Source organism: Phyllobates terribilis, unplaced genomic scaffold (assembly GCF_046119375.1).
Source record: "Phyllobates terribilis strain yellow unplaced genomic scaffold, ASM4611937v1 Scaffold_2__4_contigs__length_985480577, whole genome shotgun sequence".
NCBI lineage: Eukaryota > Metazoa > Chordata > Amphibia > Anura > Dendrobatidae > Phyllobates > Phyllobates terribilis.
Window position 1 is genome coordinate 30,517,180 of NW_027362762.1, and position 72,089 is coordinate 30,589,268.

Consider the following 72,089-nt stretch of genomic DNA (forward strand, 5'->3'; position numbering starts at 1 on the left):
CTGGGAGCTCAAGTCTACCATCAGCCGCCACAGGTCGTACCAACTCTTTACCCAGAGACTGCCCCGGTCACTTGCCGTGACCATCTGCCCGTTCACCCAGAGACTGCCCCAGTCACTTGCCGTGACCATCTGCCCGTTCACCCAGAGACTGCCCCAGTCCCTTGTCGTGATCTCCTGCTCGTTCTTCCAGAGACTGTCCCGGTCACCTGCTGTGACTGCCTGCCTGGTCGCCACCCGCTCCCTTACAAGGACCGCCCCCTTGTATAGTAGCTCAGAGGTTCCGCCTCCCAGACCCGTTACAATAACACTTATATAGCTAATATTAAAATACAAAATTATCAAAGATATGTGAATTGTCTAAATTAAAAAGCAAAGTATAAATATTTACCATAACAATTCCTCCCTTTTTATTATTTACAGACAATTTATCCATCAGCTACTTCCCCATGCTATGGGAGCCTGGAGGGGACAGATCCTGTTCACTGATGGACATCTTGTTTGTAAATCTCATCCTATATGATTACTGGAGGAGCACTGTGATATTTTACAGATGCAATAACTAATGGTCTATGATGTCTGATCTTACGCGTCTCTTTACATAGTGTTGTCATAACAAATACACCAGTTCTAGCAGTTACATACACTAGTAATACCAACAGTTATGTAATGAAAGTATAAATACATACACTCTTATTCCCCATCCCCATTTCCACTATATGAGGTCTACCATTCGGCTGGATTGTCTGCAGCTCATGTATATAGGGAATGTTTGGGGACAGCATTTGTATCTAGGTCATTATGCAGAAGTATGAAGGTAGCAGGCGTAAGGCGTGCTAAGGTGCTGGTTCCCTCTGCACCCGGGAGAAGCCATTTACAGGCCTGGTGACCACATACTAGATATATATCCTTAGGCAGCATGCAGGGGATGATGTCAGTGAGTCTCTCAAGACAACGTATATAAGTCAAAAGTCATTGCATCGGACGTTTCCTCCGTCGTAACGGGCAGAATCAAAAGTCTCTTCTTGGAACCAGCTATAGTTGAAAACCTCATATGGGGTTGGGGGCACTGCGAGACATGGCATAGTATCAGAGGATATTGGGCTGTGGGGGCATATCCAGCAATTCTTAGGACAGTCCTTAGAAACTATGTCTCGCAGCAGGGCTTGGAGATACTTATCAGTTTGTTGTCCCAGTCCTCTCCTCCTTCAGTACCTCATTGAGAGTTAGGGAAAGGGATGCAATTTCCATCAGAGTTGTCCAAAAGAGCAGGGTCATCATCTTTGCTGCTGCCGGGGATCAGGACCTTTTTCCAGTGGCTGGCGTAAAGGGCAAGTGTCTTTGCCTTGGAGGTTGACAGAAATAGCAGTGGTCAGTACTTAAAATGGCTCACTGTATCTTGGCTCATTGGTCTCCCCATGTCTCTGGACCACGACCCAGTCTCCTGGTACCAATGTGTGTGTCGCTTATATAGTTGGGGTCTGGAGGAGAGAACACGATTATGAGTAACAGTCAGATATTTGTGCAACTCCAAGACATATTCAGTGATGGAGGCTGCAGCTGCTGCGGGAAATACAACCCTGTCTTAGGGACACTACCAAACAATATTTCATCGGGGGCAGCTTCTCTCTACACCTTGGGGTGGTCCTCACTGAATAAAAAGCAATGGGCAAGTAATCTACCCAGGACAAGTGTGTTTTCTCCATGCACATCTGGATTTTTATCTTCAGAGTACCATTAAGGCGTTCCAGCTTCCCACTACTTTGTTGGTGATAGGGAACATGGAAAGCCTGTTCTATCCCCAGAATGGCCATGATCTGTTTCATCAGTTCTCCAGTGAAGTATGGTGCCTCTGTCTCTCTATATGGTTTCAGGTACCCCATATCTGCAGACCACCTCACTTATCAATTTCTTGGTGGTGGTTTTTGTGTTTGCTTTGGTCACGGCCCAAGTTTCAGGCCACCCAGAGAAAAGGTCAATGCATACCAGGACGTATTCATAAGTACCCACCTTAGGTAGCTGTATGTAGTCCACCTGCAGTCTCTGAAATGGGTAATCTGGTTTTGGCGTGCATTTTGTGAGACTCGAATAGGTATACCGGCATTATGTTTCGTACAAACTAGGCATACTTTGTAGCCGCATTCGGGAACCCTGGGGCGCACCAGTTTTGTAGCACCACTGCACACTTAACACCCTTTATGTTGTGCACCAGGGGAATGTGCTAGGGCAGCCATCATGGGGAACAGGCAGGGTGGGAGGCAAATCCTGGTGTTTACCTGCCATACCCCTGACTCTGACCATACAGCACCCACTTTGGCCAATGCGTTAAGTTCATGTGGGGGGCCTGGGTCTGGAAGACCTGTAGCAGTTCACGATCAACGGCCACTGGGGCCGGTGCGGTGACAGTCTCCTCTGTGAAAAGGGGGCTTCCTGCACTCTCAGTCACTAAGTCCCCTAGAGGGCCGGTGTCTGCTATGGCCAGTATTCCAGTCAGAGGTAGTCGTGCTGCTTCCTTAGCCGCCTGGTCGGCCAAGGCATTCCCTACAGCAAGGGGAGTTTGTTCCGTGTGTGCCGATAGCTGCCTTTCGGCGAAGGGTGAGTGCTGTGAGTAGCTTCTCTACCGCCTCATAGGTTTGCCAGCAGAGGTCAGAAAATTACGGCTCCGCCAAATGGCGCCAAAGTCATGTGCGACCCTTTAAAATATATCTTGAGTCCGAAAATACATGAAACTCTTTACCTTTTCCCAGATTGCACGCTGCAGCGAGCGCCTTCAGCTCATCCTCTGGTGTAGAGCTGCTGGAGGAGAGTGGTTCATGTACCACTGCCTTACCATTGTGGACTACTGCATACCCGATGAGGAACCGTCCTCGATCACTGTCCCGAGCTCTGGAACCATCTACAAAATACTCAGCAGAGGGGTTAGTGAGTGGACATTAGTGATATCTAACAAGCCCTATGTGTCTGCCTCCATCATTGCCTGACAGTCATGTTCATGTGTCAATGTCACACTGAGCTCCTCATCTGATAGTTTACAGGGGCAGATCTTGACTCATCGTCCCTCCCTCTATCCCACCCTGATATTCTCCTCCCTTTTCTAAATCCACTGGTAATAACGTAGCTGGGTTTAGAGCATTACTGGGTTTGATAGTTATATGGGGGAATATTAAACAAGGAGGTTTATGGGGACAATAAGACCTCCTCTCTGGAGCTACCGAACGTTATCATGTATCACCGCATTCTCCACAGTACTTATAGGGTGCTACTTTATACAGGGGGATGGACACCTGGTTTAAGCTTTACTGTCATTGGGGAATGGGTTGTTTTCCCAAATCAAGTTTGCTATGTGCCCACAACTCGCTGGTTATGTTCTCGAACCAAGTATGTAGGAAATGGGGTTCAGAGCGTGTACTCTCCAGGGCTGTAGGAAGTGTCAGGGACAAGATACTACACAGTGGACCTTCGTCTATGGGGTGATCATCTTGGGGCCATTTGGAGGCTCCAATTTTCTGTAACTCGTCTGTCCCTAACAAATTAAAATATACATCAGAGAAATTAAAACCTTGGTCACAATTGAAATTGAATCATGCAAATTCAGTCAGAGGGGCTGAGGCATTTGTAATTTAGCAGCTCATCCCTCTACCCCTTCACAAGAGACATATTCAGGGGACAGTATATCTTCTGATCTGTGTTCTTGCATTAATACTGTACTTTCTGCTCCAGTATCTATCACGAATATAACAGTCTGTTCCTCCCCAGAGAAATGGGGACAGTGAGCGTGGGTCCTTGAGGGATGAAAACGGGGCACAGGGAGACATCTGGATTACCAGTTTCCTATGAGAGGTTCAGGATAGTAGCTGTTGATCTTGTAAGACATTTGGCCGTAAAAAGTCCTTTTTTTTTTCTTTCTTTCCCACACCAACATGTACTTTGCTGCAGTCTCTATCTCTTGATGATTGCTTCCCTCCATCCCCCTCCCTCTTTCCTTTCTTGCTGCAGGGTCCTGACATCTTTCTTTGACATCCTTTCTACTTCAGCACCCAGGGCTAAATCATTCAGTTCCTTCGGCTCAACCTATTGCGCCACTCCTGGCGACTAGTGCGTTCTACGTTCTGGACTATATAACTAAGACCATTCATGAATCACTGCAGCAATAGTAAGGGGTCACTACAAAATGACTGAGACTAGATCATCCCATGTGGCCCAATTTGCCTCCTCAACACCATGGAGAAGCATTATAAATGTTAGGGGGTCCAGGAGCTGGGTACAAAGAGCGATGAGCTCACTGGGGGACCAGGGACATTATGCTATTGGCTATACCTATGGTGGATTATGTACCATAAGTTTATTTTCAATCCTAGGAGGTAGAAAGTGTACATGACTCGTGGTCCTCAAAAGGGCAGAGGCACCTTGGACATCCATGGACATGGGGACCCACAGGACACAATAATTAACCCCACGGGGATTTTGTACACAATATCTGCAATTCCTGCATAAGGCAGGGGTGTCACAAAGGATGCAAGTTTTACATCAAGTACAGAGACTACAGAGATCTCTGTGCTTTCATGTATCATAGATTACATACTCAGTTCTATGTCTATTTTCTCTAATTTATGTTCACTCATTGAGAGAAGCTTGGAATAATTCTAACCAAATCCTAGCCAGCTCAAGTCTGCTCTTATTTATCTTCCAGTAATCCTTCCTAATTACAAATACACTTCTCCAATTCCTTCTTAGTCTTCTCACTATATCAAATGCATGGACAAAGGTGGTAGCTCTCAGATTGCTTATTTCCTTTCAGTTGCCGGTCCTCATGACTGCAACTTTATTGCCCACAGTTAACCGAAGAACTGAATGGGCCCACAGAGTCTTAACCGCAGAAGACTCTACTCTTCTCCCAGCTTCCAATTAGCTCGCAAGAGAATTAATTCAACTCACAGAGCCAAAATGTTCTTGAAAAAGAAGAATTCTAGGAAATATCAACATCAGGTAACCTATTTTTTTCTATGTGAGATTCCCCGACATGACATGAACTTTTTTAACTGCGTGGATTTACTTCAATAAATATTGCTATTTTGGAAGCTGGCTTTCCTTCTCTTTTTCCTATCAGGTAAACAGTCCTATGTACCCATACAAATTTGATACACAACCAAACAAATAACAATCCAAAAACTATACTACCAATAGTTATTGCAATTACTTCCACTAGTCAACATAACATGTCATGGGAGAACAAATTATTTTTCTACAAAACCTTTGTCCACCTCCTCTGATTCAGACAGATTACATCTAGGACAAAAGATGAGGGGTTTCCTAGATCAGAGCATAATGTAAGGTTTTAAGTACTCCGAACAAGGAGATCCCTTCAACATCCTGCAGGGGGCAGAGCTTGACAATGAAATCTGTGTGAAGTCTCCCCTTTCTGGATATACTGGCTATATAGACTACAACTCCTATTATTATTTTTCTCTCTTGAGTTCACATAGCACGGACACCAAGGATGATGATTCATCAGAACTAGTTCACATAAAACAGAGCACAGGCACTGAGGACAACGATTCTGACTCACCAACACAATTTTACACTACGTCAGTCACTCAATCCACAGTCCACAAGCGCTGGTATAAAATCCTCCTGCTGTATTCGGGCTAAGGCTGCATTCAGCTCCTCTTTCAAGAGTGCCCTTATCAATTTACAGGGGACAATTAATACCATCAGAGTACTACCTTACCATGAAGGATTCCTCTGTTATGAACAGTCACACTTCCCTGATCCTGTTAGGGACCAATTTTTCACTTCACCACATGTGAAGGAACACTCTTAACGGGATCCCTTATCAATCAGAGACCGTAGTCCCTTATTGGTCACTCAAAAGTCATTCAATCCCACATTCAACGATCCTCATAGTTTACAACAATATCACACCAGACTTTACAATCACATAGACTATGAGGACAACATATAACAATCCTCCGACTCCTGAAATATACAAGAAGAACTGCGAAGGCTCCTGACCAGAATCGTTGGGCAAGGATGGCTTGTCACTTCATTCAATGCTCATTCAATGTTCATTCAATGTTCATTCAATCACAGTTATACATCTGTGATACAGTTCACACATTATACAGTTATTATACAGATTATACAGTTAGACACATTGAAACATATAACAGACCACAAAATATACAAACAAAATTCAAATATCGGCAAAGGCTCAACAGAAATTGTCTTGTTCGGATCACCAATTACCCATCTTGGAGCTCTCTAGGTAACACTGAATTTTTAGTAACACAATGGGCTACTCACCGCGGATCATCTTTCAGTGTTCCGAGAGAGATATCCTTGCAGTCGGGTCCAAAGGAGGTCCAGTTCTGACAATCCCGGGTTTTCGGCACCATGTAATGATGCGGAAACCTTTATGCAAAGTTTTAGGAGAAGCTCAAGAGGCTTCACACGTTTGCCAGTTTTTATCAAATCAGGGAGTCGATCGATCAGAGACAAGAGAACACACAAGCAATTCTGTGTCCCAGACTCGTCTGAGTCTCAGATGCCTGGTCACATATCTTTATTACAAGCAAAGAGATAAGGAAAAAAAGGGGAATGTCTTTACAGGCTTTACCTAAAAAGGAATGTTTAAGTTTGGGAAAAACAAGGTCATAAATTATGTCTAAATTCCTTAGAAACTGGCTATATCTAGTTTTACTACACTTTCAGAACAAAGGAAGGCTTTAATACAAAAACAGCTCTATTAGATATGCCTTATGTTATTTGCTTTAACAAATAACACTTATATACATAGCTAATATTAAAATACAAAATTATCAAAGATATGTGAATTGTCTAAATAATAAAGAAAAGTATAAATATTTACCATAACACTTCCTTCCCTCCTTCCTTCCATCATCCCTTTCTTCCATCCTTCTTTTCCATCCTTCCATTCTTCCATTCTTTCATCCTTCCTTCCTTCCATCCATCCTTCCTTAGTTCCTTTCTTCCACCCGTCCTTCCTTCCATCTTTCCTTCCATCTTTCCTTCCTTCCTTCTATCCTTTCATCCTTCCTTCCGTCCTTTCTTCCATCCATCCTTCCATCCTTTCTTCCATCCTTCCTTCCATCCTTCCTTCCTTAGTTCCTTCCTTCCTTCCATCCTTCGGTCCTTCCTTCCTTCCATGAATCCTTCTGTCCTTTCTTCCTTCCATCCATCCTTCCATCCATCCTTCCTTAGTTCCTTCCTTCCATCCTTCCGTCCTTCCTTCCTTCCATCCTTCCGTCCTTCCTTCCTTCCTTCCATCCTTCCTTCCATCTGTAGCACCCTGGGGGTTCGGTTGCTACAGAGGTATTGCATCTCCTCCAGATGTGCGATATCTCACTCTCAGGTAAGGATGGAGTGTGGACCAGGACCCCGGCACCTGCATGCATTACACCACATTTCCGGGGGGCAGGGCGACCGATATGCTCCAAGTAGAGCATGACAGTCCCTGTCCCTGGCTGGAGTTGGGGGAGGGAACACCTAGGAAAGGGGGAACCCTGTAGTGCAGGAGCAGGGAGAAAGCAGTTCCTGGGTACACCTAGAGGGAGGTACAAAAGGTGGGCACCATCTTAGTTCAGAGAGAAGTCGGTTGAGTTCAGAGAGAGAAGATGTGACAGAGGACTCTGTGGAGCTCTGCTCCGGATGCGGGTCTAGCCTGTGAGACCCAGTCAGCACTGAAAGTAGAGAGAGAGAGGAGGGGAGAAGAGATGAATAAGAGCGGAGGAGGCTCCAGGAACACAGAGGAAAGAAGGGACCCCAGGGGTGTGGACCGGCTGGTAGCCACCATACGCCCGCATCTACCTGAGTAGTGGGGTCAGGCCAAGGGGGAGACTGGTCCCCGAAAATAGTGGAGGCAGGGAACTACCCTCAACTAGAAACCGGAGGCTGTGACATTTTATATGGTGCAGCCCCTCACTACACTCGCTAGAAAGGCACCACATAGGGTCAGGGAAACTGGCACCAAAGTTTACCCAGAGAAGGCCCGAGGCAGCCGGACAGAAGCGTGGTCACTGGTGGGGTATGACAGGCCAGAGGAAGGACACGAGAAGGGGGTCCTGTGAAGTGCTCCAAATTTATCTGAGAGTTGACCGAGCCCCTCACCTGGTGAACATGGTGCGACCCGGGAAGTTACAGCCGGCCGGAGTAATGTGGAATAACGAGCTGTGAGTAAATTACATGCATTACAGAGATTCTGAGTTATTATTCCCACGCACCATCACCCCCATCATTCACCTACAATGCCCTGGGGCTACACTCTTCCCGTGGGGAGTTATACCATCCCTGTGCTGCACACCAACATCAGCCCCAGCGGTTTGCCCAGCAGCGGCGGTTCATCCTGACCGCAATCCACGGGTGGCGTAGTCGGACATTTGAAAATAATGAAAACCATATCAATTGACTGCCACTGGTTTGACCACCCTGAGCCACGGGATCGGGTTGCCACTACTACCCCCAGCATCGTACAGAACCCCGGTTCCGGGTACCCCACGGCCCAGGGGGCGAGTCACATCCATCCTTCCTTCCATCCATCCTTCCTTCCTTCCTTCCATCCTTCCTTCAATCCTTCCTTAGTTCCTTCCTTTGATCCTTCCATCCTTCCTTCCTTCCATCCTTCCTTCCTTTCGTCCTTCCTTCCATCCATCCTTCCTTCCTTCCATCCTTCCTTCCATCCTTCCTTCCATCCTTCCTTCCTTTCTTCCATCCTTCCTTCCTTCCATCCATCCTTCCTTCCATCCATACTTCCTTCCTTCAATCCTTCTGTAGCGCCGGCGTCCCTGCCCTCTGCTAGGCAAGGACGATGTTCCCCTCACCTCCCTGCTCCGAGCCCGGCGTCCTCCTCCCGCTCTGCTGGCAGCGCGCGCTCCTTCCCGGCCACTGTGCTTAGGGCGCGTGCGCGCGCTCTCCCTCCCTCTTAAAGGGGCCGCGCGCGCCGTCCTAAGGAGTCCCCGGCCAATGGCCGGAGGACTTCACCATATATAAGGCACCTCCTCCAAAATGGAGGTGCCCGAGCAATGTTGTTGCACTGTTTACTACTCTGCTTCAGCCCTCAGGTCCCGTTGCCAGTTACCTGCCAGTTACCTGCCAGATTCCTGCCTGATTATCTGCTACCTGCCTGCTAGTCTGAGGTCCGACGGTCTGCCTTACTACTCCTGTCAGTCTGTCTAAGGACCAGTCTGCCCGCTCACCTGGGAGCGCACATCAGCCACCTGCCTGCTTGCCCGAGGTCCGACGGTCTGCCTTCCAACTCCTGTCAGTCTGTCTATGGACCAGCTTGCCCGCTCACCTGGGAGCACACACCTGCTACCTGCCTGCTAGTCTACCTGGAGGCTCCGCCGTCACGTGCTGTGACCACCTGCCTGTCCAGTGACTCCTGCTCGCTCACCTGGGAGCGCTCATCTGCTGCCTGTCTGCTAGCCTACCTGGAGGCTCTGCCGTCACGTGCTGTGACCACCCGCCTGTCCAGAGACTTCTGCCCGCTCACCTGGGAGCGCTCATCTGCCGCCTGTCTGTTGGTCTTCCTGGAGGCTCCGCCGTCACATGCTGTGACCACCCGTTCATCCAGAGACTCCCGCCTGCTCACCTGGGAGCTCACGTCTATCATCAGCCGCCACAGGTCGTACCAACCCTTTACCTAGAGACTGCCCCGGTCACTTGCCGTGACCATCTGCCCGTTCATCCAGAGACTGCCCCGGTCACTTGCCGTGACCATCTGCCCGTTCATTCAGAGACTGCCCCGGTCACTTGCCGTGACCATCAGCCCGTTCATCCAGAGACTGCCCCGGTCACTTGCCGTGACCTCCAGCCCGTTCACTCAGAGACTGTCCCGGTCACCTGCTGTGACCTCCTGCCCATCTTCCCTGGTCGCCACCCGCTCCCTTACAAGGACTGCCCCCTTGTATAGTAGCCCAGAGGTTCCGTCTCCCAGACCCGTTACAGTTTGCTCGGGCCATGGAACCCGGTGGCACCCAAGCTCCCTCGCTCTCGGACCTCTGTCATGAACTGTCCCGTCAAAGGTCCCAACAGGAGTCCATCCTGGGTCACCTGCGGAATGTCAATACTCGCCTGGACACTCTGACTGCTCCACCAGCAACCTCCGCCAGTGCCATGTCTCGCAATCCGGCAGCTCCGCTGCCCACTAATACCATGGTATCCTACCCCGGACCCCGGCTTTCTGCACCCCCTCGCTTCGGAGGCGACTCCGCCCAGGCTCGGGGCTTCATAAATCAGTGCACCCTGCACTTTGAACTATTGTCCCACCAGTTTAACTCCGACCGGGCCAAAATTGCATTCATCATGTCCCATCTAACCGGGAAGGCCCTGTCCAACTTGCCTGCTTTTCTCACGGCTTTCCGGAAAGTCTTCGACGGACGGAAGACCTCATCCGCATCATCACTGCTACGCCTCCGTCAGGGAAGTCTCACCGTGGGCCAATATGCCATACGGTTCCGTACCCTTGCCTCGCAGCTGGCCTGGGATAACGACGCTCTGGTATCCGTCTTCTGGGAGGGTCTTTCCGGCCGTATTAAAGATGAACTTGCCGGTCGGGACATTCCTACCACTCTCGATGACCTAATAACTCTTGCCACCCGGATTGACCTACGGTTCCAGGAGCGTGCCAAAGAGGTCACCCGTGAGAGGAGGTTACCATGTCTAGCTCCTACTTTTCAGAAACCTGTCACTCCCTCCGTCTCTACCCAGGTACACTCTCCTGAGTCTATGCAGGTCGACCAGACCAAGATGGTCAAAAACCGTCAGGACTTATGCCGTGCCGAGGGGAGCTGCTTCTACTGTGGCAGTAAGGAGCACCAGATCCGTGCCTGCCCGGAGAGGTCGGGAAACGCCTGTGTCTAGGTTTGCTCAGAGAGGTCAACCTAGACAAGAAGAAATCCTCTCCATCTCTGCTGCTGTCAGTCTCAATCGTCTGCGGGGAGAACCGTTATTTCGAACTAGCCCAACTTGACTCTGGAGCAGCCGGGAATCTTATTTCACAGTCCCTGGTAGAGAAATACCGCATCCCCACCAAACCTCTGGCTGTACCCTTGTCTGTTGCTGCCGTGGATGGGGGCCTCTTACCACGCCCCATCCAACTCATCACCGAATCCATTACTCTGCAGGTGGGAATGCTGCATTCTGAGAGTATCTCCTTTCATGTTCTGCTTGGACTCTCTCACGCCCTCTTGCTAGGCCTACCTTGGCTCCAGAGACATGCACCCGTGCTTGACTGGCAGACCGGAGAAGTCCTTCGCTGGGGACAGGACTGCCATAAGACCTGTCTGGTTCCCGTCCATCCCGTCCGTCCTTCTCCTACCCCAGCTAATCTACCTGGACTTCCGAGTCCTTATTGGTCTTATGCTGATGTCTTTAATAAAAAGGAAGCAGAGACACTACCTCCTCATAGACCATACGACTGCCCTATCGACCTGTTACCTGGTACTACTCCTCCCCGTGGGCGTATTTATCCTTTATCCGCTGCTGAGACCCGGTCGATGTCCGAATATATTGAGGAGAATCTGGCCAGGGGATTCATCCGGAAATCTACCTCCCCGGCGGGAGCAGGCTTCTTTTTCGTCAAAAAGAAGGACGGCTCTCTCCGTCCCTGTATAGACTATAGAGGCCTTAACCAGATCACGGTGAAGAATAAGTACCCCCTTCCGCTCATTCCGGAGTTATTTGATCGTCTGAGGGGGGCTAGAATCTTCACCAAACTGGACCTCCGTGGGGCGTACAACCTGGTTCGTATCCGTCAGGGGGATGAATGGAAGACGGCATTCAACACCCGGGACGGCCACTATGAATATCTGGTAATGCCCTTTGGTCTCTGTAACGCTCCTGCCGTCTTTCAAGAGTTGGTCAATGACATCTTCCGGGACCTTCTCTACTCCTGCGTAGTGGTGTACCTGGACGACATCTTGGTCTTCTCTCCGGATCTCCAGACTCACCGGAGGGACGTTCGTCAGGTCCTGCTCAGGCTCAGGCAGAATCACCTCTTCGCTAAATACGAGAAGTGCCTCTTTGAGCAGACCTCGCTTCCATTTTTGGGCTACATTATTTCTCAGACCGGCCTACGAATGGATCCAGAGAAACTGTCTGCCATCGAGAAATGGCCTCGACCGGAGGGGTTGAAGGCCATCCAGCGATTCCTGGGCTTCGCCAACTACTACCGCCTCTTCATACCACACTTCTCTTCCCGGACTGCCCCAATTTCCGCGCTCACCCGTAAGGGTACTAATCCCAAAGAGTGGCCGCCCGAAGCAGAGGAGGCCTTTCTTTCCCTAAAACAGGCCTTCTCTTCCGCCCCGGTGCTGCATCGCCCGGACGGCAACAAGCAGTTCTTCCTGGAAGTTGACGCCTCCTCCTCTGGAGCCGGAGCGGTACTTACTCAAAAATCATCTTCCGGGAGGATGGTAACTTGTGGCTTCTTCTCCAAACTCTTCTCCTCTTCTGAGCGCAACTATTCCATAGGAGACCGAGAGTTATTGGCCATCAAACTGGCATTGGAGGAGTGGCGTTACCTACTCGAGGGGGCTCTTCACCCGGTAATAATTTACACTGACCACAAGAACTTGGCTTACCTCCAGCATGCCCAGAGACTTAACCCGCGCCAAGCCCGGTGGTCCTTGTTTTTTGCTCGCTTTGATTTTGTTCTTCATTTTCGCCCGGCTGACAAAAACGTCAAAGCAGATGCCTTGTCCCGATCCTTTTTGGTGTCCGATCTCGAGGAAGAACCTAAACGTATCATCGATCCCGCCAGAGTAATGCAGGTGGCTCCCGTGAGCCTAAATCGTCTCCCTCCCGGTAAGACGTTCGTATCAGTACCTGATCGGGAGAAGATCCTACACTGGGGTCACTCGTCTAAACTAGCTGGCCACGCCGGTCAGAAAAAGACCCTCCAGCTTATTGCCCGGCACTACTGGTGGCCTACCCTGCACAAGGACGTAATAGACTTTGTTTCTGCCTGTGTGTCCTGCGCCCGCAACAAAGTCCCGAGACACCTGCCAGCCGGTCGCCTTCTTCCGCTTCCTGTGCCTGCTGCCCCCTGGCAGCATATTGCTATGGACTTCATAACTGATCTCCCCGTCTCTGCCGGTTGTACGGTCATTTGGGTGGTCGCTGACCGCTTTTCCAAGATGGCTCACTTTATTCCCCTGCCTGGCCTCCCGTCTGCACCCGAGCTGGCTAAAGACTTTATCCGCCACATCTTCCGTCTTCATGGCCTGCCCCTCCACATCGTGTCGGATCGTGGGGTACAGTTCACCTCACGTTTCTGGAGAACCACTTGTAAACTGCTAGACGTCACCCTGGACTTCTCTTCCGCTTACCACCCACAGTCCAATGGTCAAGTGGAGCGGATCAATCAGAACCTGACCAGTTACCTCCGGCACTTCGTTAATGCCCATCATTCTGACTGGGTGGATCTCCTACCATGGGCCGAGTTCTCCTATAACAATCACGAGAGCGAATCCTCCTCCAAATCCCCGTTTTTTGTAGTCTTCGGTCAGCATCCTCGGATTCCTTTTCCTGTCTCCACCTCTGTGGACAACCCGGCTGCGGAATCTCTCGTTAGCAAATTTTCCTCCATTTGGGAGAGTACCCGATCCGCACTCCTTCAGTCGTCCGAACGGATGAAAAGACACGCTGACAAAAAACGCCTGGATCCTCCACAATTTCGTCCTGGAGATAAATTCTGGCTCTCGTCTAAATATGTCCGACTCAAGATACCTTCTTACAAGTTAGGGCCTCGGTTCATCGGTCCTCTGGAGGTCATCAGTCAGATCAACCCGGTGGCCTATAAATTAAAACTCCCGGCCAACTTACGGATCCCTAACTCCTTCCATGTATCTCTCCTCAAACCTGTGGTACTTAACTCTTTTTCCAAGTCTACAGGTACGCCTCCTGCTCCGGTTTCTGCTGAGGACGAGTTTGAGGTAGAGAACATTCTTGCCACCAAAAGGGTAAGAGGAAAGACCTTTTTTCTAGTAGATTGGAGGGGGTTTGGTCCTGAGGAGAGAACGTGGGAGCCCCGGGAGAACATCCATGCCCCTCTTATCCTAGCTAAATTTCTGTCTGGCCTAAAAAAGGGGGGGCCTAAAGGGGGGGGTACTGTAGCGCCGGCGTCCCTGCCCTCTGCTAGGCAGGGACGCTGTTCCCCTCACCTCCCTGCTCCGAGCCCGGCGTCCTCCTCCCGCTCTGCTGGCAGCGCGCGCTCCTTCCCGGCCACTGTGCTTAGGGCGCGCGCGCGCTCTCCCTCCCTCTTAAAGGGGCCGCGCGCGCCGTCCTAAGGAGTCCCCGGCCAATGGCCGGAGGACTTCACCATATATAAGGCACCTCCTCCAAAATGGAGGTGCCCGAGCAATGTTGTTGCACTGTTTACTACTCTGCTTCAGCCCTCAGGTCCCGTTGCCAGTTACCTGCCAGTTACCTGCCAGATTCCTGCCTGATTATCTGCTACCTGCCTGCTAGTCTGAGGTCCGACGGTCTGCCTTACTACTCCTGTCAGTCTGTCTAAGGACCAGTCTGCCCGCTCACCTGGGAGCGCACATCAGCCACCTGCCTGCTTGCCCGAGGTCCGACGGTCTGCCTTCCAACTCCTGTCAGTCTGTTTATGGACCAGCTTGCCCGCTCACCTGGGAGCACACACCTGCTACCTGCCTGCTAGTCTACCTGGAGGCTCCGCCGTCACGTGCTGTGACCACCTGCCTGTCCAGTGACTCCTGCTCGCTCACCTGGGAGCGCTCATCTGCTGCCTGTCTGCTAGCCTACCTGGAGGCTCTGCCGTCACGTGCTGTGACCACCCGCCTGTCCAGAGACTTCTGCCCGCTCACCTGGGAGCGCTCATCTGCCGCCTGTCTGTTGGTCTTCCTGGAGGCTCCGCCGTCACATGCTGTGACCACCCGTTCATCCAGAGACTCCCGCCTGCTCACCTGGGAGCTCACGTCTATCATCAGCCGCCACAGGTCGTACCAACCCTTTACCTAGAGACTGCCCCGGTCACTTGCCGTGACCATCTGCCCGTTCATCCAGAGACTGCCCCGGTCACTTGCCGTGACCATCAGCCCGTTCATCCAGAGACTGCCCCGGTCACTTGCCGTGACCTCCAGCCCATTCACTCAGAGACTGTCCCGGTCACCTCCTGTGACCTCCTGCCCGTCTTCCCTGGTCGCCACCCGCTCCCTTACAAGGACTGCCCCCTTGTATAGTAGCCCAGAGGTTCCGCCTCCCAGACCCGTTACACCTTCCTTCCTTCCATCCTTCCATCCTTTCTTCCATCCTTCCTTCCTTTCTTCCATCCTTCCTTCTTTCCATCCATCCTTCCTTAGTTCCTTCCTTCCATCCTTCCCTCCTGTATACGGCAGGTTTTACTTCATGAGCTCTTAGATATGTATTGCGCATAATCCATAACCATCAATTTATACAGATTTTCAAGGCTGCAGTAATTAAACACAAACACGTGCTGGGGATCACACACATAGCACTGAAGCCGTGTGTCCACCAATAAAAAGGTTTGTGTGTGTGTCTCTAGCACTGAAGATATTTGTGCAGTTCCGGATAGACCCTCATTGGCCATGCACAGTGGGTGTCATAGAAAAATGAATATCCTTGAGACATCTCCGCATGTCACCCTGACATGGTGACAACACACCCTCACCCTCACTTGGATGTCACCTCTTGAGACAAGAGCTTACACTTCAAACTATTTGAAAAATAATTATTATTATGTTTTAGGATCAAAATCACAAACCGTTTTTTGGCTCTCGTCTGGAGCCAAAAAACGATTTGTGATTTTGATCCTAAATAATAATAATTATTATAAAAATTCTTATATATAATGATAAAATAAATAAATGGTACTTATTTTACTTACCGCATCCTCACTAATGTCAGTGGCAGCGCACCAACCTTAATATTTTTATCATTCCCAGTTCCCTTTGGTATACCACGGATACTGTCTGGTGCTGCACCTCATTACCTACACTCCAAGTGCTACAACCCCGCACCATTGAATGAAGTAACAAGCCATTTTAGCGCCACCATTCCCACCTAATTTCTGTGACAAGAGTTAGTTTCTTTCGTTATTCCTGTTAATTTCATGTAATTGTATATAACGTATTGTTTTGTTCCTATTTTGTATCATAATGTATACTTTTATAAACACTGCCTGTCTTTCTGGATTAAATATAAAATATAATATCTCTGTTTCTCTTGCTCTTTAAACTGCACTCCTGAAGCCATGCACTACCTGGAACGGGTGTCCAATCAGCCTGCATGAACAATTGGTGGTGGCAGTTAGTTGTTCTTTTTGTTATTGTGGAGATAGTAGAGACCATACTGGGATGTACACATATATTCCATGCGTATGAATCGGAGGTGTATATACCATTCGCTCACTGTGAGTCCCGCTAATAACCGGCCTAGTAGTGGAAGCAGGTGCAGTCTCATCTGTCTGTCAATCAGACAATTGCGTAATGTCCTGACGATTGGAGGCAGCGGAGTTGCGTTCCCCTGACAAAAAGGTAGCAGTTGGTGGATCTGTGTATCTTTGACAATGGGCCACAGTATTAAACTACAAAGTGAGCCAGTCCCATTTTTCGGCTACTAACTCCATTTTTCAGCCTCCAGCCCTTTAAATATTTTATGTCAAAGTTCATAGCCGGGGAGGTCGTGCAGATCCATCCGCTTTCAACTTTTTTGTTAAGAACAGCTCTCTGCTGCCCCCTATCAACCAGACAATTACGCGATTGACCAATGTTCAACGGAGGAGGCCGCAGGCTGTTTCCACTAGTAGGCCGGTTATTGGGAAAATAACAGTGAGGGTATGGTATATGCATTTCCGATTCCAACGCATGTAATATATGTGTATACCCCCGGTACGGTCACTGCTAACTCCACAATAACCCAAGAAAGATTATTAGCTGCCACCACCAGTTGTTTTTATACAGGCTGACTGGACGCCTGATTTCCGGTAGCATATGACTTTGGGGTGCGGTTTACAGAACAAAAGGAACCAAACTATTATTTAATCCAGAACGATAGGCAGTATTTATAAAAAATATACAAAAGATTGTACAAAGGGGACAAAACAATACAGCATATATAATTATATAAAATAAAACAGGATTAATAAAAAAAACTTACTATGCTGATCACAGAGATTCAGCTTAATGAAAGAGAGCACTTCGATTGGAGATGTTCAGTGAACAGGATTCATGCATATACCAATGTATATCTCGCTACAGGAAAACAGATCATTATTTGCCTTGACCTTTTATCAGCACCTAAGTTACACCCACATCCCCACCTCATGTGGGCAGGGTTGTGGATTGTTCTCAGCCCTTCAAGATCTTATGAAATTCCCAACTTATGAGATATCTTCACTCCTGATAATCGCACATGTTCGAGATTGCCGCATAATTTTTTATCAGGATTTTACCTTTTCATAGATAGTAAACATGGCATAATAATAATAATAATCGTTATTTTTTATATAGCGCTAACATATATTATTCCACGGCGCTTTATATTATCATCACTGTCCCCATTGTGGCTCACAATCTAAATTCCCTATCAGTATGTCTTTGGAATGTGGGAGGAAACCGGAGAGCCCGGAGGAAAACCCACGCAAACACGGGGAGAACATACAAATTCCTTGTAGATGTTGTCCTTTGTGGGATTTGAACCCAGGACCCACTAAGCCACCGTGCTGTCTATAATGGCATGACTGGTGTCAGGTATCTCTCCACTATTGATTTTGGATTTATAGTTGTTACTATAGGTGTTACAGTTATGAAAAAATCTGCATATTCTTCCCCGATTAGTCTTGAAATTGAAGATGTATGTCCCATCAGTATCGGATCTATACAAACTCCGATATTCATAACTCTCCACACTGGTGCCCTAGTGGCTACTAAAGATGTTTTTATGAAATTAAGCTCATCCTTGAGGAACAATAGCTATCTCTAACAGGTGTTAGATATTCGCTTCCTTTCCTTTAAAAACTTTTCCTGCCTAATTACCTGTCCAATCTATAAATGTCAGTCTTTCACAATAGACATCCTTCTTGGCACTGCAGGGGTCCACTGCGTCAAAAGGAGCTTCCTGCATTTTAATTATTATTCCTCACTACACTATATGTTAACTGTGTGGTCCTATTATCAAAAGAGGTTTGTAGAATTTAAGCTCTTTCTCATACTGCAATTCTGTGTGAAAGGAAGGGGGGGTCATATTAATATTCTCCATGACATTCTACATACTGGCATCGTGTGTCAAAAATTCAAAACATCCTTCCGGCACATACAAGGCTGTTACTAAGTCTGACGCTGGCCAGTACCACTTCATGTTCTGCTCTCCTGTCCCAACTGAGAAAGTGGAATAGGCTCTTCTGCACACCCAGAGCTGTACACACTGCAGTTTTCCATCTTTCCTCCATCTCTGGGATCTTGGTGATTCACAGGATGGAGCTTTTTTTATGTATACAGCAATCTTAGTGTCTCTTATGTGATGTTTATACAGTAGTAGAGATGAGTGAATGTTTCAATATTCAATTCGGATTACGATTGCCGAATTAGCAAACTTCGCTGATTAATTCGTCGAATATTCGTCGAACATTACCGAACGCCATAGAAATCAATGGGGGGCAAAGAAAAATTAATATACAACACCTACAAACGGGTCCAAAAGCTGCCAAAACACATCAAATTAGGGGTAGACACCTGAAAAGTGCCATCAATTGACCCAGAGTACAAGTACTATAATTATTACTATTACAGCGACATTTATTCCGTGGCGCTTTACATGTCAACAGGGGTCACCGACTGGTACAAGAGGAAAGAGGACCCTGCTCACGAGGGCGCACAAACAATCTACAATGGATGGGTGAGGATACAGTAGGTCAGGGTACAGCTGATCGTGCAGCGGTATGCTGGAGCGTGGCTTACCGCAGATTGTACACTTGTCATAAGAAGTGGGTCTTCAGCTTCCTTTTTTAGGTTCCCACGGTAGGCAAGAGTCTGATGTGTTGGGGTACAGAGTTATCACAGTAGGGGAGATGCACCAGACAAATCTGCTGAGAGCCTAAATCACAGTAAGCTTACAGGAGCTCACAACTGAGCAGAATAACCCCTGCACCGATTAATATGAAGGCAAAAGGCTTCTAATGACTACAGGAGTGGGAGGAATCAGATGCTGTGGTCTTCTGGCTCCTCTCTGTCATGGTAAACTTGTGACACCTTGCAAGCTTCAACAAAATGTTCACAATGTAGACAGCAGTGGTGGTTGGTCTCCTAGACAACGAGCTAACTCCTTTATGATGATAGAAGCCACCATCTCCTTAGCTTGCTTCTGGTACTTTTCTGTGGGAATGAACTCATCTCCAACCAGCCTGGAAAATTTCCAGTAAATTATGGCATGACGCCATGGTATTAACAGTGTATCCAGTACCAGTAGCAACACCATCCACAAATGCCTTCTCAGGAATTTTATTTGGTAGACTGAGTGGCTGCCCAAACATTACTTTCTCACAAAAGAGCTGAAGTGTTAGGTGTTGGTCTGGTGCTGGATTTGAAATGGGTGCAGGACCTTCTGTGGTCTCCCATTTCAGTCCAGCTGGGGCTGATGCTGCTCAGCATCACCGTCAGCCTCAACGCCTAGCGGGTCCGCAAGCACTGTTTATCTCCCAGGTAGTTGTGCCTAGCAATGTTAAGCCTGGGTTGCAGAGGGAGACAGGGCTTGTGGAATCTAAGTCCAGGATTTGCCGTACTGAGCATGTCCGTGACCTGACCCGGTGACCTGGCACCGCCTGATTGGTCCACGGGTAACGTCACCAATGGCGCGTCGGTGGGCAGGGCTTAGTCCTTAAAAGGCCCGCCCACAAACATGGCGACGCGCTCTGATCATTTGAGCAAGTGATGCCGTTGTGTGGACAACTCTGTTCCACGTGCTCCCTAGCTGTTCACTCCGTGACCTGCCGATGCCAGAGTTCGCTCGGCTAATTAGCACAGGTCGATTAGGCAGGTTAGCTCCATAGAGGCAGGTTAGCTCTATAGAGGCAGGTAGCTTCGTCTAGCAGCCTGGCTCAGCCAAAAGGGTCGTCTATCACCCCGAGCAGCCTGCAGACGTCCTGTGCACGGCTAACGCCTGTCCGTCACGTGGAGTTGAACCCTTCAGTCCGGTAGCTCGCTGGCTGGGGGCACGTGTACCCGTTGGCATAGTCACACACGCATCCTAGCGCCGCCACTGTAGTCCCTGTGCTGTAACAGGACTACAGATAGTTTTTCTCTGCCTATCTCTCGTGCAGCTAACGGAGATAGAGCGTACCGCTATACCCGTTCTTGTGTGGAGAAACACGGAAGGGTTTAGTATTTAAGTTGGTTACTTTACTTTCCACCCGGAAAGTGTTTGGCAGCAGTCCTCCAGGCAGCATCGCGGACCCCGGGGTCGGTTGCGTTCCATTTTAATAAAGTTGTCTGCAACCGCCCTCCTAACATGAAGACACTGAGTGGCAGTAGGTGCAAGTTTCTCCAGCATGTTAGATATCAGAGCCACTGGACCAAGAGTGAGGTGCAGGCATGGATGTTACGGTGAATTGAGAAACATACGGTGTGCTCGGTGAAATAAACACAGCAGGCATGTCCGCTTCCGTTGCAGCTGACGGGTTGGCATGGTAACAGAGGAGGAAGAAGCAGGGGATGCGGTTGATGGGGCAAGCTGATGGTTGTTGAGGTTCGTAGGTCCGTATTTCAGCATGGTGAGTATCCCAGAGTAACGCATGTTATGAGTGAATGTGAAGGTTCATGCATGTAGTAGTCAAATTATTGCACTTTTTCCCTTTACTGAGTTTTTTATTGTAAAGTTTGCAGATAACGTGAGCTGGCTCATCCTTTGCGGTCTCAAAGGCCAAGGCAAGGCAATCCTTGCCTCCCCTGTGCGCTGCCGACCCGCGACCGCTGCTGGTCACTGCCTCGGTTGTGGTTAAGGATGCAGTGCTCCTCGTGCTTACATCACTCAGTATCTGCGCCATAGGAGGCAACGTAACCTCATCTTCCTCCTCCACCTCTTCAGATGAGCTACTCGGCTGCATGACTCTGGGTTTACACCAAGTTGGATGTACAACTTCATCATCATCCAATGTGTTATCCCATTCCTTGCCCTCAGAGTCACCCTCCTCCTCTTCTTGCCCTGACAGCACAGTACAGTCGAGAGTCAGGAAGCTGCTCGGACCCAGCCTTTTTCTTTGTCCCCTGTATGGAGAACAATATTTGCCCCAAAATTTTAAGCGGAGATGTAGCCTGCTTTAAATACCAATTTTGAGTTCATCATGTCTGTGTATCCCTGTGAGGAGAGCAATATCTGCCCAAAACAATTTTAAGCTGAGATGCAGTCTGCTTTATATACCAATTTTGAATTTATCAGGTCTGTGTACCCCTGTATGGAGAACAATATCTGGCCCAAACAATTTTAACCGGAGATGTAGCCTGCTTTATATACCAATTTAGAGTTTATCATGTCTATGTACCCCTGTATGGAGAACAATATATGCCCCAAACAGTTTGAAGCGGAGATGTAGCCTGCTTTATACACCAAGTTTGAGTTTATCATGTCTGTGTAACCCTGTATGGAGAACAATATCTGCCCCAAATAGTTTGAAGCGGATATGTAGCCTGCTTTATATACCAATATAGAGTTTATCATGTCTGTGTAACCCTGTATGGAGAACAATATCTGCCCCAAACAATTTTAAGCAGAGATGTAGCCTGCTTTATATACCAATTTAGAGTTTATCATGTCTATGTACCCCTGTGTGGAGAAGAATATCTGCCCTAAACAGTTTGAAGCGGAGATGTCACCTGCTTTATATACCAATTTTGAGTTTATCATGTCTATGTACCCCTGTACGGAGAACAATATCTGGCCCAAACAATTTTAAGCGGAGATGTAGCCTGCTTAATATACCAATATAGAGTTTATCATGTCTGTGTACCCCTGTATGGAGAACAATATCTGCCCCAAACAATTTTAAGCAGAGATGTAGCCTGCTTTGCATACCAATTTAGAGTTTATCATGTCTGTGTACCCCTGTGTGCAGAAGAATATCTTCACCAAAAATTAATTTCACTAGAGTATAACTATTGTAAAGGAGACCAAAACCTCTTCCACTACAGCCAACCCAGCACATGGAGACCCAATCAGGAGCGTTCACATTTCCCTAAATTAGGGCCTAACTCCAGCAAAGTGGCATCAATTTCAGTACATTAGAAATTGTAGAATTAGGAACGACACCTCTTCCACTACAGCCAACCCAATAGTTGGATACCCTATCAGGATTCTCCACATTTCAAAAAATTAGTGCCTAAAACCTGCAACAGTAAGAGCAGGCACACAAGCCATATCACAGACTGCAGCACACTAAAAACTATAACATTGTCTGTCTGTACAGTTTGTGATTTGGGTGCAAAAGTCCTTGGAGATTTGTTCACAATGTAGACAGCAGTGGTGGTTGGTCTCCTAGACAACGAGCTAACTCCTTTATGATGATAGAAGCCACCATCTCCTTAGCTTGCTTCTGGTACTTTTCTGTGGGAATGAACTCATCTCCAACCAGCCTGGAAAATTTCCAGTAAATTATGGCATGACGCCATGGTATTAACAGTGTATCCAGTACCAGTAGCAACACCATCCACAAATGCCTTCTCAGGAATTTTATTTGGTAGACTGAGTGGCTGCCCAAACATTACTTTCTCACAAAAGAGCTGAAGTGTTAGGTGTTGGTCTGGTGCTGGATTTGAAATGGGTGCAGGACCTTCTGTGGTCTCCCATTTCAGTCCAGCTGGGGCTGATGCTGCTCAGCATCACCGTCAGCCTCAACGCCTAGCGGGTCCGCAAGCACTGTTTATCTCCCAGGTAGTTGTGCCTAGCAATGTTAAGCCTGGGTTGCAGAGGGAGACAGGGCTTGTGGAATCTAAGTCCAGGATTTGCCGTACTGAGCATGTCCGTGACCTGACCCGGTGACCTGGCACCGCCTGATTGGTCCACGGGTAACGTCACCAATGGCGCGTCGGTGGGCAGGGCTTAGTCCTTAAAAGGCCCGCCCACAAACATGGCGACGCGCTCTGATCATTTGAGCAAGTGATGCCGTTGTGTGGACAACTCTGTTCCACGTGCTCCCTAGCTGTTCACTCCGTGACCTGCCGATGCCAGAGTTCGCTCGGCTAATTAGCACAGGTCGATTAGGCAGGTTAGCTCCATAGAGGCAGGTTAGCTCTATAGAGGCAGGTAGCTTCGTCTAGCAGCCTGGCTCAGCCAAAAGGGTCGTCTATCACCCCGAGCAGCCTGCAGACGTCCTGTGCACGGCTAACGCCTGTCCGTCACGTGGAGTTGAACCCTTCAGTCCGGTAGCTCGCTGGCTGGGGGCACGTGTACCCGTTGGCATAGTCACACACGCATCCTAGCGCCGCCACTGTAGTCCCTGTGCTGTAACAGGACTACAGATAGTTTTTCTCTGCCTATCTCTCGTGCAGCTAACGGAGATAGAGCGTACCGCTATACCCGTTCTTGTGTGGAGAAACACGGAAGGGTTTAGTATTTAAGTTGGTTACTTTACTTTCCACCCGGAAAGTGTTTGGCAGCAGTCCTCCAGGCAGCATCGCGGACCCCGGGGTCGGTTGCGTTCCATTTTAATAAAGTTGTCTGCAACCGCCCTCCTAACATGAAGACACTGAGTGGCAGTAGGTGCAAGTTTCTCCAGCATGTTAGATATCAGAGCCACTGGACCAAGAGTGAGGTGCAGGCATGGATGTTACGGTGAATTGAGAAACATACGGTGTGCTCGGTGAAATAAACACAGCAGGCATGTCCGCTTCCGTTGCAGCTGACGGGTTGGCATGGTAACAGAGGAGGAAGAAGCAGGGGATGCGGTTGATGGGGCAAGCTGATGGTTGTTGAGGTTCGTAGGTCCGTATTTCAGCATGGTGAGTATCCCAGAGTAACGCATGTTATGAGTGAATGTGAAGGTTCATGCATGTAGTAGTCAAATTATTGCACTTTTTCCCTTTACTGAGTTTTTTATTGTAAAGTTTGCAGATAACGTGAGCTGGCTCATCCTTTGCGGTCTCAAAGGCCAAGGCAAGGCAATCCTTGCCTCCCCTGTGCGCTGCCGACCCGCGACCGCTGCTGGTCACTGCCTCGGTTGTGGTTAAGGATGCAGTGCTCCTCGTGCTTACATCACTCAGTATCTGCGCCATAGGAGGCAACGTAACCTCATCTTCCTCCTCCACCTCTTCAGATGAGCTACTCGGCTGCATGACTCTGGGTTTACACCAAGTTGGATGTACAACTTCATCATCATCCAATGTGTTATCCCATTCCTTGCCCTCAGAGTCACCCTCCTCCTCTTCTTGCCCTGACAGCACAGTACAGTCGAGAGTCAGGAAGCTGCTCGGACCCAGCCTTTTTCTTTGTCCCCTGTATGGAGAACAATATTTGCCCCAAAATTTTAAGCGGAGATGTAGCCTGCTTTAAATACCAATTTTGAGTTCATCATGTCTGTGTATCCCTGTGAGGAGAGCAATATCTGCCCAAAACAATTTTAAGCTGAGATGCAGTCTGCTTTATATACCAATTTTGAATTTATCAGGTCTGTGTACCCCTGTATGGAGAACAATATCTGGCCCAAACAATTTTAACCGGAGATGTAGCCTGCTTTATATACCAATTTAGAGTTTATCATGTCTATGTACCCCTGTATGGAGAACAATATATGCCCCAAACAGTTTGAAGCGGAGATGTAGCCTGCTTTATACACCAAGTTTGAGTTTATCATGTCTGTGTAACCCTGTATGGAGAACAATATCTGCCCCAAATAGTTTGAAGCGGATATGTAGCCTGCTTTATATACCAATATAGAGTTTATCATGTCTGTGTAACCCTGTATGGAGAACAATATCTGCCCCAAACAATTTTAAGCAGAGATGTAGCCTGCTTTATATACCAATTTAGAGTTTATCATGTCTATGTACCCCTGTGTGGAGAAGAATATCTGCCCTAAACAGTTTGAAGCGGAGATGTCACCTGCTTTATATACCAATTTTGAGTTTATCATGTCTATGTACCCCTGTACGGAGAACAATATCTGGCCCAAACAATTTTAAGCGGAGATGTAGCCTGCTTAATATACCAATATAGAGTTTATCATGTCTGTGTACCCCTGTATGGAGAACAATATCTGCCCCAAACAATTTTAAGCAGAGATGTAGCCTGCTTTGCATACCAATTTAGAGTTTATCATGTCTGTGTACCCCTGTGTGCAGAAGAATATCTTCACCAAAAATTAATTTCACTAGAGTATAACTATTGTAAAGGAGACCAAAACCTCTTCCACTACAGCCAACCCAGCACATGGAGACCCAATCAGGAGCGTTCACATTTCCCTAAATTAGGGCCTAACTCCAGCAAAGTGGCATCAATTTCAGTACATTAGAAATTGTAGAATTAGGAACGACACCTCTTCCACTACAGCCAACCCAATAGTTGGATACCCTATCAGGATTCTCCACATTTCAAAAAATTAGTGCCTAAAACCTGCAACAGTAAGAGCAGGCACACAAGCCATATCACAGACTGCAGCACACTAAAAACTATAACATTGTCTGTCTGTACAGTTTGTGATTTGGGTGCAAAAGTCCTTGGAGATTTGTTCACAATGTAGACAGCAGTGGTGGTTGGTCTCCTAGACAACGAGCTAACTCCTTTATGATGATAGAAGCCACCATCTCCTTAGCTTGCTTCTGGTACTTTTCTGTGGGAATGAACTCATCTCCAACCAGCCTGGAAAATTTCCAGTAAATTATGGCATGACGCCATGGTATTAACAGTGTATCCAGTACCAGTAGCAACACCATCCACAAATGCCTTCTCAGGAATTTTATTTGGTAGACTGAGTGGCTGCCCAAACATTACTTTCTCACAAAAGAGCTGAAGTGTTAGGTGTTGGTCTGGTGCTGGATTTGAAATGGGTGCAGGACCTTCTGTGGTCTCCCATTTCAGTCCAGCTGGGGCTGATGCTGCTCAGCATCACCGTCAGCCTCAACGCCTAGCGGGTCCGCAAGCACTGTTTATCTCCCAGGTAGTTGTGCCTAGCAATGTTAAGCCTGGGTTGCAGAGGGAGACAGGGCTTGTGGAATCTAAGTCCAGGATTTGCCGTACTGAGCATGTCCGTGACCTGACCCGGTGACCTGGCACCGCCTGATTGGTCCACGGGTAACGTCACCAATGGCGCGTCGGTGGGCAGGGCTTAGTCCTTAAAAGGCCCGCCCACAAACATGGCGACGCGCTCTGATCATTTGAGCAAGTGATGCCGTTGTGTGGACAACTCTGTTCCACGTGCTCCCTAGCTGTTCACTCCGTGACCTGCCGATGCCAGAGTTCGCTCGGCTAATTAGCACAGGTCGATTAGGCAGGTTAGCTCCATAGAGGCAGGTTAGCTCTATAGAGGCAGGTAGCTTCGTCTAGCAGCCTGGCTCAGCCAAAAGGGTCGTCTATCACCCCGAGCAGCCTGCAGACGTCCTGTGCACGGCTAACGCCTGTCCGTCACGTGGAGTTGAACCCTTCAGTCCGGTAGCTCGCTGGCTGGGGGCACGTGTACCCGTTGGCATAGTCACACACGCATCCTAGCGCCGCCACTGTAGTCCCTGTGCTGTAACAGGACTACAGATAGTTTTTCTCTGCCTATCTCTCGTGCAGCTAACGGAGATAGAGCGTACCGCTATACCCGTTCTTGTGTGGAGAAACACGGAAGGGTTTAGTATTTAAGTTGGTTACTTTACTTTCCACCCGGAAAGTGTTTGGCAGCAGTCCTCCAGGCAGCATCGCGGACCCCGGGGTCGGTTGCGTTCCATTTTAATAAAGTTGTCTGCAACCGCCCTCCTAACATGAAGACACTGAGTGGCAGTAGGTGCAAGTTTCTCCAGCATGTTAGATATCAGAGCCACTGGACCAAGAGTGAGGTGCAGGCATGGATGTTACGGTGAATTGAGAAACATACGGTGTGCTCGGTGAAATAAACACAGCAGGCATGTCCGCTTCCGTTGCAGCTGACGGGTTGGCATGGTAACAGAGGAGGAAGAAGCAGGGGATGCGGTTGATGGGGCAAGCTGATGGTTGTTGAGGTTCGTAGGTCCGTATTTCAGCATGGTGAGTATCCCAGAGTAACGCATGTTATGAGTGAATGTGAAGGTTCATGCATGTAGTAGTCAAATTATTGCACTTTTTCCCTTTACTGAGTTTTTTATTGTAAAGTTTGCAGATAACGTGAGCTGGCTCATCCTTTGCGGTCTCAAAGGCCAAGGCAAGGCAATCCTTGCCTCCCCTGTGCGCTGCCGACCCGCGACCGCTGCTGGTCACTGCCTCGGTTGTGGTTAAGGATGCAGTGCTCCTCGTGCTTACATCACTCAGTATCTGCGCCATAGGAGGCAACGTAACCTCATCTTCCTCCTCCACCTCTTCAGATGAGCTACTCGGCTGCATGACTCTGGGTTTACACCAAGTTGGATGTACAACTTCATCATCATCCAATGTGTTATCCCATTCCTTGCCCTCAGAGTCACCCTCCTCCTCTTCTTGCCCTGACAGCACAGTACAGTCGAGAGTCAGGAAGCTGCTCGGACCCAGCCTTTTTCTTTGTCCCCTGTATGGAGAACAATATTTGCCCCAAAATTTTAAGCGGAGATGTAGCCTGCTTTAAATACCAATTTTGAGTTCATCATGTCTGTGTATCCCTGTGAGGAGAGCAATATCTGCCCAAAACAATTTTAAGCTGAGATGCAGTCTGCTTTATATACCAATTTTGAATTTATCAGGTCTGTGTACCCCTGTATGGAGAACAATATCTGGCCCAAACAATTTTAACCGGAGATGTAGCCTGCTTTATATACCAATTTAGAGTTTATCATGTCTATGTACCCCTGTATGGAGAACAATATATGCCCCAAACAGTTTGAAGCGGAGATGTAGCCTGCTTTATACACCAAGTTTGAGTTTATCATGTCTGTGTAACCCTGTATGGAGAACAATATCTGCCCCAAATAGTTTGAAGCGGATATGTAGCCTGCTTTATATACCAATATAGAGTTTATCATGTCTGTGTAACCCTGTATGGAGAACAATATCTGCCCCAAACAATTTTAAGCAGAGATGTAGCCTGCTTTATATACCAATTTAGAGTTTATCATGTCTATGTACCCCTGTGTGGAGAAGAATATCTGCCCTAAACAGTTTGAAGCGGAGATGTCACCTGCTTTATATACCAATTTTGAGTTTATCATGTCTATGTACCCCTGTACGGAGAACAATATCTGGCCCAAACAATTTTAAGCGGAGATGTAGCCTGCTTAATATACCAATATAGAGTTTATCATGTCTGTGTACCCCTGTATGGAGAACAATATCTGCCCCAAACAATTTTAAGCAGAGATGTAGCCTGCTTTGCATACCAATTTAGAGTTTATCATGTCTGTGTACCCCTGTGTGCAGAAGAATATCTTCACCAAAAATTAATTTCACTAGAGTATAACTATTGTAAAGGAGACCAAAACCTCTTCCACTACAGCCAACCCAGCACATGGAGACCCAATCAGGAGCGTTCACATTTCCCTAAATTAGGGCCTAACTCCAGCAAAGTGGCATCAATTTCAGTACATTAGAAATTGTAGAATTAGGAACGACACCTCTTCCACTACAGCCAACCCAATAGTTGGATACCCTATCAGGATTCTCCACATTTCAAAAAATTAGTGCCTAAAACCTGCAACAGTAAGAGCAGGCACACAAGCCATATCACAGACTGCAGCACACTAAAAACTATAACATTGTCTGTCTGTACAGTTTGTGATTTGGGTGCAAAAGTCCTTGGAGATTCATGACTTGTTTATGTTGATGAAAGTTAGGTGGTCTACACTTTCAGGGGACAGCGGCTGCGCTTATCCGTCAGCACACCACCAGCAGCGCTGAAGACATGTTCTGAGAGAACGCTGGCTGCCGGGCATGATAAAACCTCCAAGGCGTGACAGGCGAGCTCAGGCCATTCATCCATTTTTGAAGACCAAATTGTAAAAGGGTCAAAATCCTCCCTGATGGAATTCCTATTGAGCTCTAGATACTCCTCCACCATCTTCTTCAGTCGTTCACCACATATCAGACTTGTACTCTGTTGTGCTGGTGCATGAGATGTTGCAAAAAATGTGTGAAAGGACTCACAGAAATTGCTTCTGCCACTTACTCTGCTACTGCTAATGTTTTGGCGTTGACGAACTGACGTGCCGGAGGTTGAAAGACTACAGCTGCGATGCACACTGTGTGCCTCACTCCCATGTTGGGGAAAAGCTCTATTAAGGTTGCTTAAAAGCTTGTTTCGATACTCCAGCATTAGCGGGTCCCTTTCCAGGGCAGGAAGCATCTGGCAAAATTTACTCCTATAACGTGGATGTAACAGAGTGGCAACCCAGTAGTCAGCATTATTTCGAATACTAACTATACGGGGATCATGTTGCAGATAGTGCATCAAGAAGGCGCTCATGTGTCGGTCTCTTCCAAGAGATCCAAAGAAAGGCTGTATTGTTGGCTGCGTAACACTGATGCATGTTTCCTCCATCCCCTCCTGCCAACCATGTTCAACAGAGAGGGGATGATTATCCTCATCTTCTGACTGTTGCTCGCTAGTGATGAGCGAACGTGCTCGCCACTACTCAGTACTTGCCCGAGCATCATGGTGCTCAACAAACTCAGCGCTCGGCGAGTATTTCCGGGTTGCTCGGGCGGGAACTCGGGTCCCCGCCCTACATGTTTGGCGCTCTTTAGAGTGCCAATGAACATGCAAGGATTGCTTGCCACGCACTGTAATGCCGTAGCCATGTTGGTTGGTTGTGTCATTACAGTGATTGGCTGGCCGCACAGCATCATCAGGTGTATATAAGACCTGGCGCCACTATGCTCGTCACAGTCTACCCTGGAATTAGGCTGCAAGGAGAGCTGCTGCTGAGCTAGGGAGAGATTTGCTTCTTTATAGTTAGTATAGGTATTCCACAACATATATATATATCCAACTGAACTAACAGTCCTTCTGAGGACTAATGCAGTGGTGAAGGTGATAGCAAGAGTTAGGCAGGCAGGCAGTGTATGTGGCAGACTGCAGTGTATAATACAGCACAAGAGGGTCCATTGCATGTTCAACTTCTGACTGATCCTCCTCTGACAAATATTTGTAGACATAGCCCCAGATATCAGGGGTCAGGGCTAATTTTTTTTTTATCTTAATCCTGATTATTTGCTTAAAAGCAATCCCGAGTACACCATTTTTCTGCTCCATTTGCTTGTTAGCACTGCAGAATACAGCCAGATGTGTTCCATATTATTATTAATAATAATAATAATAATAATAGTTTTTATTTTTATAGCGCCAACATATTCCGCAGCACTTTACAAATTTTAGGGGGGACATATACAGACAATACAGAATAAGCATATCTCATATCGAAAGGAGTGAGGGTCCTGCTCGCAAGCTTACAGTCTATGAGGAAATGGGGGAGACACAAAAGGTAAAAAGTACATATATTGTATAATGCAGCCTTGATATACTGTATAGGATAAATAATAATACATGGACTGGTCGCCTGCCAGTATGTGTGCAGTCCTGACAGAGGCTATTAAGTGCATGGTTGGTATGAACCGGAAATTGAAGATTTTAATATGGGGGAAAACTGGGACGGACAGAGTGTGTTTAGGCGATACGCCAGTCTAAAGAAATGTGTTTTTAGGGTTCGCTTGAAACTGTGGGTATTGGGAATTAATCGAACTGTCCTGGGTAGTGCATTCCAAAGAATTGGCGCAGCACGCGAGAAATCTTGGAGACGGGAGTGGTAAGTTCGGATTATGGAGGATTTTAGTTTTAAGTAATTTGCAGAACGGAGGGCACGTGTAGGGTGGTAGACTGAGACAAGGGAGGAGATGTAGGGGGGTACTGAAGCATGGAGCGCTTTGTGGGTAAGTGTGATGAGTTTAAATTGAACTCTATATTGGATGAGCAACCAATGCAATGACTGGCACAGGGAAGAGGCATCGGTGTAGCGGTTGGAGAGGAATATGATCCTGGCTGCTGCGTTAAGGACGGATTGGAGAGGGGAGATTGGAGAGGGGTTTAATATTACATATTAATATTACAGCGATAAAATTCCAGAAATTTGAACTGAACGTGGAAAATATTGGCCTCCTTTTCCATTTTGTTGCAGTGTGTCAGTCAAGCTATTCACACTAGGTCTCAGTGAAGAATAGTATTAGTGCAGCATCTGCGTCTCTGCCTCCTGCCCGGCAGAGACGCCGATCTGCTCACCGCCGCGGTCCCGGTCCGGCGTCCTCTGGCTCTCTTGCTGCATCTGCCTGGGGTGCACGCACCGAGCACAGATCCCCGGGCAATGTACTTAGGATGTGCTCATCTGACGTGCCTGTCGGTTTCGGCCATCAGTCCCGTGGGAGTCGCCTGCTAACACACGAGGTCAGTCCCAGAGTGGCACCTGGTCCACCTTCCCGGTCCCGCCTTGGTTCGTGGAGTCGATTAAGCCGCCGTGTAGCCAGGGTCAGTCCGGGTAGGGACTTAGTTACGCCCCTCTGGTCCCTCCTTGTATCACAGCACAGAGGTTCCACTACCCGGACCCATAACAATTAGTAAATTACAGGACTGCTATTTAAAACCGTGGTTCTCTGTCAGATGTATCACATATAACTGAGTTCCAAAATCAGACATTTCTGGCTTCCATTTTCATTTTGTTGCAGTTAGTGATGAGCGAGTATGTTTTGTTAACCCTTTTGCCGAGTATGCTCAGGCGAGCACCGAGTAGTTACAGATGCTCGGTGATATGTTTGAATCGCTCCCGTGTGCATGATTTGCAACTGTTTGACAGTTTTAATACATGTGAGTAATGTGTAAGAAATAGACATTCCTCACATGTATTAAAGCTGTCAAACAGTCGCAAATCATGCACACGGGAGCGATTCAAACATATCACCGAGCAGCTGTAACTACTCCGTGCTCGCCCGAGCATACTCGGCGAAAGGGTTAACAAAACATACTCGCTCATCACTAGTTGCAGTGTGTCGGTCAAGCTATTCACACTAGGTCTCTGAGAAAAATTGTATTAGTAAACTACAGGCCTGCTATTTTATAACCAAGGTTCTCTGTCAGACCTATCACATATAACTGCGTTCCAAAATCAGCCATTTCTCGTGAACGTGGAAAATATTATCCTCCATTTAAAATGGGCAAGATGTGTGGCAAGGGACGGGGAAGTGGACGTGATGGTGATGGTGCATGCAGAGGCCAAGGCTGAGGCCATGGCCATAGGCAAGCTGAAATTGTGCACAAAAAACACCTACATCTTGTCACTCGACCTTCCTGTCCCAATTACTAGGGGACCGCACAACACCACTATTGAACACAGAGCAAAGGTTGTTGGTTGGATAGTAGATAATGCTTCCAGTCACTATGCCACCACCACCACCAGCCTGTCTTCCACACGGTAAAGTCTCAGTAGCCGTGAGTATGGACCGCATATTCCTCACCCTGATCCTCCTTCCTCCCACCATGCCAAGTGCGCAGAGGCAACTGATCCCACACTTGAACATTCAGAAGAGCTGTTCACTTTTCCATTTGTAGATTCGGGCCTCTCGCCTGGCCAGCTTCAAGCAAGTAAAGAAGAGAACCCGTGTAGCGATGCCCAAATATTTGAGCAGACACAGTCATATGAAGGCAACGGTGGGAAAGTGCAATTACTGTCGCAAGAAGTGGATGATGATGATGAGACACAATTGCCAGAAAGTCAGGAGGAGGACCAGGGTGCGGAACTGGAAGACGAGGTGGTGTATGATATAATAACTGACCCAACGTGGCAGGGGGACATGCAGAGCGAGGACAGCAGCACACAGGGGGAGGGAGGCAGAGCACCCCAACAGGCAGGAAGAAGCAGTGTGGTGGCCGCAGACAGAAGGCAGGCAACCGTTCCCAGTAACACCAACACAAAGGAAGTTGCCAGTACAACTGTTAAGTCTTCCCGAGTCTGGTTGTTTTTTAAAGACTCCGCCGATAACCCCAAAAAGGCCATTTGCACCACCTGCCAGGCCAGCATCAGCAGGGGTAGCAAAACTAGCATACTAACCACCACCAGGACGTTCGGGCACATGGCAAAAAAGCACCCGACTAAGTGGGCCGAACCCCAGGGTCCAGAAACAGTGTCTGCAGGTGACACCACTGCTTCTTCCGCTGTTGCGCGTGCAAGGCAATCCCCTGCCCATGAAGCATGCAAAGATGTCTCCCGCCCTGCACATGTCTTTGCACACTGTCAACTAGCACCAGGATTGCCGAGGATTGCGGTCCCTGGGTCATTTAGTATTGCCCCCACATTCTACAGCCTCCATCTCCGAAATGACTATATCAGTCAGAAGCTGGAAGCACTGCAGCACTGCCTCGGCTGAGCAGTAACAGGCTGTGCTGAAGCTAATATGCTTAGGTGACAAACCGCACAATGCTGAAGAGTTGTGGACAGCTCTGAAAGAGCAGGCAGTTCTGTGGCTGACACCGCTGACCCTACAGCCAGGTATGGTCGTGTGTGACAATGGCCGGAACCTGGTGGGGCATTGAGGCGAGGCGAGCTCACACACATACCATGCCTGGCCTATGTGCTTAACCTCATAGTTCAGTGGTTTCTCAAATCCTAAACAGATCTGCCGGATCTGCTTGTCAAAGTGCGCCGCATGTGTGCCCATTTTAGAAAGTCAGCTACTGCTTCCACCGCCCTTGCCATGCTTTAGCAGCATTTGCAGCTTCCAGCTCACCAAATGGTGTGCGATGTCCCAACGCTTTGGAACTCTACATTGCAGATGTTGGGAAGGATTTGTGAGCAGAAGAGGACAGTTATTGACTACCAGCATCAATAAGACCGTTGGTATTCAGGTCAGACTCCACACATAAGACCTCAGGAGTAGTGATGAGTGAGTATGTTTTGTTAACACTTTCGCCGAGTATACTCGGGAGCACCGAGTATTTACAGCGTGCTCGGGGGTTAAGTTTTTGTCGCTCCGTGAACATGATTTGCGACTGTTTGACAGCTTTAATACATGTGAGGAATGCCTGTTTTTCCAGCATTCCTCACATGTATTAAAGCTGTCAAATAGTCGCAAATCATGTTCACGGAGCGACGAAAACTTAGCCCCCGAGCACGCTGTAAATACACGGTGCTCGCCCAAGTATACTCGACGAAAGGGTTAACAAAACATACTCGCTTATCACTACTCAGGAGTAGTGATGGGCGAGCACTAAAATGCTCAGGTACTCGTTGCTCGGGTCGAGCACATTGGGATATTCGGGTGCACGACCAGAGCAACGAACCTAATGGAAGTCTATGGGAAACTCGAGCATTTTTCAGGCGGCTCCCCCCGGCGGTCTGCAGAAGCCTATAAATTGCCCAAATCAATGGGAACAGTGTTCAATTGACATGGGAACAGCATGGGGAAGACCCCTGGAAGCATTTCTGACTCCAAGGTCACTGCTGTCAACAATGTTGTCAGAGGTATTACGCCACTTTTAGGGACTCACAATAAAACATACAAAAACGAAACCAAAATGGATTTTCCTGGGAAATATGTTAAGGAACATCCTTTCCAGGGTAATGACTTGTATATAAGGCAAAATAAATAACCAAAACCAAAAATACTTCTCCACACCTTGGGCTATGTTCATACGTAGCGCTTTTTATGCGTTTTTGCACTTTTGCATTGCTATCAACCGTGACAAATGCATTCACCGGGAAATGTCATTTGAACATTTTACAACTTTATCTGGCCATGTGGTGTGTGAGACATGTGTTTCATTAATGAAGGAGGGACTCTGAAAGTCACAAAGCCTATTTTTATAGTGCCATCAGGCGGCCCTTACTATTCTTAAAGGGCCAGCAGTCGGCTCTAACTATTCTTAGAGAGCCATCAGGCAGAGAGCGTTTCAGAAGACAGAGAAGCGGGATAGTGAAGCTAATTATGGCGTCATCGCCGTTCACCATCTTGGTGGAGTCCTCAAAGTTTTGGAGGATGATACATATGTATGACATCCATGTCCACTCTTGAGGTCTTATGTGTGGAGTCTGAACTGAATACCGACGGCCTTGTTGATGCTTGTACTCAACAACTGCCCTCTTCTGCTCATAAATACTCCCAACTTCTTCAGTGTAGAGTTCCAACGCGTGGGGACATCACACATCAGTCTGTGAGCTGGAAGCTGCAAACGCTGCTGAAACACGGCAAGGGCGGTGGAAGCTGTACGTGACTTTTTAAAATGGGCACACAGGCGGCGTACTTCAACAAGCAGATCCGGCAGCTCCGGATAGGATTTGAAAAACCGCTGAACCACGAGGTTAAGCACATGGGCCAGGCATGGTATATGTGTGAGCTCGCCTCGCCTCAGAGCCACCACCAGGTTCTGGTCATTGTCACACACGACCATGCCTGGCTGTAGGTTCAGCGGTGTGAGCCACAGATCTGCCTGCTCTTTCAGAGCTGTCCACAACTCTTCAGCATTGTGTGGTTTGTCACCTAAGAATATTAGCTTCAGCACAGTCTGTTGCCTCTTGGCCGAGGCAGTGCTGCAGTGCTTCCAGCTTGTGACTGATGTGGTCGTTTCGGAGATGGAGGCTCAAGAGGAGGAGGGGCTGAGGAGGAGGAGGTGCAGGAGCTGTAGACTGTAGGGGCAACCCTGATTGACCTAGGGCCCGCAATTCTTGGCGTCGGGAGGACGTGTTCCGTCCCAAGGTCCGACTGGGTCCCGGCTTCCACTATGTTAACCCAGTGTGCCATCAGCGAGATGTACCGTCCCTGCCAACAAGCACTTGTCCACGTGTCTGTGGTTAGGTGGACTTTCCCGGTAACTGCGTTGTTGAGGGCATGGCTAATGTTTTGGGACATGTGCTTGTGTCATGCGGGGACAGCACACTGGGAGAAATAGTGGCAGCTGGGGACAAAGTACCGAGGGACGGCTGCCGCCATCAGGTTGCGGAATGCTTCCGTTTCCATGAGCCTAAAAGGCAACATTTCGAGCGGAAGCAGTCACAATATGTGGGAATTTAGTAGTGTGGCCTGTGGAGCATTGGCTGCGTATTTGCGCTTGCATTCCAAGGACTGGGTATGGACAACTGAACACTGCGCTGGGACAAGGACGTGGACATGCTTCCTGATGCTGCTACTTGAGAGTATGCAATGACAGGTGCAGGGCAGGAGGCATCTTCGCATGCACCATGGACAGAGGATTGGCTTGCATGCACAACAGCGGAAGAAGCAGTGGTGCCACTCGTAGACACTGTTCCTGGACCCTTGGGTTCGGCCCACAAAGTCGGATGCTTTGCTGCCATGTGCCTGATCATGCTGGTGGTGGTCAGGCTGGTAGTTTTGCCACTCCTGCTGATGCCGGCCTGGCAGGTGGTGCAAATGGCCTTTTTGGGGTTATCGGCAGAGTCTTTAAAAAACAACCAGACTCGGGAAGACCTAACAGTTGTACTGGCAACTTCCTTCGTGTTGATTTTACGGGGAACAGTTGCCTGCCTTTTGTCTGGGGCCACCACACTGCTTCTTCCTGCGTGTTGGGGTGCTCTGCCGCCCTCCCCCTGTGTGCTGCTGTCCTCACTCTGCATGTCCTCCTGCCAGGTTGCGTCAGTTACAATATCATCCACCACCTCGTCTTCGACTTCCGCACTCTGGTCCTCCTCCTGACTTTCTGGCAATTGTGTCTCATCATCGTCCACCTCTTGTGACACTTTCCCACCGTCGCCTTCGTGTGACCGTGGCTACTCAAATATTTGGGCATCGCTACATGCGATCTCCTCTTGCCCTGCTTCAAGTGGACTGGGCGAGATGCCCAAATCTATAAATGGTAAAGTGAACAGCTCTTCGGAGTGGGATCAGTTGTCTCCGGGCACTCGGCATGGTGGGAGGAAAGAGGATCAGGGTGAGGAATATGCAGTCCAGACTGACAGCTACTGAGACTTGACCGTGTGGTAGACAGGGGGATGATGGTGGTGGTAAAGTGACTGGAAGCATTATCCGCTATCCAACCAACAACCTTTTGACACTGCTCTGGGTTCAATAGTGGTGTGCTAGGAATTGGGACAGGAAGGTCGGGCGAGAAGATGTGGGTGTTTGTTGTGGCACAATTTCAGCTTGCCCATGGCCTCGTCCTCGGCCTCTGCATGCACCATCACCTTCACGTCCAGTTCCCCATCCTTTGCCACACGCCTTGCCCATTTTAAATGGAGGACAATATCTTCCACACTCACTACAAATGGCTGAATTTGGAGCGAACTTATATGTGATCTGTGTGACAGACAAACCACAATTTTAAATAGCTGGCCTGTAGGTAACTATTTTGAACAGAGAAAACCTACAATATGACATATATACAATGTGAATATATATATTACAGCTGTTTACCCCTGTGACCCCTGCTCTCTTGTGCTTCCTTTCCCCACATTTTTAATCTACGTACTTTCTATTATTTTAAAATATTACTAATAAATGTTACATTTTACACATTTATTTGTTTATGTGTCATATTGTAGGTTTTCTCTGTCCATACAGATACATAAACACTTTGCTACTTGTCTTTGATAAAATATAATGATTATTATTAACTATTTTGAACAGCAAACCGGTGTCAAAAATTTTGCTGACACACTGAAACAAATTTTTAATGGAGGGCAGAAATGGCAGTATTTTCTGAAAAGCTATATGTGATCCGTATTACAGAGAAAACACAGTTTTAAATACCTGGCCTGTAGGTAACTATTTTGAACAGCAAACCAGTGTCAAAAACTTCGCTGACACACTGAAACAAATTTTTAATGGAGGCCAGAAATGGCAATATTTTCAGCACAATTATATGTGATAAGTGTGAGGGACAAACCACAGTTTTAAATAGCTGGCCTGTAGGTAACTATTTTTAACAGCGCCGACCTCGTGTCAATCAGTTCATTGACATACTGCAACAAAATTTAAATGGAGGCCAGAAATGGCAGTATTTTCAGCGCAATTATATGTGATCCGTGTGATGGAGAAACCACAGTTTTAATAGCTGGATTTTTAGCACTGTAATATGGATAGGACCTGGCTGTATTCTGCAATGCCAACAAGCAAATGGCGCAGATAAACGGTGTTCTCTGGATTGTTTTTTAAGCAAATAATGAGGATTAAGATCCAAAAAAAAATTATTCCTGGCTCCTGAGACCTGGGCCTATGTCTAGAAATGTCTAACAGCAGCAGCAGACAGAACTGGAATGGAGCCTCTTGTCCTATGTGCACTGCAGTCTGCTATATACACTGCCTGCCTGTCTATATACACTGCCTGCCTGATATCTCTGCAGATGGATTAGTCCTCAGAAGGACTGTTTGTTGAGATGGATATGTGTAATATACTTCTATTCTACCTACACTACCTAATAAACAAGCAAATCTGTCCCTAGCTCAGCAGCAGCTCTCCCTACACTGTCTGATCCGGAGTGACTGTGACGAGCATGGCGGCGCCAGGTCTGATATAGACTTGATGATGCTGTGCGGACAGCCAATCACTGTAATGCCCACAACCAACATGGCTACGGCATTACAGTGCACGGCAGGCAATCCCTGCATGTTAATTGGCTCTGTAAAGAGCGCCAATCATGCAGGGAGGGGACCCGAGCATCTGCCCGAGCATCTCGCAAGTACTTGGCGAGCTCCGAGCATCTCGAGTACTGAGATGCTCGGGTGAGTACCTAGTACTTGCGAGTATGCACTACTCAGGAGTGGACATGGATGTCAGACATATGTACCATCCTCCAAAACTTTGAGGACTCCACCAAGATGGTGAGCGGCGATGAAGCCATAATTAGTGTCAACATCCCGCTTCTCTGTCTTCTGAAATGCTCTCTGCTCACAATTAAGGAGGATACATTGCAGGCGGAACACGATGAGATGGAGGAAGGAACCATAGCCAAGCCTCATTTCATCCCAACGTGGATTGGGTGACAATGAGGAAGAGGAGGAGGAAGAACAGGAGCTAGTTTCCTGCACAACTGTCATACTGTCTGTTCAGCGACACTGAAGTCTTGCCTGTTATCAGTCTGGCACACATGGCTGAGTTTGTTACGCTGCCTTTGCCTTGACCCTCGCATTGTCCAAATTTTGGGTGACAGTCATTACTGGTTGGTGACACTTCTAGACCACACTACAAGGAGAACTTTCAGTCTCTTATTCCTGAGGCGGACAGGTCTAATAAAATGGGGCGGTACGAGAAGGCCCTTGTTACGGAATTATTAAAAAAATTCCCATCTGAAAATGCTGGAGGCAGAGGTCACAGTTCGTTGGACAACCAAGGAGTACAGGCGAGAGAGACACAAATGCAATCCAGCAGAGGCAGGGGAACACTGTCAAAGTTCTGGGACAGTTTTCTCAGACACTCCCATCGCACAGGCCCTGAGGCGCGGAGTACTCTCACAAGGAGAGAAACGTTTCGGAAGATGCTGAGAGAGTTCCTTGCCGACTGTACCAACATCCTCCGTGATTCCTCTGTGCCTTATAATTATTGGGTATCCAAGCTGGATACGTGGCATGAACTGGCTCTCTATGCCTTGGAGGTCCTGGCCTGCCCTGCCGCCAGCATTTTATCAGAGCGGGTTTTTAGTGCCGCTGGTGGAATTATAACTGATAAGCGCATCCGCTTGTCAACTGAAAATGCTGACAGGCTGACTCTTATAAAAATGAACAAGAGCTGGATTGGGCCAGACTTCTCATCACCACCGAATGATAGCAGCGGAACATAAACTCAAATACAGTGTCTTTTTTTTGGGAGGTCTAACTCTATTCCCATGTACCTCTGTCTTCACATCCAGACATGGGTATACGCTTCCTGATTTTGTCTATTTGCTCTTGTCCTCCTCCTTCTCCTCATCCTCATTCTCCACCACCATATCTACCATATCAACATATCTACGTCTCTTGCAAGGGGCATTGGAGTTCCTCCAAATTTTTAGAAGCCGTTCCATAAACTGAATAGATAACCAGTATGGGAGACCTACTTCCTAATAATGGGAACATAGTTTTCAGGAGGCCCTCCGACCTCTATGTCTCTTGCAAGGGGCATTGGAGTGCCTCCAAATTTTTGGTAGCCATTGCAGTCACTGCATACGCAAGAACAGTATGGGAGACCCACTCATTTCTAATGGTAACATGTCGTTACTGTTGCCCAGCTCTATGTGCCTTTAAATTGTAATTGGGGTTTTTCCTAAATTTTGGCATCTGTTGGACTCACTGCATACCCTATAACTGGATAGCAGACCCGCTCTTTTCTAATGGGAACATATTGGCCCATATGGGCCCAGCTCTATGTGTCTTTAAATTGTTATTGGGGTTTTTCTCAAATTTTGGCAGCTTTTGCAGTTACTGCATGGGCATTACCACTATAGGAGACCCACTTCTTTACAATGGGAACATTTTTTTTACTGAGGCCCTCCTCTATGGCTCTTCAAAGGGGTATTGGGGTGCGTCCAAATTTTTGGCAGCCCTTGTAGTCACTGCATACGCAATAACAGTATAGGAGACCCACTCTTTAATAATGGGAACAACAAAGCATAGCTGACTGCTAGCCCTTTAAGAATAGTAAGGGCTGCTTGATGGCCCTATAAAAATAGTCTTTGTGACTTTCAGAGTCCCTCATTCATAAATGAAACAGGATGTGTCTGATCATGTCTCACACCCCACATGGCAAGATAAGGTTGTAGAATGTTAAAATTAGATTTACCGGTGAATGCATTTTTCACCATTGAAAGCAATGCAAAAGTGCATAAATGCATCAAAAACGCTACGTGTGAACATAGCCCAAGGTGTGGAGGAGTATTTTTGTTTTTGGTTATTTATTTTGCCTTATATACAAGTCATTACCCTGGAATGGATGTTCCTTAACTTTTTTCCCAGGAAAATCCATTTTGGTTTCGTTTTTGTATGTTTCATTGTGAGTCCATAAAAGTGGCGTAATACTCTGACAACATTGTTGACAGCAGTGACCTGGGAGTCAGAGATTCTTCCAGGGGTCTTCCCCATGCTGTTCCCATGTCATTTGAGCACAGTTCCCATCGATTCCGCCAGGAGGGCCGCTGGAAAAATGCTCGAGTTCCCCGTAGACTTACATTGGGCTCGTTACTCAGACCGAACACTCGAGCATTCCAATTTGCTTGACCTGAGCAACGACTACCCGAGGATTTTAGTGCTCGCTCATCACTATTGCCCGCCCATCACCTCTTCCTCCTCCATTTGTTCCTCGGCTCTTGCACCTTCACTAACAATAAGCAGAAATCCGTCACTTGGCATCCACCTGTGTGACGACAGTCTGGAACTTTGAGACATTGTTATCCTTTCCTCCTCTTCTTCTGGGACAAATACCTCCTGCCGCACGCTATTCAAAGTCTGCTCCAGCATGTAGATGACCAGAATAGTGATGCTGATGACAGCATCGTCAGCGCTAACCATTTTAGTAGCCATTTCAAAACTGTGCAGAAGGGTGCAGAGGTCCTTAATCTGTTTCCGCTCCATAAACATGATATGCCCCCCATCCATACTGCATTGGCCCAGGCCATTCGACATGACATACAGCATCAGGGCTCGTTGCTGCTGACACAGGCGCTGCAACATGTGCAGAGTGGAATTCCACCACTTCGGCACTGTTATGATCTGCTACAAGCACTAAGGAAAGACAGGAGATCTGTCCCTACAATAGAACTAAACTGGATCCCTACGATGTAACGGGGAACCTGATCCTGCGATCAGACCCGCTAAAGTCCTCGGCTAGTCTGTACGAAGACCTATAGATGCAAGGGAGGGATCCCTACAAGAACTAGGGACTGGGATAAAGTTGGACACCTCCTAGCAGAAATTGTAGCAGTAAAGACAAACACACAACATAGAACATAGAGGTCAGAAGACCTAGCAAAACTAACAGAGAAAGGTAACAGAGTACCAAGCTAGCTCAAGAGTAGAAAATACAATGAAGTCCAGCAAGGCCAGGAGGGCGGAGCCGGATTAAATAGGCAAAAATGGTCATGTGACCAGCAACTAGAAAAAACCTAACAAGAGAGTTCTAACAGTACCCCCTCTTCTAAGAGGATCCTCCGGATCCCCTAGGACCGGGCTTATCAGGAAACCTCCTGTGAAACGCTCTGACAAGTCTGGAAGCAGAAACATCATCCGCCCTCACCCATGAGTTATCCTCGGGTCCGAAACCCTTCCAAGCGACGAGATACTGCAAACTCCCTCTATACCGTCTAGAATTTAGGATGCGGGAAATTTCATATTCCCCGTCCTCCACCACCGGAGGAACAGTGGCAGTGGCGTCTCTATCTGATACATCAGCTTTTTTCAACAGAGAAACATGAAACACCGGATTAATCTTCCAGGAGGAAGGAACCTCCAACCTAACAGCAGATTGGTTAACTATCTGAAGCACCTTAAAGGGCCCTACAAACTTGGGACCCAATTTTTTCGAAGGAATCCTCAATTGCAGATTCTTAGAGGACAACCAAACCATGTCACCAATAGCAAACAAAACCTCTTGCCGTTTCCTATCAAAGTACCTCTTAGATTTTTTGTTAGCCTCCTGAAGATTACCACGCACATCCGTTCAAACTCTCTCCAAATCACCGGAAAAACTCTCCTCCTCAGGCACAGCCGATACCAATTTGGAGAATGACCCAAAAGACGGATGTCTTCCAGAACAACAAAAAAAAGGCGAACACCCAGCAGAAGAGGATGTATGGATGTTAAGAGCAAATTCAGCAAGTGACAAAAACTCAGACCACCCCTCTTGATTGTCTGCCACAAAGCAACGCAAGAACTGCTCAACATCCTGGTTCTTTCTTTCTGTCTGGCCATTAGACTCAGGATGATATCCGGATGAAAACGACAAATGAACTCCCAACCTGTCACAAAAGACATGTCAAAAACGAGCCACGAACTGAGGTCCCCTATCAGAAACAATGTCAGTAGGAACGCCATGTAGTCTGACAATTTCCTTGACAAAGGCCTTAGCGAGTGTCTTAGCGCAAGGCAGTTTGATGAAGGGAACCAAGTGACACATCTTGCTAAAACGGTCCACGACCATCCAGATGACCGTGAAACCTTCAGAGGGGGGAAGGTCAGTAATAAAGTCCATAGCCAGATGTGTCCAAGGTGCACTAGGAACCTCCAGAGGGCAAAGCAACCCCGCAGCAGGAGCATGCGAAGACTTAGATCTAGCACACACAGTACATTGACGCACCCACTTAATGACTTCCTTCTGCCATCCAGGCCACCAAAAACTGCGACCCACAAGTCTCTTGGTCTCAGAAATTCCTGGATGACCTGCCAACCGAGACTCATGACACTCAACAAACAAATCTCTCTTAAAGGTCCTAGGCACAAACAACCTCCCATGGGGCGTGTTAGATGGGGCATTCTCCTGAGCTTTAAGAATCTCATCCTCTAAAACAGAGTCCAAAGCAGCAATCACAACACCTTCTTGTAAAATGCTCTCCTCCTCCTCCTCAGCACCGACCATGGGAGAAAAGCTGCGAGACAAAGCATCCGCTTTAACATTCTTGGTACCCGGGATGTAAGTAACGGAAAAATTAAACCGCGAGAAAAAAAGTGCCCACCTAGCCTGACGGGCATTCAAGGGCTTGGCAGCATCAAGATAGATCAGATTTTTATGATCAGTGAAAACCTGAATGGGAAATTCAGCACCCTCCAAGAGATGACGCCAGTGTTCAAATGCGAGTTTAATCGCCAGCAATTCCCGATTACCAATATCGTAATTAAGTTCAGTCTCAGAAAATTTCTTTGAAAAAAAGGCACAGGGATGTACTCCATCCTTGCTTTCCTGAGACAACACCGCACCGACCCCCACCGAAGAAGCATCAACCTCAACCAAAAACGGCTTAGTCACATCAAGCTGCATAAGGATGGGGGCAGAGTTGAACCTCTCCTTTAGAAACACAAAAGCTTCAATGGCCTCAGAAGTCCACTGAACCGCATTAGAACCTTTCCTGGTGAGATCGGTCAGCGGTTTGACAATAATAGAAAAAATTTTTATGAATTTTCTGTAATAATTGGCGAAATCCAAAAACCTCTGTATCGATTTCAAACCAATAGGCCTAGGCCATTCCTGAACCGCCTGAACCTTCACAGGGTCCATCTCAAAGCCCTCGCTGGAGATAATGTAGCCCAAAAAACGAATTCTCTGTACAGCGAACTCACATTTCTCCAGCTTAGCAAAAAGCGAATTGTCCATCAATAACTGTAATACCTCACGTACGCTCCGCCAATGAGACTCCAGGTCAGGCGAATAAATCAAAATGTCATCCAAATACACAACCACATTTTTGCCGATCAAATGTCTAAGGATGTCATTAATAAGATTCTGAAAAAATGCTGGAGCATTGGTAAGACCAAAAGGCATCACCAGATTCTCAAAATGACCCACAGGAGTGTTAAAAGCAGTCTTCCATTCATCACCCTCCTTCATGCGCAACAAATTGTATGCCCCCCGGAGATCAATTTTAGAGAACCACTTGGCCCCCACTAACTGGTTAAACAAATCAGGAATCAATGGCAGTGGGTAAGGATTGCGTACAGTAATTTTATTAATCTCACGAAAGTCCAGACAAGGACGTAAACCGCCATCTTTTTTTTTAACAAAAAAAAATCCAACAGCCACAGGAGACTTGGAAGGCCTAATGTGACCGGCAGCCAAGCTTGTCTGTATGTATTCCTCCAAAGCCTTTCTTTCAGGAATAGTAAGATTAAATAAACGACTTTTAGGAAGAGTCGCTCCAGGGACAAATTCAATGGTACAATCATAGTCTCTATGGGGAGGCAAAATTTGTGACTCCTCCTCAGAAAAAACTCTCCAAAAATCCGGAATAGGTACAGGTAATTCCCCTTTTTCCACCGCAGCAATACATCCGTTACAACACTTGTCATAACATTTAGGGCTCCCGGACTTAATTTCATTGGTAGACCAATCCAGTACAGGATTATGCAATTTTAACCAGGGTAACCCCAATATTACTGGAGAAGGCAAATTATTCAATACTACCAAATCCAAATTCTCTTGATGAACACCATTAATAGTGAGGGGAAACTCACAGACCTTGTGAGTAACACTCTTCAAGGGAGAGCCATCAACAGAAACCACAGCAATAGGGGATGACAAAGGTTTAGGTTTTAATGTAAGTTTTTCCAAGAATCCCCCATCAATCACATTCAGAGTAGAACCACAATCCACAAATACCCGAAATTCAATTAATTCTTCCTGAGTAGTGGTAGTAGCAGATAGGAATACTCCCTTAGTATTTAAACAGGCTATACGTGCATAACTGACAATTTTTTTTTCTTTGTTCATACGAAGCACACAGTTCTTAATAAAATGACCAGAATTTCCGCAATAGAAGCACAAACCTTCAGAAAGCCTGCGGTCTTTTTCCTGAGAGCGGGGTGTCATCGCCCCAATCTCCATCGGCTCTCCTTTGTCAGCACAGACCCTCTCAAGACTCGGAGCTGACATAGCAGAGGATTTGCTCTCATTAACCCTTGCACACAGTCTCCTGTCCACCCGTATAGCTAATTGCATAGCCTCCTGCAAGTTTCCAGGTGTGGGATAAGCAATCAGCAAATCTTTAACCCTTTCACCTAGCCTCGCAAGAAACAAACTTTTCAAAGCTGAATCGTTCCACCCCACCTGGGCAGACCACCGACGGAAGTGAGAACAATATTTTTCCACATTACCTGATCCCTGCCTCAAACGTCTCAATTCAGACTCAGCAGATGAGACACGATCAGGATCATCGTACAACAAACCCAAAGCAGAAAAAAAACTATCCACTGATCTAAAGCACGGATCACTAGATTGGAGAGAAAAAGCCCATCCCTGAGGATCCTTGCGCAAAAGTGACATTATGAACCCTATGCGCTGTGATTCATTACCAGAGGATCCGGGTCTCAAACGGAAATACAATAAAATAGATCAGGCAGACGTACCTTTGGCTCCACAAAATGTGCTCCAGAACAGCTACTCACGTGTTGTTGGAGCTCGGCCACCTCCAGAGAGAGTCCCTGCAAGCGTTGAGCCAAATCTTGAACCGAGACCATGATGGAAAATGGAGGTCTTTCCTTAGAGAAATTTTTTGGGCTGGACTTACGATCTGCTACAAGCACTAAGGAAAGACAGGAGATCTGTCCCTACAATAGAACTAAACTGGATCTCTACGATGTAACGGGGAACCTGATCCTGCGATCAGACCCGCTAAAGTCCTCGGCTAGTCTGTACGAAGACCTATAGATGCAAGGGAGGGATCCCTACAAGAACTAGGGACTGGGATAAAGTTGGACACCTCCTAGCAGAAATTGTAGCAGTACAGACAAACACACAACATAGAACATAGAGGTCAGAAGACCTAGCAAAACTAACAGAGAAAGGTAACAGAGTACCAAGCTAGCTCAAGAGTAGAAAATACAATGAAGTCCAGCAAGGCCAGGAGGGTGGAGCCGGATTAAATAGGCAAAAATGGTCATGTGACCAGCAACTAGAAAAAACCTAACAGGAGAGTTCTAACAGGCACATCACATATCAACCTGTTAACTGGCATGGACAAAGACCTCTGTATCGATGCAAGTCAATAACATGAGGGGTGTGAACGGCGGACGTGAGCACACAGCTTCCGTGCTTTCTGAAGCAGCTCATCCAGGCCGGGATAGTGGCGGAGAAATCGCTGTACCACCAGGTTGAGAAAGTGAGCCATGCAAGGCACGTGTATGTTTGCCTCGGCCTAGGGATGCTAACAAGTATGTACCGTTATCACACACGCCTTTCCTTGACTCTATGTTCAGTGGAGACAGCCATTGCTCTAACTGAGCCTGGAGAGCTGTCCACAACTCTTCACCTGTATGACTGCGATCTCCAAGGCATATTAATTTGATGACTGCCTGATTACGGTGAGTCCTGACTGCGCAGTACGGAGGTGGTGTGTATTCGCTCTGCGCCCTTGGAACGCATGTCTCGTTAAGGCAGAGGTTGAGTGCGCAGGTGGAGGCCCTAGAGGAGGTGGAAGAGGCAGAAGCAGTGGAGGAAGTGCGAAATGCACAGGTTTGTTCTGCAAGTCTTGGGGATTGTAAGATTTGTGGAGCAGCACCTTCCCCGCCTGCCCCCACAGCCACCAGAGTCACCCATTGTCCAGTTAGAGATATGTAACACCATTGGTCATGCTTACTCATCCAGGTGTCTGTGGTGAAATGCACCTTGGCAGACACAGATTTAGTCAAGGATCATGTGATGTTCTCTGCGACATGCTGGTGTAGCGCAGGCACAGCTTTCTTAGAGAAGTAATGGCAACTGGGCAACTAGTACTGGGGGACTGCGACGGCCATCAGATTTCGGAAACCATCTGTATCTACCAGGCAGAAAGGCAGCAGGAGTGAAATGATGTGGTAGAGGAGTGACATGATGTGATAGAGGAGTGACATGATGTGGTAGAGGAGTGACATGATGTGGTAGAGGAGTGACATGATGTGATAGAGGAGTGACATGATGTGGTAGAGGAGCGACATGATGTGATAGAGGAGTGACATGATGTGGTAGAGGAGTGACATGATGTGATAGAGGAGTGACATGATGTGGTAGAGGAGTGACATGATGTGGTAGAGGAGTGACATGATGTGGTAGAGGAGTGACAGGGTGTGATAGAGGAGTGACAGGGTGTGATAGAGGAGTGACATGATGTGATAGAGGAGTGACATGATGTGGTAGAGGAGTGACAGGGTGTGATAGAGGAGGGACATGATGTGGTACAGGAGTGACAGGGTGTGATAGAGGAGTGACATGATGTGGTACAGGAATGACAGGGTGTGATAGACGAATGACATGATGTGGTAGAGGAGTGACAGGGTGTGATAGAGGAGTGACATGATGTGGTAGAGGAGTGACATGATGTGGTAGAGGAGTGACAGGGTGTGACAGAGGAGTGACATGATGTGGTAGAGGAGTGACATGATGTGATAGAGGAGTGACAGGGTGTGATAGAGGAGTGACATGATGTGATAGAAGAGTGACAGGATGTGGTAGAGGAGTGACAGGGTGTGATAGAGGAGTGACATGATGTGGTAGAGGAGTGACAGGGTGTGATAGAGGAGTGACAGGATGTGGTATAGGAGTGACATGATGTGATAGAGGAGTGACATGATGTGGTAGAGGAGTGACAGGGTGTGGTAGAGGAGTGACCGGGTGTGATAGAGGAGTGACATGATGTGGTAGAGGAGTGACAGAGTGTGATAGAGGAGTGACATGATGTGATATAAGAGTGACAGGATGTGGTAGAGGAGTGACAGGATGTGGTAGAGGAGTGACATGATGTGATAGAAGAGTGACAGGATGTGGTAGAGGAGTGACAGGATGTGGTAGAGGAGTGACAGGGTGTGATAGAGGAGTGACAGGGTGTGATAGATGAGTGACAGGATGTGATAGAGGAGTGACATGATGTGATAGAAGAGTGACAGGATGTGGTAGAGGAGTGACAGGATGTGGTAGAGGAGTGACAGGGTGTGGTAGAGGAGGGACATGATGTGATAGAAGAGTGACAGGATGTGGTAGAGGAGTGACATGATGTGGTAGAAGAGTGACAGGATGAGATAGAGGAGTGACAGGGTGTGATAGAGGAGTGAAAGGGTGTGATAGAGGAGTGACATTGTAGTGCCGGCGTCCCTGCCCTCTGCTAGGCAGGGACGCTGTTCCCCTCACCGCTCTGCTCCGTGCCCGGCGTCCCTCTCCCGCTCTGCTGGCAGCGCGCGCTCCTTCCCGGCCACTGTGCTTAGGGAGCGCGCGCTCTCCCTCCCTCTTAAAGGGGCCGCGCGCGCCGTCCTAAGGAGTCCCCGGCCAATGGCCGGAGGACTTTACCATATATAAGGCACCTCCTCCAAAATGGAGGTGCCCGAGCAATGTTGTTGCACTGTTCTACTCTGCTTCAGCCCTCAGGTCCCGTTGCCAGTTACCTGCCAGTTACCTGCCTGATTCCTGCCAGAGTCCTGCCAGTTTGCTGTCTGTTTCCTGCCTGTTATTCCTGCTACCTGCTTGCCAGCCTGAGGTCCGACGGTCTGCCTTACAACTCCGGTCAGTCTGTCTAAGGACCAACTTGCCCGCTCACCTGGGAGCGCACATCAGCTACCTGCCTGCCTGCCAGAGGTCCGACGGTCTGCCTTACAACTCCAGTCAGTCTGTCTAAGGACCAACTTGCCCGCTCACCTGGGAGCGCTTCTCCGCTACCTGCCTGCTTGCCTGCCCGGAGGCTCCGCCGTCACGTGCTGTGACCACCAGCTATTCCAGAGACTCTTGCCCGCTCACCTGGGAGCGCTTCTCCGCTACCTGCCTGCTTGCCTGCCCGGAGGCTCCGCCGTCACGTGCTGTGACCACCAGCCATTCCAGAGACTCTTGCCCGCTCACCTGGGAGCGCTTCTCCGCTACCTGCCTGCTTGCCTGCCCGGAGGCTCCGCCGTCACGTGCTGTGACCACCAGCTATTCCAGAGACTCTTGCCCGCTCACCTGGGAGCGCTTCTCCGCTACCTGCCTGCTTGCCTACCTGGAGGTTCAGCCATCACAGGTCGTACCTACCCTTTACCTAGAGACTGCCCCGGTCACTTGCCGTGACCTCCAGCCCGTTCACCCAGAGACTGCCCCGGTCACTTGCCGTGACCTCCAGCCCGTTCACCCAGAGACTGTCCTGGTCACTTGCCGTGATCCCCAGCCCGTTCTTCCAGAGACTGTCCCGGTCACCTGCTGTGACTGCCTGCCTGGTCGCCACCCGCTCCCTTACAAGGACCGCCCCCTTGTATAGTAGCTCAGAGGTTCCGCCTCCCAGACCCGTTACAGTTTGCTCGGGCCCTGGAACCCGGTGGCACCCAAGCTCCCTCGCTCTCGGACCTGTGTCATGAACTGTCCCGTCAAAGGTCCCAACAGGAGTCCATCCTGGGTCACCTGCGGAATGTCAATACTCGCCTGGACACTCTGACTGCTCCACCAACAACCTCCGCCAGTGCCATGTCTCACAATCCGGCAGCTCCGCTGTCCACTAACACCATGATATCCTACCCCGGACCTCGGCTTTCTGCACCTCCTCGCTTCGGAGGCGACTCAGCCCAGGCTCGGGGCTTCATAAATCAGTGCACCCTGCACTTTGAACTATTGTCCCACCAGTTTAACTCCGACCGAGCCAAAATTGCATTCATCATGTCCCATCTCACCGGGGAGGCCCTGGCCTGGCTAAATCCTCTATGGGAGAGAGGAGACCCCCTGGTGTCCAACTTGCCTGCTTTTCTCACGGCTTTCCGGAAAGTCTTCGACGAACCCGGACGGAAGACCTCATCCGCATCATCGTTGCTACGCCTCCGTCAGGAAAGTCTCACCGTGGGCCAATATGCCATACGGTTCCGTACCCTTGCCTCGGAGCTGGCCTGGGATAACGACGCTCTGGTTTCCGTCTTCTGGGAGGGTCTGTCCGGCCGTATTAAAGATGAACTTGCCGGTCGGGACATTCCTACCACTCTCGATGACTTAATAACTCTTGCCACCCGGATTGACCTACGGTTCCAGGAGCGTGCCAGAGAGGTCACCCGTGAGAGGAGGCTACCACGTCTAGCTCCTACTTTTCAGAAACCCGTCACTCCTTCTGTCTCTAACCAGGTACACCCTCCTGAGCCTATGCAGGTCGACTAGACCAAGATGGTCAAGACCCGTCAGGACTTACGCCGTGCCGAGGGGACCTGCTTCTACTGTGGCAGTAAGGAGCACCGGATCCGTGCCTGCCCGGAGAGGTCGGGAAACGCCTGTGTCTAGGTTCGCTCAGAGAGGTCCACCTAGACAAGAATAAATCCTCTCCATCCCTGCTGTTGTCAGTTTCAATCGTCTACGGGGAGAACCGTTATTTCGAACTAGCCCAACTGGACTCTGGAGCAGCCGGGAATCTTATTTCACAGTCCCTGGTAGAGAAATACCGCATCCCCACCAAATCTCTGGCTGTACCCTTGTCTGTTGCTGCCGTGGATGGGGGGCTCTTACCACGCCCCATCCAACTCATCACCGAATCCATTACTCTGCAGGTGGGAATGCTGCATTCTGAAAGTATCTCCTTCCATGTTCTGCCTGGACTCTCTCACGCCCTCTTGCTAGGCCTACCTTGGCTCCAGAGACATGCACCCGTTCTTGACTGGCAGACCGGAGAAGTCCTTCGCTGGGGACAGGGCTGCCATAAGACCTGTCTGGTTCCCGTTCATCCCGTCCGTCCTTCTCCTACCCCAGCTAATCTACCTGGACTTCCGATTCCTTATTGGTCTTATGCTGATGTCTTTAATAAAAAGGAGGCAGAGACACTACCCCCTCATAGACCATACGACTGCCCTATCGACCTGTTACCTGGTACTTCTCCTCCCCGTGGGCGTATTTATCCATTATCCGCTGCTGAGACCCGGTCGATGTCCGAATATATTGAGGAGAATCTGGCCAGGGGATTCATCCGGAAATCTACCTCCCCGGCGGGAGCAGGCTTCTTTTTCGTCAAAAAGAAGGACGGCTCTCTCCGTCCCTGCATAGACTATAGAGGCCTTAACCAGATCACGGTGAAGAATAAGTACCCCCTTCCGCTCATTCCGGAGTTATTTGATCGTCTGAGGGGGGCTAGAATCTTCACCATACTGGACCTCCGTGGGGCGTACAACCTGGTTCGTATCCGTCAGGGGGATGAATGGAAGACGGCATTCAACACCCGGGACGGCCACTATGAATATCTGGTAATGCCCTTTGGCCTCTGTAACGCTCCTGCCGTCTTTCAAGAGTTGGTCAATGACATCTTCCGGGACCTTCTCTACTCCTGCGTAGTGGTGTACCTGGACGACATCTTGGTCTTCTCTCCGGATCTCCAGACTCACCGGAGGGATGTTCGTCAGATCCTGCTCAGGCTCAGGCAGAACCATCTCTACGCTAAATATGAGAAGTGCCTCTTTGAGCAGACCTCGCTTCCGTTTCTGGGCTACATTATCTCTCAGACCGGCCTACAAATGGATCCTGAGAAACTGTCTGCCATCGAGAAATGGCCCCGACCAGAGGGGTTGAAGGCTATTCAACGGTTCCTGGGCTTCGCCAACTATTACCGCCTCTTCATCCCGCACTTCTCTTCCCGGACTGCCCCAATTTCCGCGCTCACCCGTAAGGGTACTAATCCCAAAGAGTGGCCGCCCGAAGCAGAGGAGGCCTTTCTTTCCCTAAAACAGGCCTTCTCTTCCGCCCCGGTGCTGCATCGCCCGGACGGCAACAAGCAGTTCTTCCTGGAAGTTGACGCCTCCTCCTCTGGAGCCGGAGCGGTACTTACTCAAAAATCATCTTCCGGGAGAATGGTAACTTGTGGCTTCTTCTCCAAACTCTTCTCCTCTTCTGAGCGCAACTATTCCATAGGAGACCGAGAGTTATTGGCCATCAAGCTGGCGTTGGAGGAGTGGCGTTACCTACTCGAGGGGGCTCTTCATCCGGTAATAAATTACACTGACCACAAGAACTTGGCTTACCTCCAGCATGTCCAGAGACTTAACCCGCGCCAAGCCCGGTGGTCCTTGTTTTTTGCTCGCTTTGATTTTGTTCTTCATTTTCGCCCGGCTGACAAAAACGTCAAAGCAGACGCCTTGTCCCGATCCTTTCTGGTTTCCGATCTCGAGGAAGAACCTAAACATATCATCGATCCCGCCAGAGTAATGCAGGTGGCTCCCGTGAGTCTAAATCGTCTCCCTCCCGGTAAGACGTTTGTTTCAGTACCTGATCGGGAGAAGATCCTACACTGGGGCCATTCGTCTAAACTAGCTGGCCACGCCGGTCAGAAAAAGACCCTCCAGCTTATTGCCCGGCACTATTGGTGGCCTACCCTGCTCAAGGACATAATAGACTTTGTTTCTGCCTGTGTGTCCTGCGCCCGCAACAAAGTCCCGAGACATCTGCCAGCCGGATGCCTCCTTCCGCTTCCTGTACCTGCTGCCCCCTGGCAGCATATAGCAATGGACTTTATAACTGATCTCCCCGTCTCTGCCGGTTGTACGGTCATTTGGGTGGTCGCTGACCGCTTTTCCAAGATGGCTCACTTTATTCCTCTGCCAGGCCTTCCGTCTGCACCCGAGCTGGCTAAAGACTTTATCCGCCACATCTTCCGTCTTCATGGCCTGCCCCTCCACATCGTGTCGGATCATGGGGTACAGTTCACCTCACGTTTCTGGAGAGCCACTTGTAAACTACTAGACGTCACCCTGGACTTCTCTTCCGCTTACCACCCACAGTCCAATGGTCAAGTGGAGCGGATCAATCAGAACCTGACCAGTTACCTCCGGCACTTCGTTAATGCCCACCATTCTGACTGGGTGGATCTCCTACCATGGGCCGAGTTCTCTTATAATAATCACGAGAGCGAATCCTCCTCCAAATCCCCGTTTTTTGTAGTCTTTGGTCAGCATCCTCGGATTCCTTTTCCTGTCTCCACCTCTGTGGACAACCCGGCTGCGGAATCTCTCGTTAGCAAATTTTCCTCCATATGGGAGAGTACCCGGTCCGCACTCCTTCTGTCATCCGAGCGTATGAAAAGACACGCTGACAAAAAACGCCTGGATCCTCCACAATTTCGTCCAGGAGATAAAGTCTGGCTCTCATCTAAATATGTTCAACTCAAGATACCTTCTTACAAGTTAGGGCCTCGGTTCATCGGTCCTCTGGAGGTCATCAGTCAGATCAACCCGGTGGCCTATAAATTGAAACTCCCGGCCAACTTACGGATCCCTAACTCCTTCCATGTATCTCTCCTCAAACCTGTGGTACTTAACTCTTTTTCCAAGTCTACAGGTACGCCTCCTGCTCCGGTTTCTGCTGAGGACGAGTTTGAGGTAGAGAACATTCTTGCCACCAAAAGGGTAAGAGGAAAGACCTTTTTTCTGGTAGATTGGAAGGGGTTTGGTCCTGAGGAGAGAACGTGGGAGCCCCGGGAGAACATCCATACCCCTCTCATCCTAGCTAAATTTCTATCTGGCCTAAAAAAGGGGGGGCCTAAAGGGGGGGGTACTGTAGTGCCGGCGTCCCTGCCCTCTGCTAGGCAGGGACGCTGTTCCCCTCACCGCTCTGCTCCGTGCCCGGCGTCCCTCTCCCGCTCTGCTGTCAGCGCGCGCTCCTTCCCGGCCACTGTGCTTAGGGCGCGCGCGCGCGCTCTCCCTCCCTCTTAAAGGGGCCACGCGCGCCGTCCTAAGGAGTCCCCGGCCAATGGCCGGAGGACTTTACCATATATAAGGCACCTCCTCCAAAATGGAGGTGCCCGAGCAATGTTGTTGCACTGTTCTACTCTGCTTCAGCCCTCAGGTCCCGTTGCCAGTTACCTGCCAGTTACCTGCCTGATTCCTGCCAGAGTCCTGCCAGTTTGCTGTCTGTTTCCTGCCTGTTATTCCTGCTACCTGCTTGCCAGCCTGAGGTCCGACGGTCTGCCTTACAACTCCGGTCAGTCTGTCTAAGGACCAACTTGCCCGCTCACCTGGGAGCGCACATCAGCTACCTGCCTGCCTGCCAGAGGTCCGACGGTCTGCCTTACAACTCCAGTCAGTCTGTCTAAGGACCAACTTGCCCGCTCACCTGGGAGCGCTTCTCCGCTACCTGCCTGCTTGCCTGCCCGGAGGCTCCGCCGTCACGTGCTGTGACCACCAGCTATTCCAGAGACTCTTGCCCGCTCACCTGGGAGCGCTTCTCCGCTACCTGCCTGCTTGCCTGCCCGGAGGCTCCGCCGTCACGTGCTGTGACCACCAGCCATTCCAGAGACTCTTGCCCGCTCACCTGGGAGCGCTTCTCCGCTACCTGCCTGCTTGCCTGCCCGGAGGCTCCGCCGTCACGTGCTGTGACCACCAGCTATTCCAGAGACTCTTGCCCGCTCACCTGGGAGCGCTTCTCCGCTACCTGCCTGCTTGCCTACCTGGAGGTTCAGCCATCACAGGTCGTACCTACCCTTTACCTAGAGACTGCCCCGGTCACTTGCCGTGACCTCCAGCCCGTTCACCCAGAGACTGCCCCGGTCACTTGCCGTGACCTCCAGCCCGTTCACCCAGAGACTGTCCCGGTCACTTGCCGTGATCCCCAGCCCGTTCTTCCAGAGACTGTCCCGGTCACCTGCTGTGACTGCCTGCCTGGTCGCCACCCGCTCCCTTACAAGGACCGCCCCCTTGTATAGTAGCTCAGAGGTTCCGCCTCCCAGACCCATTACAGACATGATGTGGTAGAGGAGTGACATGATGTGGTAGAGGAGTGACATGATGTGGTAGAGGAGTGACAGGGTGTGATAGAGGAGTGACAGGGTGTGATAGAGGAGTGACATGATGTAATAGAGGAGTGACATGATGTGGTAGAGGAGTGACAGGGTGTGATAGAGGAGGGACATGATGTGGTACAGGAGTGACAGGGTGTGATAGAGGAGTGACATGATGTGGTACAGGAATGACAGGGTGTGATAGAGGAGTGACATGATGTGGTAGAGGAGTGACAGAGTGTGATAGAGGAGTGACATGATGTGATAGAAGAGTGACAGGATGGGGTAGAGGAGTGACAGGATGTGGTAGAGGAGTGACAGGGTGTGATAGAGAAGTGACAGGGTGTGATAGAGGAGTGACAGGATGTGATAGAGGAGTGACATGATGTGATAGAAGAGTGACAGGATGTGGTAGAGGAGTGACAGGATGTGGTAGAGGAGTGACAGGGTGTGGTAGAGGAGGGACATGATGTGATAGAAGAGTGACAGGATGTGGTAGAGGAGTGACAGGGTGTGATAGAGGAGTGACATGATGTGATAGAGGAGTGACATGATGTGATAGAAGAGTGACAGGATGTGGTAGAGGAGTGACAGGATGTGGTAGAGGAGTGACAGGGTGTGGTAGAGGAGGGACATGATGTGATAGAAGAGTGACAGGATATGGTAGAGGAGTGACATGATGTGATAGAAGAGTGACAGTATGTGGTAGAGGAGTGACAGGGTGTGATAGAGGAGTGACATGATGTGGTAGAGGAGTGACAGGGTGTGATAGAGAAGTGACATGATGTGGTAGAGGAGTGACAGGGTGTGATAGAGGAGTGACATGATGTGGTAGAGGAGTGACATGATGTGATAGAGGAGTGACATAATGTGGTAGAGGAGTGACATGATGTGGTAGAGGAATGACAGGGTGTGATAAAGGAGTGACATGATGTGGTAGAGGGGTGACAGGGTGTGATAGAGGAGTGACAGGATGTGGTATAGGAGTGACATGATGTGATAGAAGAGTGACATAATGTGGTAGAGGAGTGACAAGGTGTGGTAGAGGAGTGACAGGGTGTGATAGAGGAGTGACATGATGTGGTAGAGGAGTGACAGGATGTGGTAGAGGAGTGACAGGATGTGGTATAGGAGTGACATGATGTGATAGAAGAGTGACATAATGTGGTAGAGGAGTGACAAGGTGTGGTAGAGGAGTGACAGGGTGTGATAGAGGAGTGACAGGGTGTGATAGAGGTGTGACAGGATGTGATAGAAGAGTGACAGGGTGTGATAGAGGAGTGACATGATGTGGTAGAGGAGTGACAGGGTGTGATAGAGGAGTGACAGGATGTGGTATAGGAGTGACATGATGTGATAGAAGAGTGACATAATGTGGTAGAGGAGTGACAAGGTGTGGTAGAGGAGTGACAGGGTGTGATAGAGGAGTGACATGATGTGGTAGAGGAGTGACAGGATGTGGTAGAGGAGTGACAGGGTATGAGAGGAGTGACAGGGTGTGATAGAGGAGTGACAGGGTGTGATAGAGGTGTGACAGGATGTGATAGAAGAGTGACAGGGTGTGATAGAGGAGTGACATGATGTGGTAGAGGAGTGACAGGGTGTGATAGAGGAGTGACAGGGTGTGATAGAGGAGTGACATGATGTGATAGAAGAGTGACATGATGTGGTAGAGGAGTGACAGGGTGTGGTAGAGGAGTGACCGGGTGTGATAGAGGAGTGACATGATGTGGTAGAGGAGTGACAGAGTGTGATAGAGGAGTGACATGATGTGATAGAAGAGTGACAGGATGTAGTAGAGGAGTGACAGGATGTGGTAGAGGAGTGACAGGGTGTGATAGAGGAGTGACAGGGTGTGATAGACGAGTGACAGGATGTGATAGAGGAGTGACATGATGTGATAGAAGAGTGACAGTATGTGGTAGAGGAGTGACAGGATGTGGTAGAGGAGTGACAGGATGTGGTAGAGGAGTGACATGATGTCGTAGAAGAGTGACAGGATGAGATAGAGGAGTGACAGGGTGTGATAGAGGAGTGAAAGGGTGTGATAGAGGAGTGACATGATGTGGTAGAGGAGTGACATGATGTGGTAGAGGAGTGACATGATGTGGTAGAGGAGTGACAGGGTGTGATAGAGGAGTGACAGGGTGTGATAGAGGAGTGACATGATGTGGTAGAGGAGTGACAGGGTGTGATAGAGGAGTGACAGGGTGTGATAGAGGAGTGACATGATGTGATAGAGGAGTGACATGATGTGGTAGAGGAGTGACAGGGTGTGATAGAGGAGGGACATGATGTGGTACAGGAGTGACAGGGTGTGATAGAGGAGTGACATGATGTGGTACAGGAATGACAGGGTGTGATAGAGGAGTGACATGATGTGGTAGAGGAGGGACAGAGTGTGATAGAGGAGTGACATGATGTGATAGAAGAGTGACAGGATGTGGTAGAGGAGTGACAGGATGTGGTAGAGGAGTGACAGGGTGTGGTAGAGGAGGGACATGATGTGATAGAAGAGTGACAGGATGTGGTAGAGGAGTGACAGGGTGTGATAGAGGAGTGACATGATGTGGTATAGGAGTGACATGATGTGATAGAAGAGTGACAGCATGTGGTAGAGGAGTGACAGGGTGTGATAGAGGAGTGACAGGGTGTGATAGAGGAGTGACATGATGTGATAGAAGAGTGACAGGATGTGGTAGAGGAGTGACATGATGTGATAGAAGAGTGACATGATGTGGTAGAGGAGTGACAGGGTGTGATAGAGGAGTGACATGATGTGGTAGAGGAGTGACAGGGTGTGATAGAGGAGTGACATTATGTGGTAGAGGAGTGACAGGGTGTGATAGAGGAGTGACATGATGTGCTAGAGGAGTGACATGATGTGATAGAGGAGTGACATAATGTGGTAGAGGAGTGACATGATGTGGTAGAGGAGTGACAGGGTGTGATAAAGGAGTGACATGATGTGGTAGAGGAGTGACAGGGTGTGATAGAGGAGTGACAGGATGTGGTATAGGAGTGACATGATGTGATAGAAGAGTGACATAATGTGGTAGAGGAGTGACAAGGTGTGGTAGAGGAGTGACAGGGTGTGGTAGAGGAGTGACATGATGTGGTAGAGGAGTGACAGGATGTGGTAGAGGAGTGACAGGGTATGAGAGGAGTGACAAGGTGTGATAGAGGAGTGACAGGGTGTGATAGAGGTGTGACAGGATGTGGTATAGGAGTGACATGATGTGATAGAAGAGTGACAGGATGTGGTAGAGGAGTGAGAGGATGTGGTAGAGGAGGGACATGATGTGATAGAAGAGTGACAGGATGTGGTAGAGGAGTGACAGGGTGTGATAGAGGAGTGACAGGGTGTGATAGAGGAGTGACATGATGTGATAGAAGAGTGACAGCATGTGGTAGAGGAGTGACAGGGTGTGATAGAGGAGTGACAGGGTGTGATAGAGGAGTGACATGATGTGATAGAAGAGTGACAGGATGTGGTAGAGGAGTGACATGATGTGATAGAAGAGTGACATGATGTGGTAGAGGAGTGACAGGGTGTGACAGAGGAGTGACATGATGTGGTAGAGGAGTGACAGGGTGTGATAGAGGAGTGACATTATGTGGTAGAGGAGTGACAGGGTGTGATAGAGGAGTGACATGATGTGCTAGAGGAGTGACATGATGTGATAGAGGAGTGACATAATGTGGTAGAGGAGTGACATGATGTGGTAGAGGAGTGACAGGGTGTGATAGAGGAGTGACAGGATGTGGTATAGGAGTGACATGATGTGATAGAAGAGTGACATAATGTGGTAGAGGAGTGACAAGGTGTGGTAGAGGAGTGACAGGGTGTGGTAGAGGAGTGACATGATGTGGTAGAGGAGTGACAGGATGTGGTAGAGGAGTGACAGGGTATGAGAGGAGTGACAAGGTGTGATAGAGGAGTGACAGGGTGTGATAGAGGTGTGACAGGATGTGGTATAGGAGTGACATGATGTGATAGAAGAGTGACAGGATGTGGTAGAGGAGTGAGAGGATGTGGTAGAGGAGGGACATGATGTGATAGAAGAGTGACAGGATGTGGTAGAGGAGTGACAGGGTGTGATAGAGGAGTGACAGGGTGTGATAGAGGAGTGACATGATGTGACAGAAGAGTGACAGGATGTGGTAGAGGAGTGACATGATGTGATAGAAGAGTGACATGATGTGGTAGAGGAGTAACAGGGTGTGATAGAGGAGTGACAGGATGTGGTATAGGAGTGACATGATGTGATAGAAGAGTGACATGATGTGGTAGAGGAGTGACAGGGTGTGGTAGAGAAGTGACCGGGTGTGATAGAGGAGTGACATGATGTGGTAGAGGAGTGACAGAGTGTGATAGAGGAGTGACATGATGTGATAGAAGAGTGACAGGATGTGGTAGAGGAGTGACAGGATGTGGTAGAGGAGTGACAGGGTGTGATAGAGGAGTGACAGGGTGTGATAGAGGAGTGACAGGATGTGATAGAGGAGTGACATGATGTGATAGAAGAGTGACAGGATGAGGTAGAGGAGTGACATGATGTGGTAGAGGAGTGACAGGGTGTGATAGAGGAGTGACAGGATGTGGTAGAGGAGTGACAGGATGTGGTAGAGGAGGGACATGATGTGATAGAAGAGTGACAGGATGTGGTAGAGGAGTGACAGGGTGTGATAGAAGAGTGACAGGGTGTGATAAAGGTGTGACAGGATGTGGTATAGGAGTGACATGATGTGATAGAAGAGTGACAGGATGTGGTAGAGGAGTGATAGGATGTGATAGAAGAGTGACAGGATGTGGTAGAGGAGTGACAGGGTGTGATAGAGGAGTGACAGGGTGTGATAGAGGAGTGACATGATGTGACAGAAGAGTGACAGGATGTGGTAGAGGAGTGACATGATGTGATAGAAGAGTGACATGATGTGGTAGAGGAGTAACAGGGTGTGATAGAGGAGTGACAGGATGTGGTATAGGAGTGACATGATGTGATAGAAGAGTGACATGATGTGGTAGAGGAGTGACAGGGTGTGGTAGAGAAGTGACCGGGTGTGATAGAGGAGTGACAGGATGTGATAGAGGAGTGACATGATGTGATAGAAGAGTGACAGGATGTGGTAGAGGAGTGACATGATGTGGTAGAGGAGTGACAGGGTGTGATAGAGGAGTGACAGGATGTGGTAGAGGAGTGACAGGATGTGGTAGAGGAGGGACATGATGTGATAGAAGAGTGACAGGATGTGGTAGAGGAGTGACAGGGTGTGATAGAGGAGTGACAGGGTGTGATAAAGGTGTGACAGGATGTGGTATAGGAGTGACATGATGTGATAGAAGAGTGACAGGATGTGGTAGAGGAGTGACAGGATGCGGCAGAGGAGTGACAGGGTGTGATAGAGAAGTGACATGATGTGATAGAAGAGTGACAGGGTGTGATAGAGGAGTGACAGGGTGTGATAGAGGTGTGACAGGATGTGGTATAGGAGTGACATGATGTGATAGAAGAGTGACAGGATGTGGTAGAGGAGTGACAGGATGTGGCAGAGGAGTGACCGGGTGTGATAGAGGAGTGACATGATGTGATAGAAGAGTGACAGGATGTGGTAGAGGAGGGACATGATGTGATAGAAGAGTGACAGGATGTGGTAGAGGAGGGACATGATGTGATAGAAGAGTGACAGGATGTGGTAGAGGAGTGACAGGGTGTGATAGAGGACTGACAGGGTGTGATAGAGGAGTGACATGATGTGACAGAAGAGTGACAGGATGTGGTAGAGGAGTGACATGATGTGATAGAAGAGTGACATGATGTGGTAGAGGAGTGACAGGGTGTGGTAGAGGAGTGACAGGGTGTGATAGAGGAGTGACATGCTGTGGTAGAGGAGTGACAGGATGTGGTAGAGGAGTGACAGGGTGTGAGAGGAGTGACAGGGTGTGATAGAGGAGTGACAGGGTGTGATAGAGGTGTGACAGGATGTGCTATAGGAGCGACATGATGTGATAGAAGAGGGACAGGATGTGGTAGAGGAGTGACAGGATGTGGTAGAGGAGTGACAGGATGTGGTAGAGGAGGGACATGATGTGATAGAAGAGTGACAGGATGTGGTAGAGGAGTGACAGGGTGTGATAGAGGAGTGACAGGGTGTGATAGAGCAGTGACATGATGTGACAGAAGAGTGACAGGATGTGGTAGAGGAGTGACATGATGTGATAGAAGAGTGACATGATGTGGTAGAGGAGTGACAGAGTGTGATAGAGGAGTGACATGATGTGATAGAAGAGTGACAGGATGTGGTAGAGGAGTGACAGGGTGTGATAGAGGAGTGACAGGGTGTGATAGAGGAGTGACAGGGTGTGATAGAGGAGTGACATGATGTGATAGAAGAGTGACAGGATGTGGTAGAGGAGTGACAGGATGTGGTAGAGGAGTGACAGGGTGTGATAGAAGAGTGACATGATGTGGTATAGGAGTGACATGATGTGATAGAGGAGTGACAGGGTGTGATAGAGGAGTGACAGGGTGTGATAGAGGAGTGACATGATGAGGTAGAGGAGTGACATGATGTGGTAGAGGAGTGACAGGGTGTGGTAGAGGAGTGACAGGGTGTGATAGAGGAGTGACATGATGTGGTAGAGGAGTGACAGAGTGTGATAGAGGAGTGACATGATGTGATAGAAGAGTGACAGGATGTGGTAGAGGAGTGACAGGGTGTGAGAGGAGTGACAGGGTGTGATAGAGTAGTGACAGGGTGTGATAGAGGAGTGACATTATGTGATAGAAGAGTGACAGGATGTGGTAGAGGAGTGACAGAGTGTGATAGAGGAGTGACATGATGTGATAGAAGAGTGACAGGATGTCATAGAGGAGTGACAGGGTGTGAGAGGACTGACAGGGTGTGATAGAGGAGTGACAGGGTGTGATAGAAGAGTGACATGATGTGGTAGAGGAGTGACATGATGTGGTAGAGGAGTGACAGGGTGTGGTAGAGGAGTGACAGGGTGTGATAGAGGAGTGACATGATGTGGTAGAGGAGTGACAGAGTGTGATAGAGGAGTGACATGATGTGATAGAAGAGTGACAGGATGTGGTAGAGGAGTGACAGGGTGTGAGAGGAGTGACAGGGTGTGATAGAGGAGTGACAGGATGTGGTAGAGGAGTGACAGGGTGTGATAGAAGAGTGACATGATGTGGTAGAGGAGTGACAGAGTGTGATAGAGGAGTGACATGATGTGATAGAAGAATGAGAGGATGTGGTAGAGGAGTGACAGGGAATGAGAGGAGTGACAAGGTGTGATAGAGGAGTGACAGGGTGTGATAGAGGTGTGACAGGATGTGGTAGAGGAGGGACATGATGTGATAGAAGAGTGACAGAATGTGGTAGAGGAGTGACAGGGTGTGATAGAGGAGTGACAGGGTGTGATAGAGGAGTGACATGATGTGACAGAAGAGTGACAGGATGTGGTAGAAGAGTGACATGATGTGATAGAAGAGTGACATGATGTGGTAGAGGAGTAACAGCGTGTGATAGAGGAGTGACAGGATGTGGTATAGGAGTGACATGATGTGATAGAAGAGTGACATGATGTGGTAGAGGAGTGACAGGGTGTGGTAGAGAAGTGACCGGGTGTGATAGAGGAGTGACATGATGTGGTAGAGGAGTGACAGAGTGTGATAGAGGAGTGACATGATATGATAGAAGAGTGACAGGATGTGGTAGAGGAGTGATAGGATGTGGTAGAGGAGTGACAGGGTGTGATAGAGGAGTGACAGGGTGTGATAGAGGAGTGACAGGATGTGATAGAGGAGTGACATGATGTGATAGAAGAGTGACAGGATGTGGTAGAGGAGTGACATGATGTGGTAGAGGAGTGACAGGGTGTGATAGTGGAGTGACAGGATGTGGTAGAGGAGTGACAGGATGTGGTAGAGGAGGGACATGATGTGATAGAAGAGTGACAGGATGTGGTAGAGGAGTGACAGGGTGTGATAGAGGAGTGACAGGGTGTGATAGAGGTGTGACAGGATGTGGTATAGGAGTGACATGATGTGATAGAAGAGTGACAGGATGTGGTAGAGGAGTGACAGGATGTGGCAGAGGAGTGACAGGGTGTGATAGAGGAGTGACATGATGTGATAGAAGAGTGACAGGGTGTGATAGAGGAGTGACAGGGTGTGATAGAGGAGTGACAGGGTGTGATAGAGGTGTGAAAGGATGTGGTATAGGAGTAACATGATGTGATAGAAGAGTGACAGGATGTGGTAGAGGAGTGACAGGATGTGGCAGAGGAGTGACCGGGTGTGATAGAGGAGTGACATGATGTGATAGAAGAGTGACAGGATGTGGTAGAGGAGGGACATGATGTGATAGAAGAGTGACAGGGTGTGGTAGAGGGGGGACATGATGTGATAGAAGAGTGACAGGATGTGGTAGAGGAGTGACAGGGTGTGATAGAGGAGTGACAGGGTGTGATAGAGGAGTGACATGATGTGACAGAAGAGTGACAGGATGTGGTAGAGGAGTGACATGATGTGATAGAAGAGTGACATGATGTGGTAGAGGAGTGACAGGGTGTAGTAGAGGAGTGACAGGGTGTGATAGAGGAGTGACATGATGTGGTAGAGGAGTGACAGGATGTGGTAGAGGAGTGACAGGGTGTGAGAGGAGTGACAGGGTGTGATAGAGGAGTGACAGGGTGTGATAGAGGTGTGACAGGATGTGGTATAGGAGTGACATGATGTGATAGAAGAGGGACAGGATGTGGTAGAGGAGTGACAGGATGTGGTAGAGGAGTGACAGGATGTGGTAGAGGAGGGACATGATGTGATAGAAGAGTGACAGGATGTGGTAGAGGAGTGACAGGGTGTGATAGAGGAGTGACAGGGTGTGATAGAGGAGTGACATGATGTGACAGAAGAGTGACAGGATGTGGTAGAGGAGTGACATGATGTGATAGAAGAGTGACATGATGTGGTAGAGGAGTGACAGGGTGTGGTAGAGGAGTGACAGGGTGTGATAGAGGAGTGACATGATGTGGTAGAGGAGTGACAGAGTGTGATAGAGGAGTGACATGATGTGATAGAAGAGTGACAGGATGTGGTAGAGGAGTGACAGGGTGTGAGAGGAGTGACAGAGTGTGATAGAGGAGTGACAGGGTGTGATAGAGGAGTGACATGATGTGATAGAAGAGTGACAGGATGTGGTAGAGGAGTGACAGGATGTGGTAGAGGAGTGAAAGGGTGTGATAGAAGAGTGACATGATGTGGTATAGGAGTGACATGATGTGATAGAGGAGTGACAGGGTGTGATAGAGGAGTGACAGGGTGTGATAGAGGAGTGACATGATGAGGTAGAGGAGTGACATGATGTGGTAGAGGAGTGACATGATGTGGTAGAGGAGTGACAGGGTGTGGTAGAGGAGTGACAGGGTGTGATAGAGGAGTGAAATGATGTGGTAGAGGAGTGACAGAGTGTGATAGAGGAGTGACATGATGTGATAGAAGAGTGACAGGATGTGGTAGAGGAGTGACAGGGTGTGAGAGGAGTGACAGGGTGTGATAGAGTAGTGACAGGGTGTGATAGAGGAGTGACATGATGTGATAGAAGAGTGACAGGATGTGGTAGAGGAGTGACAGAGTGTGATAGAGGAGTGACATGATGTGATAGAAGAGTGACAGGATGTGGTAGAGGAGTGACAGAGTGTGAGAGGAGTGACAGGGTGTGAAAGAGGAGTGACAGGGTGTGATAGAAGAGTGACATGATGTGGTATAGGAGTGACATGATGTGATAGAGGAGTGACAGGGAGTGATAGTGGAGTGACAGGGTGTGATAGAGGAGTGACATGATGAGGTAGAGGAGTGACATGATGTGGTAGAGGAGTGACATGATGTGGTAGAGGAGTGACAGGGTGTGGTAGAGGAGTGACAGGGTGTGATAGAGGAGTGACATGATGTGGTAGAGGAGTGACAGAGTGTGATAGAGGAGTGACATGATGTGATAGAAGAGTGACAGGATGTGGTAGAGGAGTGACAGGGTGTGAGAGGAGTGACAAGGTGTGATAGAGGAGTGACAGGATGTGGTAGAGGAGTGACAGGGTGTGATAGAAGAGTGACATGATGTGGTAGAGGAGTGACAGAGTGTGATAGAGGAGTGACATGATGTGATAGAAGAATGACAGGTTGTGGTAGAGGAGTGACCGGGTGTGAGAGGAGTGACAGGGTGTGATAGAGGAGTGACAGGGTGTGATAGAAGAGTGACATGATGTGGCATAGGAGTGACATGATGTGGTAGAGGAGTGACAGGGTGTGATAGAGGAGTGACAGGGTGTGATAGAGGAGTGACAGGGTGTGATAGAAGAATGACATGATGTGGTATAGGAGTGACATGATGTGGTAGAGGAGTGACAGGGTGTGGTAGAGGAGTGACAGGGTGTGATAGAGGAGTGACAGGGTGTGATAGAAGAGTGACATGATGTGGTATAGGAGTGACATGATGTGGTAGAGGAGTGATAGGGTGTGGTAGAGGAGTGACAGGGTGTGATAGAAGAGTGACATGATGTGGTATAGGAGTGACATGATGTGATAGAAGAGTGACAGGGTGTGGTAGAGGAGTGACAGGGTGTGATAGAAGAGTGACATGATGTGGTAGAGGAGTGACATGATGTGATAGAGGAGTGACAGGGTGTGATAAAGGAGTGACAGGGTGTGGTAGAAGAGTGACATGATGTGGTATAGGAGTGACATGATGTGATAGAGGAGTGACATGATGTGGTATAGGAGTGACATGATGTGATAGAGGAGTGACATGATGTGGTAGAGGAGTGACAGGGTGTGGTAGAGGAGTGACAGGGTGTGATAGAGGAGTGACAGGGTGTGGTAGAGGAGTGACAGGGTGTGGTAGAGGAGCGACAGGGTGTGATTGAGGAGTGACAGGATGTGGTAGAGGAGTGACAGGGTGTGGTAGAGGAGTGACAGGGTGTGATAGAAGAGTGACAGGATGTGGTAGAAGAGTGACAGGATGTGGCATAGGAGCGACAGTGTTTGATAGAGGAGTGACATGATGTGATAGAAGAGTGACAGGATGTGGTAGAGGAGTGACAGGGTGTGATAGTAGAGTGACATGATGTGGTAGAGGAGTGACAGGGTGTAATAGAAGAGTGACATGATGTGGTATAGGAGTGACATGATGTGATAGAGGAGTGACAGGGTGTGGTAGAGGAGTGAAAGGATGTGGTAGAGGAGTGACAGGATGTGGTAGAGGAGTGACAGGGTGTGATAGAGGAGTGACAGGGTGTGATAGAGGAGTGACATGATGTGATAGAAGAGTGACAGGATGTGGTAGAGGAGTGACATGATGTGATAGAAGAGTGACATGATGTGGTAGAGGAGTGACAGGGTGTGATAGAGGAGTGACAGGGTGTGATAGAGGAGTGACATGATGTGGTAGAGGAGTGACAGGGTGTGATAGAGGAGTGACATGATGTGGTAGAGGAGTGACAGGGTGTGATAGAGGAGTGACATGATGCGGTATAGGAGTGACATGATGTGATAGAGGAGTGACATGATGTGGTATAGGAGTGACATGATGTGATAGAGGAGTGACATGATGTGGTAGAGGAGTGACAGGGTGTGGTAGAGGAGTGACAGGGTGTGATAGAGGAGTGACAGGGTGTGGTAGAGGAGTGACAGGGTGTGGTAGAGGAGCGAAAGGGTGTGATTGAGGAGTGACAGGATGTGGTAGAGGAGTGACAGGGTGTGGTAGAGGAGTGACAGGGTGTGATAGAAGAGTGACAGGATGTGGTAGAAGAGTGACAGGATGTGGCATAGGAGCGACAGTGTTTGATAGAGGAGTGACATGATGTGATAGAAGAGTGACAGGATGTGGTAGAGGAGTGACAGGGTGTGATAGTAGAGTGACATGATGTGGTAGAGGAGTGACAGGGTGTAATAGAAGAGTGACATGATGTGGTATAGGAGTGACATGATGTGATAGAGGAGTGACAGGGTGTGGTAGAGGAGTGACAGGATGTGGTAGAGGAGTGACAGGATGTGGTAGAGGAGTGACAGGGTGTGATAGAGGAGTGACAGGGTGTGATAGTGGAGTGACATGATGTGATAGAAGAGTGACAGGATGTGGTAGAGGAGTGACATGATGTGATAGAAGAGTGACATGATGTGGTAGAGGAGTGACAGGGTGTGATAGAGGAGTGACATGATGTGGTAGAGGAGTGACAGGGTGTGATAGAGGAGTGACATGATGTGGTAGAGGAGTGACAGGGTGTGATAGAGGAGTGACATGATGTGGTAGAGGAGTGACATGATGTGATAGAGGAGTGACATAATGTGGTAGAGGAGTGACATGATGTGGTAGAGGAGTGACAGGGTGTGATAAAGGAGTGACATGATGTGGTAGAGGAGTGACAGGGTGTGATAGAGGAGTGATAGAGGAGTGACAGGATGTGGTATAGGAGTGACATGATGTGATAGAAGAGTGACATAATGTGGTAGAGGAGTGACAAGGTGTGGTAGAGGAGTGACAGGGTGTGGTAGAGGAGTGACAGGGTGTGGTAGAGGAGTGACATGATGTGGTAGAGGAGTGACAGGGTGTGGTAGAGGAGTGACAGGGTGTGATAGAGGAGTGACAGGGTGTGATAGAAGAGTGACATGATGTGGTATAGGAGTGACATGATGTGGTTGAGGAGTGACAGGGTGTGGTAGAGGAGTGACAGGGTGTGATAGAAGAGTGACATGATGTGGTATAGGAGTGACATGATGTGATAGAGGAGTGACAGGGTGTGGTAGAGGAGTGACAGGGTGTGATAGAAGAGTGACATGATGTGGTAGAGGAGTGACATGATGTGATAGAGGAGTGACAGGGTGTGATAAAGGAGTGACAGGGTGTGGTAGAAGAGTGACATGATGTGGTATAGGAGTGACATGATGTGATAGAGGAGTGACATGATGTGGTATAGGAGTGACATGATCTGATAGAGGAGTGACATGATGTGGTAGAGGAGTGACAGGGTGTGGTAGAGGAGTGACAGGGTGTGATAGAGGAGTGACAGGGTGTGGTAGAGGAGTGACAGGGTGTGGTAGAGGAGTGACAGGGTGTGATAGAGGAGTGACAGGATGTGGTAGAGGAGTGACAGGGTGTGGTAGAGGAGTGACAGGGTGTGATAGAGGAGTGACAGGATGTGGTAGAAGAGTGACAGGATATGGCATAGGAGCGACAGTGTTTGATAGAGGAGTGACATGATGTGATAGAAGAGTGACAGGATGTGGTAGAGGAGTGACAGGGTGTGATAGTAGAGTGACATGATGTGGTAGAGGAGTGACAGGGTGTGATAGAAGAATGACATGATGTGGTATAGGAGTGACATGATGTGATAGAGGAGTGACAGGGTGTGGTAGAGGAGTGACAGGATGTGGTAGAGGAGAGACAGGATGTGGTAGAGGAGTGACAGGGTGTGATAGAGGAGTGACAGGGTGTGATAGAGGAGTGACAGGGTGTGATAGAGGAGTGACATGATGTGGTAGAGGAGTGACAGGGTGTGATAGAGGAGTGACAGGGTGTGATAGAGGAGTGACAGGATGTGGTATAGGGGTGACAGGATGTGGTATAGGAGTGACAGGGTGTGATAGAGGAGTGAAATGATGTGGTATAGGGGTGACAGGATGTGGTATAGGAGTGACAGGGTGTGATAGAGGAGTGACATGATGTGATAGAGGAGTGACAGGGTGTGGTAGAGGAGTGACAGGGTGTGATAGAGGAGTGACAGGGTGTGATAGAAGAGTGACATGATGTGATAGAGGAGTGACATGATGTGATAGAGGAGTGACATGATGTGATAGAGGAGTGACAGGATGTGGCAGAGGAGTGACAGGATGTGGTAGAGGAGTGACATGATGTGATAGAGGAGTGACAGGATGTGATAGAGGAGTGACAGGATGTGGTAGAGGAGTGACATGATGTGGTAGAGGAGTGACATGATGTGATAGAGGAGTGACATGATGTGGTAGAGGAGTGACATGATGTGATAGAGGAGTGACAGGATGTGACAGAGGAGTGACATGATGTGGTAGAGGAGTGACATGATGTGGTAGAGGAGTGACAGGATGTGGTAGAGGAGTGACATGATGTGGTAGAGGAGTGACATGATGTGGTAGAGGAGTGACAGGATGTGGTAGAGGAGTGACATGATGTGATAGAGGAGTGACAGGATGTGATAGAGGAGTGACATGATGTGATAGAGGAGTGACAGGATGTGATAGAGGAGTGACAGGATGTGGTAGAGGAGTGACAGGATGTTGTAGAGGAGTGACAGTGTTTGATAGAGGAGTGACATGATGTGATAGAGGAGTGACAGGATGTGGTAGAGGAGTGACATGATGTGGTAGAGGAGTGACAGGGTGTGATAGAGGAGTGACATGATGTGGTAGAGGAGTGACATGATGTGATAGAGGAGTGACAGGATGTGGTAGAGGAGTGACAGGGTGTGATAGAGGAGTGAAATGATGTGGTAGAGGAGTGACATGATGTGATAGAAGAATGACAGGATGTGGTAGAGGAGGGACCGGGTGTGAGAGGAGTGACAGGGTGTGATAGAGGAGTGACAGGGTGTGATAGGGGAGTGACAGGGTGTGATAGAAGAGTGACATGATGTGGTATAGGAGGGACATGATGTGATAGAGGAGTGACAGGGTGTGATAGAGGAGTGACAGGATGTGGTAGAAGAGTGACAGGATGTGGCATAGGAGTGACATGATGTGGTAGAGGAGTGACAGGGTGTGATAGAGGAGTGACAGGGTGTGATAGAGGAGTGACAGGGTGTGATAGAAGAATGACATGATGTGGTATAGGAGTGACATGATGTGGTAGAGGAGTGACAGGGTGTGGTAGAGGAGTGACAGGGTGTGATAGAGGAGTGACAGGGTGTGATAGAAGAGTGACATGATGTGGTATAGGAGTGACATGATGTGGTAGAGGAGTGATAGGGTGTGGTAGAGGAGTGACATGATGTGGTATAGGAGTGACATGATGTGATAGAGGAGTGACAGGGTGTGGTAGAGGAGTGACAGGATGTGGTAGAGGAGTGACAGGATGTGGTAGAGGAGTGACAGGGTGTGATAGAGGAGTGACAGGGTGTGATAGAGGAGTGACATGATGTGATAGAAGAGTGACAGGATGTGGTAGAGGAGTGACATGATGTGATAGAAGAGTGACATGATGTGGTAGAGGAGTGACAGGGTGTGATAGAGGAGTGACATGATGTGGTAGAGGAGTGACAGGGTGTGATAGAGGAGTGACATGATGTGGTAGAGGAGTGACAGGGTGTGATAGAGGAGTGACATGATGTGGTAGAGGAGTGACATGATGTGATAGAGGAGTGACATAATGTGGTAGAGGAGTGACATGATGTGGTAGAGGAGTGACAGGGTGTGATAAAGGAGTGACATGATGTGGTAGAGGAGTGACAGGGTGTGATAGAGGAGTGACAGGGTGTGATAGAGGAGTGACATGATGTGATAGAGGAGTGACAGGATGTGGTAGAGGAGTGACAGGATGTGGTATAGGAGTGACAGGGTGTGATAGAGGAGTGACATGATGTGGTATAGGGGTGACAGGATGTGGTAGAGGAGTGACAGGATGTGGTAGAGGAGTGACAGGGTGTGATAGAGGAGTGACATGATGTGATAGAGGAGTGACATGATGTGATAGAGGAGTGACATGATGTGATAGAGGAGTGACAGGGTGTGATAGAGGAGTGAAATGATGTGGTAGAGGAGTGACATGATGTGGTAGAGGAGTGACATGATGTGGTAGAGGAGTGACATGATGTGGTAGAGGAGTGAAATGATGTGGTAGAGGAGTGACAGGGTGTGATAGAGGAGGGACATGATGTGGTACAGGAGTGACAGGGTGTGATAGAGGAGTGACAGGATGTGGTAGAGGAGTGACAGGATGTGGTATAGGAGTGACAGAGTGTGATAGAGGAGTGACAGGATGTGGTATAGGAGTGACAGAGTGTGATAGAGGAGTGACAGAACGTTATAGAGGAGTGACAGGATGTGGCATAGGAGCGACAGTGTTTGATAGAGGAGTGACATCACTCAGAATCTCACTATTATAGGAAAACGTAACAAAAATTTAGGCAATAGCCTTGTCCATAAAGAGTACACCCCACCAATTGCTGAATTTGTATTCAAATGAAAAGGACCAACATTGGGTTCCTGTCCTGCAGTTTGTGCAGATGAGGAGCAGACACAATCATCTGTGATCTCTGATGGCAGGTTTTCCATCCTACCTCCTGCAGGACAGGAGCTGTTATCTTAGTGCCACCTGCCCTGTGCTCTCATCTATACTTGCCTGACCTCCAGAAAATTGTGTTTGTACCCTGGAACATAACGTGACAGCCAATCAAAGGGGCAGAGGATTTTCGGGACGCGTCCAAGGTGAGTGAGCCGAAACCCATCCACCTCATTTTTATCTACGTCATAAGAGCAAACCTCTGGGCTCTATAATAAAGGGGACTGATTGAAAACATTTGGGGGTTCGTGGTTGGGATATTAGGAAAATGTCAACCCAAGTACAGACCAAATGAAGAGTAACATTAACCCCTTTATGACAGCGTGATTTTTT